At 38.3% G+C, this 72,089-nt stretch overlaps 3 protein-coding genes across 16 annotated transcripts; 1 reads left to right on the top strand and 2 right to left on the bottom strand.

Moving 5' to 3' along the window:
• The first annotated feature begins 38,170 nt into the window (after positions 1-38,170).
• LOC114321802 (protein PEROXIN-4) lies at positions 38,171-41,701 on the top strand. 10 transcript variants are annotated; one of them, XM_028269026.2, is made up of 6 exons: positions 38,171-38,503; positions 38,796-38,854; positions 39,484-39,603; positions 39,666-39,794; positions 41,026-41,155; positions 41,389-41,701. In XM_028269026.2, exons 2-6 carry the CDS (start codon positions 38,849-38,851, stop codon positions 41,475-41,477), a joined length of 474 nt encoding a protein of 157 aa, XP_028124827.1. In that variant the 5' UTR covers positions 38,171-38,503; positions 38,796-38,848; the 3' UTR covers positions 41,478-41,701. The 10 variants fall into 10 exon arrangements, with proteins under 10 accessions (XP_028124827.1, XP_028124826.1, XP_082757820.1 ...); XM_028269025.2 differs by having other exon boundaries at positions 38,280-38,583; XM_082901694.1 differs by having other exon boundaries at positions 38,283-38,503; positions 39,705-39,794.
• A 77-nt stretch (positions 41,702-41,778) lies between these two features.
• LOC114321804 (uncharacterized) lies at positions 41,779-50,426 on the bottom strand. Its single transcript, XM_082901688.1, has 13 exons — positions 50,103-50,426; positions 45,178-45,254; positions 45,013-45,093; positions 44,639-44,767; positions 44,461-44,547; positions 44,251-44,304; positions 44,025-44,115; positions 43,867-43,937; positions 43,676-43,745; positions 43,283-43,335; positions 42,530-42,623; positions 42,328-42,425; positions 41,779-42,010 (listed from the first exon to the last, which is right to left on the bottom strand). The coding sequence occupies exons 1-13, from the start codon at positions 50,362-50,364 to the stop codon at positions 41,894-41,896; spliced, it is 1,284 nt and encodes a 427-aa protein (XP_082757814.1). The 5' UTR covers positions 50,365-50,426; the 3' UTR covers positions 41,779-41,893.
• A 1,692-nt stretch (positions 50,427-52,118) lies between these two features.
• On the bottom strand, positions 52,119-71,822 carry LOC114321801 (protein tesmin/TSO1-like CXC 5). 5 transcript variants are annotated; one of them, XM_028269020.2, is made up of 8 exons: positions 71,180-71,809; positions 69,532-69,639; positions 63,710-63,887; positions 54,812-55,171; positions 54,304-54,407; positions 54,032-54,126; positions 53,073-53,469; positions 52,119-52,525 (listed from the first exon to the last, which is right to left on the bottom strand). In XM_028269020.2, the coding sequence occupies exons 1-7, from the start codon at positions 71,401-71,403 to the stop codon at positions 53,456-53,458; spliced, it is 1,083 nt and encodes a 360-aa protein (XP_028124821.2). In that variant the 5' UTR covers positions 71,404-71,809; the 3' UTR covers positions 52,119-52,525; positions 53,073-53,455. The 5 variants fall into 5 exon arrangements, with proteins under 5 accessions (XP_028124821.2, XP_028124823.2, XP_028124824.2 ...); XM_028269022.2 differs by having other exon boundaries at positions 54,812-54,955; positions 71,180-71,799; XM_028269023.2 differs by lacking the exon at positions 63,710-63,887 and having other exon boundaries at positions 54,812-54,955; positions 55,051-55,171; positions 71,180-71,698.
• Positions 71,823-72,089: the final 267 nt, after the last annotated feature.

The following is a 72,089-nucleotide window of genomic DNA, read 5'->3' as shown; positions in this document are numbered from 1 at the left end:
GAGACTCCCGAGGTCTTGGCTGGTGCTGGCCTTCAAACACAAGTGAGTACGGGGTCACGAGAGGTCCCTCCACCACCAACTCCGGGGCCAATGTCGGGAAATACACATAGACCCACAACTGTGGAAAACAAAGCAGAATACGAAGTGCTGAGGGCAAAGTGCACGATACAGAGTATAAAGTGCGCCGTGTGTGCAATGTGCAAGTAATGAGGAGCAGAAATGTAAATCAAGAGGGCAGAAAGTACCTCCCAGGCTCTCTAATAGCAGCCAAGTAAGTCCCCTCGTCCGCGGGAGGTCGCACTCATGTAGCAATAAAGGGTAGCCAAGCCGGCGCCACCCCAGTCATACCGTCTGACCTGTGACAGGTCCACCAAAGCACTCAACAGGTAAAGCCCAACAGTGTTCCCCCTGTTGGCAAACAAAGTAGTCCCGAAGAGGAACATCAGAAAGCCGCGGGCATACTGTGCTGCCTCCTCCGGAGTCCCGGGCTCCATCTCCACCCCCCAGAAATGGGAAGAGAACCAGGTGTATTGGACTCTCCCCGAAGCTCTGTCAACAGGCGGGCGAACCCCCAGCAGATATATCCAAGCGGCCTCCCACTGGCCCATGTCCTCATCGTAAGGGATAGGCCAACTTCCCACGTCAAAGCCAGTCAGCACAGCAAAATCAAACAGGGTCATAGTCAAGTCCCCCGTGGCAGAAAAATGGAAGGAGTTGGTGGTGTCCCACCATCTCTCCACCAAGGCGGCCATTAGCGTCCTCCTGGCAGGACAACGAGATAGCCCAGTACAGAAGGGCCCAAACCCCGCTAAGTCAACCAAGTCCCGAACAGCCTCTGGGAGCTCGGCGTACCAGTCTCTCGCCGTGGTAGAGCCATATCCCCACACAGTGTGAGAAGTCACCTACATTCAGAATGGATACATCTTTCAGCATAAAATGAATAAGCTGCGTGCAAATAAAATGAATAGGCTGCGTACAAAGTAAAGTAAGTGAGCCGCGTGTTCAGAATCGGTGTGTGCCGCGTGTTCACCTTCAATTTGGGCTGTGTGTTCAGAAAATCAGTGTTTGGGTTGTGTGTTCACCTTCAATTTGGGCTGTGTGTTCAGATAATTAGTGTTTTGGGCTGCGTGTTCAACTTTCAATCAGTGTGTGCTGCGTGTTCACCTTCAATTTGGGCTGTGTGTTCAGAAAATTAGTGTTTTGTGCTGCGTGTTCAACTCTCAATCAGTGTGTGCTGCGTGTTCACCTTCAATTTGGGCTGTGTGTTCAGAAAATTAGTGTTTTGGGCTGCGTGTTCAACTCTCAATCAGTGTGTGCTGCGTGTTCACCTTCAATTTGGGCTGTGTGTTCAGAAAATTAGTGTTTTGGATTGCGTGTTCAACTCTCAATCGGTGTGTGCCGCGTGTTCACCTTCAATTTGGGCTGTGTGTTCAGAAAATCAGTGCTTGGGCTGTGTGTTCTGAAAATTAGTGTTTTGAGCTGCGTGTTCAACTCTCAATCAGTGTGTGCTGCGTGTTCACCTTCAATTTGGGCTGTGTGTTCAGAAAATTAGTGTTTTGGGCTGCGTGTTCAACTCTCAATCAGTGTGTGCTGCGTGTTCACCTTCAATTTGGGCTGTGTGTTTAGAAAATTAGTGTTTTGGGCTGCGTGTTCAACTCTCAATCAGTGTGTGTTGCGCGTTCACCTTCAATTTGGGCTGTGTGTTCAGAAAATTAGTGTTTTGGGCTGCGTGTTCAACTCTCAATCGGTGTGTGCCACGTGTTCACCTTCAATTTGGGCTGTGTGTTCAGAAAATCAGTGTTTGGGCTGTGTGTTCAGAAAATTAGTGTTTTGAGCTGCGTGTTCAACTCTCAATCAGTGTGTGCCGCGTGTTCATCTTCAATTTGGGCTGTGTGTTCAGAAAATCAGTGTTTGGGCTGTGTGTTCAGAAAATTAGTGTTTTGAGCTGCGTGTTCAACTCTCAATCAGTGTGTGCTGCATGTTCACCTTCAATTTGGGCTGTGTGTTCAGAAAATTAGTGTTTTGGGCTGCGTGTTCAACTCTCAATTAGTGTGTGCTGTGTGTTCACCTTCAATTTGGGCTGTGTGTTCAGAAAATTAGTGTTTTGGGCTGCGTGTTCAACTCTCAATCAGTGTGTGCTGCGTGTTCACCTTCAATTTGGGCTGTGTGTTTAGAAAATTAGTGTTTTGGGCTGCGTGTTCAACTCTCAATCGGTGTGTGCCGCGTGTTCACCTTCAATTTGGGTTGTGTGTTCTGAAAATTAGTGTTTTGAGTTGCGTGTTCAACTCTCAATCAGTGTGTGCTGCGTGTTCACCTTCAATTTGGGCTGTGTGTTCAGAAAATTAGTGTTTTGGGCTGCGTGTTCAACTCTCAATCAGTGTGTGCTGCGTGCTCACCTTCAATTTGGGCTGTGTGTTCAGAAAATTAGTGTTTTGGGCTGCGTGTTCAACTCTCAATCAGTGTGTGCTGGGTGTTCACCTTCAATTTGGGCTGTGTGTTCAGAAAATTAGTGTTTTGGACTGCGTGTTCAACTCTCAATCAGTGTGTGCTGCGTGTTCACCTTCAATTTGGGCTGTATGTTTAGAAAATTAGTGTTTTGGGCTGTGTGTTCAACTCTCAATCGGTGTGTGCCGCGTGTTCACCTTCAATTTGGGCTGTGTGTTCAAAAAATCAGTGTTTGGGCTGCGTGTTCAACTCTCAATCGGTGTGTGCCGCGTGTTCACCTTCAATTTGGGTTGTGTGTTCAGAAAATCAGTGTTTGGGCTGTGTGTTCAGAAAATTAGTGTTTTGAGCTGCGTGTTCAACTCTCAATCAGTGTGTGCCGCGTGTTCACCTTCAATTTGGGCTGTGTGTTCAGAAAATTAGTGTTTGGGCTGTGTGTTCAGAAAATTAGTGTTTTGAGCTACGTGTTCAACTCTCAATCAGTGTATGCTGCGTGTTCACCTTCAATTTGGGCTGTGTGTTCAGAAAATTAGCGTTTTGGGCTGCGTGTTCAACTCCCAATCAGTGTGTGCTGCGTGTTCACCTTCAATTTGGGCTGTGTGTTCAGAAAATTAGTGTTTTGGGCTGCGTGTTCAACTCTTAATCAGTGTGTGCTGCGTGTTCACAATCAATTTGGGCTGTGTGTTCAGAAAATTAGTGTTTTGGGCTGCGTGTTCAACTCTCAATCAGTGTGGGCTGCGTGTTCACAATCAATTTGGGCTGTGTGTTCAGAAAATCAGTGTTTTGGGCTGCGTGTTCAACTCTCAATCAGTGTGGGCTGCGTGTTCACAATCAATTTGGGCTGTGTGTTTAGAAAATCAGTGTTTTGGGCTGCGTGTTCAACTCTCGATCAGTGTGGGCTGCGTGTTCACAATCAATTTGGGCTGTGTGTTCAGAAAATTAGTATTTTGGGCTGCGTGTTCAACTCTCAATCAGTGTGCGCTACGTGTTCACCATCAATTTGGGCGGCGTGTTCACAATCAATTTGGGCTGTGTGTTCAGAAAATCAGTGTTTTGGGCTACGTGTTCAACCCTTAACCGATGTGTGCCGTGTGTTCACAATCAATTTATGGACTGAGTGTTCAGGAATTCAAGTGATTGAACTGTGTGTTCAAAATGCATGAAAAATTCATAATATGTTACAGAAAAGGTAAGAACGAAGTAAATACCTCTCGTGCCTCATGGGAGAGGTGATACTCTGGCTCCCGCAGAAGGAGATCCCCGGGTGCTCGCTCGTCGAAATCGGTGAAGTGATAGAAAACAGCCCGTGGGAGGATATGAGCCTGAGGGGCGTACCTCTCGGGGATAAAGGGGCGAACCCTCGGATGCAAAGACATGATGTCAGGCTCGCCTCCGGCGCCTGGAGAACCTCCGCCGTGGGGAAAGTGACCCGCTATTTCAAGAAATCTGCAAAAGGGGAAAAAATGAGCAAAAATGAGCCAAAATTGGAAATAGTCAACAAAAGTCAACTCTCGGGAAATGAAAAAGTCAACAAAAGTCAACTCCCGAGAAAATCTTCCAAATATTGAGACAAACTCACCTCAAGTGGCGAAAATGAGAAAAGAAGCCTCGAAATCAAAATTTAATCGGTTCAAAGTGGTTAAAACTGAAAGATTTCGTGAAAATAACTTACGTGGGACGTTGGAAAACGCGTATAGAGCCCAGATCTGAAGAAGAAAATGGTTTGGGAAGGAAGAAGAGATGTTTTCGGAGCTGCACTTGTGAGCACGAAGCGTTTGAATGAGTGTATTTAAAGAAAAGAGGGTGAAAGTACAAAAATGCCCCGAAATTTGGCTAAGTGGCCGGCCGGCCACTTTTTCTGGCAGGCTGGCCATTTCCTTTTCAAAAACTGGCCGGTGGCCTCCCTCTCCCAATAAAGTTGGCCGGTGGTGTTCCCCACATGCTCCCCAAGGTCCCTGCAAATTTTGGGGAGGATTGGAGTCCCCAAGACCTGAAAAAGTACAAGAGAAGTGCACTTTCTATCGCAAAATCGCTCCGCCGGAACCTCAGCTTCAACTTCCGATGTGTGTCTCATCATTACTCATCAAAAGTGGGATATATCCTTTTGAACGTGTTGTAACCTCTCCGGGAGGTGAACCGGAGGTCGCGATCGAGTCGCCCTTGCCGAAACGCGCATTTCCTTGCTCGTTGTTTTGTGACAAACATACATCCTGGTTTACGCTTGTTCTACATTATCATGCACATAACTTGCATTCTTATGCACATACTTGCATTGTTATGCACGTCTCTTTGATATCACCGAGCCTCCGTGTTTAAACTCGCGTTGTCACGCGCGTTCCTTCTCGCATTGCGATGCACTTTTCCATCAATACCGCGATTGTCTGCATTCGATATCACATTGAACATATGTTGTTAGATATGTTGTGTTTGTTGAGTTTTTTTATTTTGCAGGCACGATATTGTATATACGGTTCATTGAAGCCGGTGCGACCAGACGAATCGCGCAGGTATCGTATCTTCTCCGTGTGAGACGTGGCGAGAATTGGATAATTCTCCGCATTCTTAACTGCATGAAATGTAGTTGTTGCTTTGCATTCTTGCTTAAAACTGTTGCATCTATTGTGAATATGTGCTTCATTACAGCTTGCTGCATTCACATGATCCATGGGTTACCTTTGGCTTCTTGCATTATCATTTTGCATTTTGCCCCTGCCTGCGGGCATGCCTGAGGGCATGCCTGCGGGTGCATATCTGTTTATCTTACCTGTTTGTCTAAGTCTTCGGCCTTGTCAAAAATGGGTCGTCTCTAGACTTTGACATTCACTCTCGTCACTCATGACTTTCGAGTTCTGTCAAAGAGGGGCAACTGTAGACACCTCATTTTTGACCGACCTTAAGACTCAGACGTCACCGACTGAGCGCTTGGTGATGTTGCATATCCTGCTCGTTCAAAGGTTTCAGAGTCTCGGCTGCGAGCCTTGCCTCCGGGCTTCTGGACTCTTTCATGCTTTGCCTCGGTTTGCGAACCAGGCTCTGTTTTCTCTGTTTTCTCTTCCCGAAGGGAGGGAGAGGTCTCGTAGATCATCTCTCAGTGGCCATAGGCTACGTTTCATGGTCGTAGGCCATTTTGCCCGTTTGGAGTCCGGTTTTTCGATTTTTCGGAGCCGTTGGCCGTGTGCCTCGGTTCGGGACCGCTTAACCACCTCCGTTTGCTCCGGTTTTTGGCATGCATCTTATTTGCTCCCTTTTGAGGACATTGTGGCTCGAAAAACCAACTTCGTGGTCAAACACCACTTCCGGTTCGGGGCCTCGGGCTGCGCGTTTCGGCCCCCGAACCTTCATTTTGCATCAGTTTGAGTTCATTTTTGGCAGGGACCTCTGTTTCATTGTTAGGAAGGTCGTAGAAGGGTGAGAGGCCAGTAATTGTTCTGACAACCAGTTTTATTTCTCTATCGCCCTCCGTCGCCCGTTTTTTCTCACTTAAAAGCCAATGTTGACCACCCGAAGGCCACTTTTTCTTGCCCCAAACCACATATTTGTGTTGTACACACCTGGGAGGCCACCAATATCACATGGCCGGCCAGTAATTCTGTGTGACCCTTTTGAACCCCTCTTAAAAGTGGCCTTTTTTCTCTCCTGGTTCACTTTCTCCAGTTTTTGACTACATGGTTGTGTTGTGCACACATGGGAGGCCCTCTTTCTGGGGTGGCCGGCCACTAATCATGATTGACCCTTTTGACCCTTGGCCGGCCGGCCATGGGGAGAGCCGGCCGGTCACCTAAACCCTAGATAACCAGTCGGCCATGATCCTCTCTCCAGGCACTTTACAGATATGCATTCTGTTTCCCCCCAGATTTTGTATTCGGGGGGCTGCACTTTTGGGGGGAAACTTGAATTCTTTCCCCCTCATTTTTCTCCCATTTTCTCCCCTTCTTTTGCCTATATAACAGCAGCTCCAGCTCCCATCTGAGGGTTACAAAATTTTGCTCCAAGCCTCCTATATTGTATCTCCCTCTCATTCTCTTCCAAGCACCAAAACCTCTCAAACCCTACACCATTTCTACACCACCACCTAGCATCACACCCCCACCATCCATTCCAGCCACTTGGAGCTATTTTCCAGAGCTAAGGAGCCACCAAACTCAAGCCAAGAGTTGTCAAAGACTTAGTCTTCAAGGGTAAGTCCTCTTCTCCCTCTTTCTTGCCCTATTTTGCTCAATATATTAGCCATACTTGCTTGCATATTTGGGCTCCGACCCTAACTGAAAATAGCATTATTTTGAGGTCTTTTTCATGTTTGTTTAAGGGCCTCTCCCTATTTGAGGCTTCCTTTTTACACTTTCTTCTTTACCTTTCTTGTATGCCTCTTTCTTGCATAGTATTTTTTGCCTATTTATAAACTGTTTTGAGCTTGGTTATAAACTGTGAAGTGGCTTATTTTGAGCCCTTATTCAACATTGTTGAAGGGCTCTTCACTGTTTGAGGCTTCCTTTTGTCACTTGCCTCTTTATCCCTCTTTTGGTCTCATTTTTGCATGTTTTGTTAGCCCCTTGTGCTTATATTTTTGGGCTCTAGTCCGAACTGTAAATAGTCTTATTTTAACCCCCTCTTCATGTTTGATCAAGGGACCTTTACTGTTTGAGGTTTCCTTTTTGCTCTTTGTGTTTAAATCTCTTTTTAGGCCTTATTTTGCATAGTATTTTAGGCTTGCATGTGCACTGTTTTGGGTTTGGTCATTAACTGTAAAATACCATGTTTTTGGCCCCTCTTCAACTTTGTTGAAGGGCCCTCCTCTGTTTGAGGCCAGAAACCATCACTTGCTTCTTTGTCTCCCTTTTGGCCCATTTCTTGCACATTGTTTTAGGCCTGTTTGTGTTTAGATCCGTGGCTTGTTATAAACTGTAAAGTGCTTCATTTTGAGCCTCTCTTCAACTTTGTTGAAGGGCGCTTGGACATTTAGGGCCAGAAGCTGCTACTTGCTTCATTACCTCTCTTACGGGGCCATTTTTGCATGCTAGTTTAGTCCTTTTTTTGTCCATTATTTGGCCTTACTTAAAATTGTAAATATACTTGTTTTGGGACTATCTTGATTCTTTCTTCACATTTCATGTTCAAATAATGCATGCTTTGTATAGCTATTGGCCATTGCGTGTGCCTAATTTTGCATTTCGGGTCTCATTCCATACATCGGGTGCCATGTTTCCATGCTTCGGGGCTGTTTTGCATCATATTTCAGCACTGAAAATTTGCATGTTTGCATACCATGTTTCATGCCTTGCCATGCCTTGTTAGAGTGGCATTTGTGCCTTAGGTTCGGTGCTCGGTTTGCGTACATGTGTGCACGCATTTCGAGTGTCTCATTTTCATCTCATGGCTACTAATGTGAGCATGGCTGTGGTCCACTCATGTTGATGTAAGTCCATTGCGCATTGTGTATGCTAGGTTGTATGTTAGCGCATTGTGTATGTCATGTTACCTCGTGCATCGTGTATGCCATTTCATAACATTGTGCATGCTAGGTTGTATATTAGTTGCATTTATGCATGTCATGCATATTGCATTGTGCTTGGGATAGGAGTTAGCCCGAGCACGGGAAACGAGGGACGTTTCGTACTTTGAGTGACGGAACGTGTCTCAATTCCCAGTCACCGACACTCCGGATTATCCATGATGGAGTTTAGATTTTGTTGTGTTTATATGTGCATTCATTCCATATTGAGTCATGCAATTCGACTCCTCGGCCATCATGCATCGAAATGCGTGATTGGTGGCACGAGGATCGAAGCATGCATACATTTGTGAAAATACATTGCCATACCCCTTTCCTGCTCTCTGTTGCAGCAATCAAGAATCAGCAGTCTTCCGGGGCTTGGAGCGCTTTCCAAAGAATTATTGCAAAACAGAGGCTAACGGGGGCATCGCAGTGGATTTCCGAACAAAGCAACCCGAGCATGCATCATTCATCATCCGGAGCGGAGTCGAGGCAGTCCCTAGCTTGCATGCTAGTTTACAGTTTACCTAGTTTAATTTGTTGATTAATTAGGGTTTTGTAATTATTTGGACTGTAATATTTATTCGGGACTGTATTATTCTTTCGGACCCTCTGTGCAAGGGCAATGTTGTAATAAGTGTACGTGTGTGTGATGCATGTTTTCCAACCCCACGTCTTTCTCCTTTTTATTTACCCGCTTATGATGGTTAGATTAGGGCATGTTTTCATTAGTATACAGTATGATAGCATGTTTGCATTCATTCATCTGTTTTGCATGCACCGGGCTCGGCGCATCATACTAACTGCATTGTATTTTCAATTCCAAGTTGAATACATGTTAGCTGTAGCATTTCATATGCCATATTTAGAATAGCCGAGCCTGCTATAGTTGTATTTTTGCATGTGTTGCATTAGGCATTTCTGTATAATTAGGATCATGCATGGATTTCTAATTAGCTTCTGTTTTGGCTTGGAGTACTCGGTAAGTTTTATGCTTTAGCATCCTTGCATGCGTGTGAATGACTGCCATGAATAGCATGCTTACCATGAGGCTATGTGCTTATGTGATATAACTGCCTGAATGCCTGTGGGTGAAGGTTGGGTTATTTGAATTGAAACAATTCATCAAATGTGTGTTTTAAGCGCACTAGATAGTGGCAAAATCATGTTTTTTTTCTAAGCCCACCCGAGGGTGGCAAATCCACGTCTTAGCCTACTTGCAAGTAGCACCATCAAACCATTTTCAAACAAACAAACATGAAATGTTTTGTTCCAATTCAGGCGATCCAGTCTATACTTGTATGCTGTGCGCATCACATAGTAAATCTAGGCTAATAACCGGAATAAGAACACATAATGTTTTCAAAAATAGATATCATGGTTAGTAGAGGCTGATCTTTGATCGGGCGAGCAGGGGTGCTCACGAAGTGACCTTCCCCAATTGTACCCAAGTTCCCGAGCCGAGGCAACTTTGGTGATGACGGACACGTGGCCTTAGGCAAACGAGTCAGGGTTTCCTAAATTTCCCCAAAATAAAATATTTAGGTGGCGACTCTGTATCTAGCAAAGCAGTCCATGTTTGGCATTTCTTTCAAAAATTTGTTTTCTCAAAACGATTTGCCGGATTTGGACTCTTTGGTTCAGACTTAGAACCGTGACAATTTGAGAGTCCTGAATTGTAGTGAGCCCAATATCGAACGGAACGGGGGGGACTCGTTCCTCCCCGGAGCGTTTGGGGACGTCTACAATGACGTTTAATAGTGTTAGCATCAAATAAGTGACATGTTTCTCTAGGCTTTTCTAAAGCATAAACTTGTTCTAATGTTTTAACATGCAGATTAACATTAAAAGCAGATTGTAAAAACGTAGTTTTATAAATCTCTTTAATTGATAATTTTGGTATATTCCAACTTAAATCCAGTTTATCATTTTGTATTTCTAATTCTTCTTCATTAATTTCTAATCCTTGATTAGGTATTGAGGGCAAAGTTGTTGATCTAGAACTGACTGAAGAGTTACTTCTAAATAATCGACTCATTTTTCTTTAATTAAACTGTTTTATGGGAATCTTAATACATTGTCTAAATTTATCATGTTTTCACATACTATGCTTTCACACATACCCATTTCGGAGGACTCCTAAATCCTATAAGGCCATAATTTATAATTTATTATTTTTAAATAAATTTAATTTGTAATTTATATTTTTTATTTAATATATAATTTTAAATTAACAACACTAAAAAAATAATTTAATTTAATAGGTAAATTTAATTTTTTAACAATACTAAAAAAAATTAATGTATAAGGCCATAATTTATAGTTGATTATTTTTAATTAAATTAAATTTATAATTTATAATTTAAATTTTTTATTTAATATATAATTTTAAATTAACAACACTAAAAAAATAATTTAATTTAATAGGTAAATTTAATTTTTTAACAATACTAAAAAAATTAATTTATAAGGCCATAATTTATAGTTGATTATTTTTAATTAAATTAAATTTATAATTTATAATTTAAAATTTTTATTTAATATATAATTTTAAATTAACAACACTAAAAAAATAATTTATAAATGTTCAAAAGATTATTTTATCCTTTTCTAAATGTTTGTCAAGTAATATCATGGAGGGTAAAATGGACATTTCACAAAATAATCCCATGAAATACCAATCTCATAGTTTCTATCTCACCCCCATGGGATAGGATAGTCCCATATTTGTGGGACTAATAGTCCGGAGGAACTATTAGCCCGGAGCAAAAAAAATGAAACAAACAATGGACTATTAGTCCGGTGGGACTAATAGTCCATTCCCACCCCCTAATCATTTAAAACAAACACACCATAAAGGTATAGTAAGATTGAATGAACAGACTATAAATTACAGATATAAGATAAAAAATGATTGTTTGAACGCCAACGAATTATTAATGGTATAGATAGTATGGGTAAATTACAAATACACATTTGAGATTTACTTAAATTATAAATTATCTCATGTGATTCTAAAAATTACATTATGCCTCCTAAAGTTTATAATTTCATAATAAATAGGCCTTTTATTAATAAATTATCAAGTTAATTAACAGTTTTTAATAATATTAAAATTTTATTTCAATTAATAATTTAGATAATTTTATTATTGTATAGGTGAACAGTTAAAAATTTTACTTTTTTAATTAATTTTGTTATATAAAAAATTCTGATAGGGAGGTATTTGAAAATTTTCAAACCATAGGGGGCAATTCGCATTTTAAGCAAATCTTAAGGAATGTATTTGTAATTTACCCAAATAGTATTAAATATATATATTGAATTGATATTTTTTAATTTTTGCCTAAATATAAATTTTGTGTAAAAATCATTAAAAAATTCATACAAAATTTTTTTTAAAAATTTAGTATTTATTAAAAAAATTAAATATTTTTTTCACAAATAAATTATTTTAAAAAAATAATATTAAAAATATTTTAATCCTTCTTATTTAATAAACTAACTAACACAATTTTTGGAAAAAAAAATAAAAATCAAAACTAGGCAAAAGCGTACCGGGGATTGATTTTTCAATCCTATCTAATCTTAGGAAAAGGTGATCTGTTTGTGATGTGAGAATAATAATCCAAGTAAAGTAGCAATCTCAATACATAATAAAATAACCAAACAAGCAAATGTTGGACTCACCTCATTAACACTCCAATCTCATCCCTTATTCACCCAAACAAACATGATATAAGCTCCAATGTTGTGGCTGTGAACACATAAATTACTCTCCGAAAAGGATTGAGCATGCTACAATTGTCATGTCTCTTTACAATTTAGATGTCTTTTTTTCTTCTCGGTTACTGTTATGTTGTATTTAGTTAAAGAATTTGAGTACAAATTTGAAAGGGAAAATAAAATAAAAAAATAAGTGAAATGTGAATTAAATATAATTATATTTCACCTACACTTTATACACTCTTTTTCTTTATCTTTCTAAATTCCTTCTCATTTTTATGAACCAAACAATGCCTTCCATGCCTCTCAAATCAAAGAAAAAACTGTCTAACAAAGTGAAGGTTTGAGCTTTTTTTGACTAGAATACTCAATACAAATGAAAAAGACTTAGAGCACGTTTGGTAGGATGGAATGGGCTGGAATCAAATGCCTATTCTAGTTTCGTATTCTCTTTCCCTCGTTTGGTATTTTTATTTAAGTGAAAATAGTTATTCAATGGGAATGACCATTCTAATAAAAAGTGAGAATACCTATTTCATATGAGAAGCTAAGGAATAGTTCTTCCATTCCAACATGAAATCATCATAAAATAAAATAACGATCTCTTTCATAAAAATAAAAAAACAAAATGATCATTTCAGGATTTTTTTTTTTCTTCTCTCTCTTCAATCTCTCTCTACGAATGCTCTCCCATATTAAACACTCAGCCATAGAAGATTCCATTATTATTCTTCTATCAAGTTCAATATATATATATAAATATATATAATTTAAATTATGTTTCAATTTCTTTAGATGTTAGTTGTAAGGCATATATATATATATGAAACTCTATGAAATCACATTCAATGTATAATAGAATATATATATATATGTTGTGTTTTTATTTTTCATTTTTTTATTTTTATACATAGTTTGTTTGTATTTTTTTTTTCTTTTTTTCTTGATTTAAATTTTGTTTCACATACACAAAATTGAGTGATTTGTATATTTCATTTTATGTATTTTTTGCCATATGAACTAATTTGAAAAATTAATTTTTATTCCATACATAAACATTGTACAAGTAATTGTTATTTATTGTTGACAGATTAAAAAATTTCTACCTCAAAGACATTACTGAATTTTTTTTTTAAGTGTATATATTTACTACAACAAGAAATATAAAACGAAAGATACAAAATATCAAAACATCAATAATAAATTGACATAATGAATGAGCTACTGTTAGATATAGTAGATTTAAATTTCATCATTGTGTAATGTTGATAAGTGGTGGTCTAATCATCTTTGCGGTTTAGGCAAAACATCAAATTAAGGTCTTTTAACATTTAGTATGTTAATTTAAATAAATATTCCTTGGTTTTTCGACATGTTAACTGTAATGTTCCTTTTTTTTCTTCTATTTCTATACAAAATTATTATTTTTTATTTTGTGTTGCTTTAATGAATGTTGATTAAATAGTATTTCAATTATTTTTAATTCAGGCTCCCCCCCAGCATTAAAGAATGTATTTTTATTTTTGATGCAGTTATGGCTCGTTTAAATTTGGAAATGTAGGAGAGGGTTCAAGAAAGGAATTGGAAAATTCGAAGATCTTCAAAGATCCTTGAAGAACAACTTCAAATTCTCTAGAATATGATGAGAGGCTTAGATTCTTCAATAATCTCAACTTAGGAACACAACAACAAAGGAGATGATGGAGATAAGAGATTGGGTGAAGAAGAAGGCAAAATGGCTAGAGAATAGAATAATGGCAAGGCTCTCCCATGGATCTTCCACTTTCACTCTCAAGGTTGATAATGGAGAAGGGAAATTAGTTCTTTCCCAAGAGTTAAAAATCTCCAAAATCCATCCCTTGTAAAGCTATGGGTGGGTGCTATTTACAGGCACCTCATGATGTAGGATGGAGCCCATGTGCAAGGCACATGGGGGATATTTTCTCTAACCACCTTGTCCGAGGAGGTGATCTCTCCGAGGAGGTGACTTCTCCGAGGATGAGAAAACCCCGAAGAGGAGATCAATCCCTCGGCGAACCCTTCTTCTTAGCCACACCTAACCAATGATCCCCAATCATCCCAAAGGGTCAGGAGTAGTCCCAGAGGACGTCCTGCCGCAAAATATTGCCGAGTCTCATGGACCCCCCGGGGTCGTGCCACCTCGACCCGGGTATAGGCTAGTTTAACCGAAGAGTGAATTTATCTCCACTCACCGTCCTCGGGATCGGGTCCTTTGTTCGGACTCCATTACGCCCATGGTTCTGGTACGTAGACCCCGGAAAGCTCCGAGCCCGCAAGTGTTCTGGGACTCATTAACGGAGCGACTTCTAGATTGCGTCTGAATCCGTTCGAAGCCAAGTGTTTCGGACCTCTAGGTTCGTGGATCCGAACCCTTTCGAGTCCGAGTGCCTCGGATCTCTAGGTTCGTGGATCCGAACCCTTTCGAGTCCGAGTGCCTCGGATCTCTAGGCTTGCTTAATACCCTTTCGAGTCCGGGCCCGAGTAAGTCTCTAGGTTCGTGGACCCGAACCCTTTCGAGGCTTACAGCGATTCAATCCGTTTGATGGCGATAAATCTGGGCCCACCGATTCTTGGACTTGCGATAAATTCGGGCCCACTAATCTTGGGCTATTGGGCCTAAATAATTTAGTGGGCTCAAATTAGCCCCTCTTACATTTGCCCCTTGCGTGTATGAGAAATTTTAAATTTCTCAGACATGCATACTGTCATTTCTTCGACCCTGTTTCGCATCACGTTCCCCAAAAAAAAATATTTTGTCACGACAGAGCCTATGGATAAAGTTGATGACGCACTTCAATTTACAAAAAAAATTGACAAGCAAAAATTTAATTTTTTTGTACTTTTTTTTTTTTTTTTTTTTTTTTTTTTTGAGAAAATATAGATGTATATATTTTTTAACCAAAGAATAAAGAAGCATTTTTTTTTTTTGTTTGGCACACAGCAGATCAATTACCTATATATACATTATTAGAATATACTAATAGAATATTCAAAGATAATGCTCCCTTTTTTTTTTTTAATTAAAGAAAGGCTCAAAAACCCTAATGCATAGCTTCTTATTATTTTATTTTTTGTTGTGCAGCTGTTGCGGCGCTCTCCCTCTCTAAACTAAGAGACCAGACCCAGATCGGCATCTTCTTCAACAAAGTTCTGCTTCTGCAATTCCGGAGGACCATCGCTGTTTGTTCACTACCCACTGTTACAATCATCGAAGACCACACAAGCCACCACCGCCGGCCTTCGTGACAGTCACTGTTGGCGCCGACCATGACGCCCTCTCAACACTGCTTGCGTCGCCACCCCAGGCACCGCCTACATGACCCAAGCCGCTGGTAATACGCACCAACGCCGGACCAACTCGTCATTGGCTGACCTGCCGTGGCTGCCGGTTCTCCTTATTCGCCGATTCCGGTGTCGTTTCTTGGTGATTACAACCTGTGTCGATTTCAGCTCGGCATCGTATCACTCTCTTCAACCTCTTTTTTTTTTTTTTTTTTTTCTTGGACTTGGCAGTGACCAACACCAGATTTAGCTTGCCGTCGGCCTATCCTCTTTGTGTCAATGTTGACTCTAGTATTCCATTGACCGACTTTCATTTGTGTTGTTATTTCATATTGCTGAAACCTCATCTTTGAAATTTTTTTTTTTTTTGATTTACTTGACCGAGACTGACCCAGCCTTTTTCTTCTTCAACAAAACAGAGACTACCACAATGTGCATGCTGGCCATCTTAGCTTCAAGCAGCGCCACCGACCTGTCCCAGCTCCAACCATCGCAGACGTCACAACCCAGATCCAGACACTCCGGAGCTCACTGACCAGCACCAACGCCGACTCCTCAGCGACGTCACTGCCGCTTCTGGCCTTCGACAGCCGAGCTCAACCACTGTTGGCCTCTCTGCTGCAACTTCGCCATTGATCCCGACTGCCCAGAGCCGACCACACCGTTGCCCATTCAACGTGACGCGTGTGGTTGCCAACTCCTCTGCGACACCACTGTTGCCTCCGGCTTCGGATTGTCCGACATTGACCACACACGTCTGCCCACTCAACGCGACGTGTGTGGTCTTGCCTAGCACTACACAGCTTGTCGTTGGCCTCGAGTGTGCTTGTTTCATATCTACAGACCGTGCTTGTGCGTCTCACACTTGCGGCCTTGCCACTGCCTCTAGCCAATGCCGACCATGCCGCCCTCTCAACGCGGCATCGGTCATCGGCCCATCCTCTTTGTGTTGCTATTTCAGATTGACAAGTGCTCGCTGAAACCCTCTTCTCATTCTTCTTATATTTTTGGATCTGTGGGTAAGCTTCTGAAATTCCTCTGCCTCAGGTTTGTAAATATAAGCTCAAAATCTTCTTCTCTTGATTTTTTTCTGACGCTTGCAGAACTTGATTTATACACTGAGAATTTGCAATTTCAGCTTGAGGTAGATAATACAGGATTTGTATAATTTTAATTTTATATTTCGATCCCAGATCTGGATTCTGAACTCCTATTGTTGAACTTGTTCTAAAATAGAAACAAGGCTCGAAGCACTTTTGGTTGACTCAAAATCTAATGTTGCTAAAATCACAATATTGAATGTTTGAATATTGTAATTCCGGAAATTGAAACTTTGCTGAGAAGCTTGGTTTGAATGTAGACAAAATGACACTTTGCTCTGTTGAAGAGAAAGGAACAAATGTGCCGTTGTTGTTGATGATATCCACATTGATATTGCTATTTGTTGAACCTGAAGAATACCCGAGAAAAAGAATTGTTGATGACTTCTGGGGTTGAACCTGTTGATAAACCCATCATGTAAATCTAATTATAAAAAAATGACTGATTGTTGCAACCCCGAGAATATTAGATATCATGCTCGACCTCCTGATGTAGAATTCATCGTAGGACTTGTTGATATGATGAAATACTTCGTTGAATAATAAAGATGATATATTGTTGTTTGTTTAACTTGTGGATGCTTGGGAAATACATAGCTGATGCCAAAATTTTGTGTGACCGTTGTAGCTTTATGTTGGCTTGAGAGGAATCGGCTCGGAGAGACAAAAACTTGATTGTTGCATTTTCATAAACTTGCTCAGAGTAATAAAATTGTTGTAACTTAAATAGATCATTATTATTTGTTGATATTGCCTTATTCTGATAATGCCTGAATCAGGATATGAAATTGATATTGCTCATCTCATTTGTCGGTTTTACTATTTCAGGCAAATAAATTCTTGATTGAGATCCACGACCTCGGGGCCCTTAGAACCCACACTAATGAGAGCAAGGGCTGTTCCTCGGAAGTCCGAACAGAAGCAAGACTGTCCCTCGGAAGTCCGAACAGAAGCAAGACTGTCCCTCGGGAGTCCGAAAGTAGCACACACCCTACTTTGGCAAGAAAGATTCCTCTGGAAGATAACCGAGTCTACCAAGCTTCTACCAACAGAAGTAAAGACTGTCTCTCAGAAGTCTGAGCAGAAACAAGGCTGTCCCTCGGAAGTCCGAGCAGAAACAAGGCTGTCCTTCGGAAGTCCGAGCAGAAACAAGGCTGTCCCTCGGGAGTCCGAGTGGATGCGCACTTCTACTTCGGCAGCTAATGGAAGCAAAGGCTATCCCTCGGGAGTTCGAGCAGGAGACAAGGCTCTCCCTCAGAAGTCTAAGCAGAAACAAGGCTATCCCTCGGAAGTCCGAGTGGATGCGCACTTCTATTTCGGTAGCTAATGGAAGTAAAGGCTATCCCTCGAGAGTTCGAGTAAGAGTCCACTCTACTTTGAAAAGAAAGATCATCAGAGCTCGTATTGATGAAATCAAGAGCTGTTTTTCAGACCCGCACTAATGGGAGCAAGAGTTGTCCCTCGGAAGGCTCTCCTTCAGAAGTCCGAGCAGAAACAAGTCTATCTCTTGGAAGTCCGAGTGGAAGTATACTTCTATTATGTCAAGAAAACTCCCTTCAGGTTGGTAACTGAGTCTACTATTTCTCTTTCTTCTTTGAGGGGCAACAAAAATTGAAAACTGTTTCAAGCAACATAACACAATGAAGATATACAATGTAGAGAAAACAACTTCTAATGGAGATACATAATATGGAGGAAATAAATTTCTTCATGACATAAGAAAGATAGAACTTCTTGGACAATGTAGTAAATGCAAACTGTAAATGTCATAGATAGACTTCTTCTACGGAATGTTGAAATTTGCCCCTAGAGTTGCAAGATCATTTGGAAAGCTTTCACCAGCTGCTCGGGTTGTGGCCATCATGCACCATCATAAATAGTACACCATCTTGCCTCCTTCTCGAACTTTCATCACCTTCCGAGGAATAGGCGGACTTTCTGGTCTAGACATTGCCCGCTTACTTGACTCTGCCATCAGCTCCTTGTCATCTTTGATATCCTCCCAACGAGGAATTTTGACCCCTCGAGGCTTAGAGGTGGTGGGAACTTCTTCGACAGCCAGTTCGGTGAAGTAGATGGCATCAGAATAATGAGCTTCATGGATCTCGAAAGGCCTTTCTGTAGCCTGAATTGTCACCGTCTTCTTTCCCCATTTTACCTTAACACACTGATGATAACTCGATGGTACAGCCCCATATCTATGCATCCAGGTCCTCCCTAGAATGATGTGATAATTTGTCTCAGAATCGATAATATGGAACTTGGTGGCCGAGCGAATCTCTCCAACGGCTAAATCAACTGTTACGCATCCGATAGTAACTCTCCTTTCTCCACCGAAGCCAGTGATGACTATCGGCTGCTTCACAATGCGTTCTTCAGAGATTCCGGCCTTTTCTAGAGTAGCGCGAGTCATAATGTTGATAGAGGCTCCACTATCTAGAAAGGCCCTTTTGAACTCAACCCCGTTAATAAAAACAGTCACATAAAGAGGGCGATTGTGAGAAAAAGGATACTTTCGATCAGCCTCGGAGAAAGTAATGGCACTAGATTGCTCTTTTGCCTTCCTCGGGATAGACCCCTCAATCGACATGCATTCCTCATGGTGTGCCTCGGCTATATTAATGATAGACTTGGTGATTTCCGTTCTTGCCTCCCTGGAAAGTCCAAGCTGGTCAAAGAACTGCTTGAACTTTACACAGTCTTGCAGGGTTTTGGCATAGTGATCCGGATCTTTTTCCACTCTTGGAGGCTCGTAGTTAACCATCTCCTCGGTCTCCTCAAAATAAGATGCCACATAAACATGGTGTCCTCCTCTTCCATAGTATTCTTCTCCTCCTTCTGGATCAAAGGGAGCACTTCCATAGTAAACTTGCTCACCCTCTGGCTCGAGGATGTCGTCCAGACAACAGTCATCGTCATCGAGATTAGCGATAGCCTCGATCATTGGGCCTTCATAAGCTATCATAGCAACATTCTTGCCCTTGTCTCGGTGTTGAGGATATGGTTGTTCTCGGATGTCTTGAGTCCCTCGCTTTTTGAACCTCAATTCGTCTGCCTCGACTTTATCTCTGAAGATTTTCCTGAGAGTCCAACACTTCTCTGTTGGATGTTTTAATGTACGATGGTAGACACAAAATTCAGGGCTCTCACGGTCCTTTTTTGATGGCATTTCTTCAACATAAGGCAATTTTAGCTCTCCGTCAGCCACCCATTCCTTAACTAGAGCTTTCACTTCCTCGATTCCACATGGATAAGAAACATTCCCCTTTTCACCATTATATTGCTTTCTTTTCTGGCCTCTATGACCTCCTCCTTGTGAATTTCGGGTATCCGGGGCAGAGGCAGCAGCAACGATAGGTCCACGAGATGACTTGAAACTAGTCTTGTAACTGGCTTTAAATCCGGACTCCTGAGCCTGAGGAATGCTAATGTTCCGAGCTGCTTCTATTAATGCCGAGAAGGTGGGTAGCTTGTGGTTAACTAGAAACATTTTGTACCTGCTCAATGCCCCTTCTAGACAAATTTGAACCAGATAACTCTCCTCAACTGCTTCATGACAATCCACGGCCTTGTCCTGAAACCTTTTGACGTAGTCAAGGATGTCTTCACTTTCTTGTTGCTTCTCTTTACACAATGTAAGTGTGGTCACCTTCTCCGCCACTTGAAAGAACTTGGAGTGGAATTTGTTAACCATTTCCTCCCAACTTCGGACAGAGTTTGGGGCCAAATTAACATACCAACTATATGCTCGGTCGGTGAGGGACTTAGAGAATTCTCTCAGTCGGAGGACGTGGTTTGAACCATGAATACCTAGAGTCTCGATGAATCGCACAACATGTTCTCGGGCATTTCCTTGTTTGCCGTTGAACTTGATGAACTTCGGCACTGTATATCCCTCAGGGTATGGATAGCTCAGCATCTCAATGGGGTAAGGCGGCTTGACGTCTGGATCAGGCAAAGAGGGTAAGGTCCTCTTGCCCCGTTCGAGATCGAACATGGCCTGCACATCGGCGAGAGTGAGAAACTGTTGAGGGAGAGAGTTTGATGGTGGTATTCCCGGGACTTGGCTTATGTACCCGAAGACTGAGCTAGGGGCGTCTTGGCCATTCTGGTGCTGCGAATTCATCATTGGTGAGGACATTTGACGATACTGGCCATCAGCGCCTATAGACAAGCCAGTTGGTGATGGGATATTGAATTGAGGCCCGTAAAGTCCACCGTACGGCGCCGCTATACCGGGTTGTGCTTGCAGATTTGTTGTCGGCACCAAAGGAGGCCCGCTTGGTGCTTGGGTAACATTTACTGGTGGCGTGACAAGATTAGGTACGGGCAGAGCTCCCTTTTGCGCCATCACGCTCCTTATGTTTTCCTGGACACCAACAGTCGCCGGAGCACCATTCATTACACTAGAAACTCCCCTAGTCACCATTGGATCTTGGCTTGGCACGCCATGGAGCCCGGGCATGGGCAAACTGCCGCCGCCTACTGTGGTTTGAGCATGTGTTACTGTGGCCGTGTTGCCATGAGCCATAGGCTGATTGGGGCCTACTTCTCCTTGGATTTGATTTTGCGCTCCGGCGAGAATAACTCCACCACCAGTTTGATTCCCGTTTGGCGCCGGTGCAAAGTTAGAACTCATCACCAACATGGTGTGAGTGAGATTCTGAAGAGTGGTAAGAATCTCTTGCTGAGTATTCTGAAGTCCTTGAATGGCTTCAAGCAAAAGTGGTTGATCTGGAGTCATGGTTCTGTCATCACCACCATTAGAGGATCCTTGTTGGTGAACTTCATCTTCTCCCGCCATTCTTGTTGGAGTTGTGTGGATTCCAGATCTCGTTGAGACCATTAACCAATCCGCCTCCCCAGCAGAGTCGCCAAAATGTAGGAGAGGGTTCAAGAAAGGAATTGGAAAATTCGAAGATCTTCAAAGATCCTTGAAGAACAACTTCAAATTCTCTAGAATATGATGAGAGGCTTAGATTCTTCAATAATCTCAACTTAGGAACACAACAACAAAGGAGATGATGGAGATAAGAGATTGGGTGAAGAAGAAGGCAAAATGGCTAGAGAATAGAATAATGGCAAGGCTCTCCCATGGATCTTCCACTTTCACTCTCAAGGTTGATAATGGAGAAGGGAAATTAGTTCTTTCCCAAGAGTTAAAAATCTCCAAAATCCATCCCTTGTAAAGCTATGGGTGGGTGCTATTTATAGGCACCTCATGATGTAGGATGGAGCCCATGTGCAAGGCACATGGGGGATATTTTCTCTAACCACCTTGTCCGAGGAGGTGATCTCTCCGAGGAGGTGACTTCTCCGAGGATGAGAAAACCCCGAAGAGGAGATCAATCCCTCGGCGAACCCTTCTTCTTAGCCACACCTAACCAATGATCCCCAATCATCCCAAAGGGTCAGGAGTAGTCCCAGAGGACGTCCTGCCGCAAAATATTGCCGAGTCTCATGGACCCCCCGGGGTCGTGCCACCTCGACCCGGGTATAGGCTAGTTTAACCGAAGAGTGAATTTATCTCCACTCACCGTCCTCGGGATCGGGTCCTTTGTTCGGACTCCATTACGCCCATGGTTCTGGTACGTAGACCCCGGAAAGCTCCGAGCCCGCAAGTGTTCTGGGACTCATTAACGGAGCGACTTCTAGATTGCGTCTGAATCCGTTCGAAGCCAAGTGTTTCGGACCTCTAGGTTCGTGGATCCGAACCCTTTCGAGTCCGAGTGCCTCGGATCTCTAGGTTCGTGGATCCGAACCCTTTCGAGTCCGAGTGCCTCGGATCTCTAGGCTTGCTTAATACCCTTTCGAGTCCGGGCCCGAGTAAGTCTCTAGGTTCGTGGACCCGAACCCTTTCGAGGCTTACAGCGATTCAATCCGTTTGATGGCGATAAATCTGGGCCCACCGATTCTTGGACTTGCGATAAATTCGGGCCCACTAATCTTGGGCTATTGGGCCTAAATAATTTAGTGGGCTCAAATTAGCCCCTCTTACAGGAAACAAGAAAATATTTGAGACAAAAAAATTGGCATCAATTATGATGTTATGGTTGGATATTGGGTATGCAGTGAATTGGTGGTATCAACTTATCTATTCTTTAGTAGATATATACATGCAGAAGCATTATTCGAGTTCAAGATATATTTTAAATTTCTACACAAATAGAGAAAATATTTATCGACTTGTTTATAACAATGGTAAAGATTGTGTTGAGCAACTTAGAGTTGATATTCATGAAATTGTGCTTCATCCTGCAAAACTTGGGTCGGTTAAAAGATACCAAAAATATGTTAGTTGATGAACAAGTAGCAATGTTTTTGTATATTTTTGCTCACGATGTGAAGAATCGAGTTGTAAAATATCAGTTTAAATGATCAACGGAAAGTGTAAGTAGACATTTTCACAATGTCTTGAATTCTGTCATATGACTTTAACAAAATTTATTTAAAACGCCTGAGACTATTCCTGTAAACTCAATGGATATTAATTGGAGATAATTTGAAGTATGTACTTAATTTAAATTTAATATATGTATATATAATTATCACTTATAAAATATATTTTTTTTATTTTTAAAAAAAATTGATAAAATTCTCTTGGAGCTCTTGATGGGACATACATTATGGTGAGCAATCTTGCTACAGACCTCTAATTAGAGGTCATTCCGTACAGCTCTAATGAGCTGTCCGGGAATAAAAAAATAAAAAATAAAAATAGTGAAGTAAAAGATAAAAATAGGAGAAGAAAAAGACAAATTAAAGATGCATTAGAAGTATTTTTTTAGAGGTCCAAATTATTTTTCTTATGGTGAGAGTACATAAGGAAGACAAGCCTAGGCATAGAAGCCGAAAAGGTGAAATTGCTATAAATGGGTTAGGGGTTTGTTCACATGACATGTAATTCATTTACATATTATCGAGCTGGGAAGGATTGGCGGCTGATGAGAGAGTGCTTTGAGATGCACTAGTAGAAGAAATGGACTAAAAGAACCTCCTAGTAAAGGATTGTTTGGAATGATTTAAATAAATATATTTTTTATTTTTTTATAAAAAAATGTATAAAAAAATAAAAAGGTGATATGATGAAAAAAAGATAAAAATATAAAAAAATGAATTATTTTTAAATTACTAAACTTGACCTAAGTATTATATTCAACAAATATAAATATTTACATAAATCTCGTCTTAAAACTTTCACATATTGCTATTGTGTAAGTCATTATTATCTTGTTGATGTTGGATATACAAATTGTGAAGGTTTTCTTGCACCATATAAAGGAGAACGATATCACTTGAACAATTGGAGAGGGGAACACCAACCAAGTACCTTACATGAATTTTTTAATATGAAACATTCATCAACTAGAAACGTGAGAATGAGCATTCCAATATATTCTACCATATATTTCATTCCCATTATCATTATATTCTCATTTCATTTCATTCTATCGTAACAAGCATACTCTAAAATAGTTAATAAGACAAAATATTACATTCTACACATCAATCAATCATTTTTTTCCCTCACAAACCATCTATCCATCTACAATTTTTTTTTACAAATCATCCAAAACTAGGGGTGCAACTTGGGTGAGCTCAACCCGAGCAACCCGAGCCCAATCCAATTTTTTTTAAGGTTTTAACAAAATATTTTCAAATTCGGTACGGGTTTGGACAAAATTTTAGAAGTTCGAATTAAATTTGGGCGGGCTTGGGCAAAGATGTCAAACAACCCGAAGCCCGAATTATATATATAGATATATAAAAATATTAAATATACATATAAATTATTAGTCATTACATGATATTAAAGTAATTTATATTATTAAATCATATTGAATATATATTATATATACAAATAATATAAAATCTTACTTTTTTTTCTTTTTATTTTCACTCATAAATTGTGGACTACTATAGTGGCATCTCTCTTACATTATATAAATTATTTGTTTTTATGGTATTAATAATTTTCTATTAAAAAAATAAATTGTAAATAGAGTCAAATTTTAATAATTTAATAATGTAACTGGAAAAAAAATAAATTGAAATTCATTTACAATTCGTACAACTCGGGCAATTCAGGTTTAACTCGAGTCGGCTTGGACAGACAACCTCGAGCTACAATTCAGGCTTGGGCAGGTCTCAGCACAATTTGGACTGGGCTTGGACAACCTCTCAACCCGCCCAAACCCGCCCGAGTTGCACCCCTATCCAAAACACAACTGTTTTTTTTTTTTTTTTTTTTTTTTTCCATCTCATAATATAGTCAAAAAATCAACTAAACTAGCCAAGTTTCCAAACGAGACATAAATTTATGTTTTCCTCAACTCTGCCTATGCTTTGAAATTTTAATATAAATATCATAATTTTGGAATTTGATGAGTAAACGGCAAGGTTGTGCAAGGAATCTGAAAAATCTGCAATTCAAACTAGTCCAGTCCAATTCAATAAATTTGGGTTAGTTTTTTGAATCCGCAGTTTGATTCTGAATTGGAAAATTAGGAATCCATTATCCGCGCGCAAATTGATTCCGGATTAGAGTTTACAATTTCAGATTAAAACTGATTCGGACCGTATGTAACTTCAACGATGTAAAGAAATGAGTAAGACTACTGCATGCGTTAATGTAACTATTATAAAGCTTCTTATGCTTAGGTTAGTGCAAATGGCACTAGCACATTGAGAAAGTATATTGCAAAATGTCCCAACTCTCCTCACAATTAGGAGAAGAAAAAAACAAAGGCTCTGTTTGGTTGTTAATTCAAATCAATTTTTAACACGTGAGCTCGCGCATGACGTTTGGATACGACGTTCAAAAATTGATTCTGCGTGCTAATTCAAATTACATTTTGAAAATCTGTTTGGCAGCTTGTATCTCCCTTTCAACGTTTCTTCCTTCTTCATCGTCTCTGCAACTTTCACGTGAAGCTCATCTACATTAGTCCTTCAGATTCATCACGAGTGGCTTCTCTGTATCAAACATCCGTGCTTCAAATTCATCACGGGTGGGTTTCAGACTCATTTTATAAATAATGAATCCACCCAACCCGCTTTGTACTGGTATCATATTTCACAAATCGACTGAGTTACGATTTGTGCGTTGCGGACGATTCTTATTACGGGCAACCAAACAACGACGACTGCGAGGTGAAATTACTCACAAATTTATTTACATATTTTGTTATAGGGAAATTATTTGAGAAATTCATCTTAATTTATTTTTAATTTTTTTCAGGTCAAATTTATCAAATTTTTTGTCGAGTCCGACGAGGAAACAGTGGCACATTCAATCAGTACACACATTCCGTCACCGGCGATAACTATTCAACTCCCATTGATCTGGTAAATAAATCCTTCATCCTTCATCTGTTATTTGAAAATGATTTTATCTGTTATTTGAAAATGATTTCGGACGAGTCGATAAACGATTTCATTTTTCATCCTGAACTGTTTCAACTTTTTTGTTCTTCAAGAATAGTCAGTAAATCAATCTTTATCTGTTATGTATAAATGATTTCGGAGAAATTGAAATCAGTTCCTAAATGGTTTATGAGAATTTGTAGAGGCGCATTTTCCATTTCAGATTGGTTATTCTTTTAAATTATGAACTGTTTGAACCTTTGAACCTGAAGCGGCAGTGCTTGGGACACCCGGCCGGTCGTCCCCCGGGTCATCTGGCCGGTCAACCACCTGGTCCTCCCACCTTGTCTTTCGATTTTCCATTTCTTCGTTAATGGTTTGAACTGTTTGAACCTTTCATCAATCAGTTAATGGTTTGAACTATGCAGTGCCTGGGACACCCGGCCGGTCGTCCCCCGGGTCATCCATCCGGTCGACCGGCCGATCAACCACCCGGTCCTCCCACCTCTTCCGGTTTTGTCTTCCGGTTTTCCATTTCTTCGTTAAAACCTACCGGTCTGTTTGAACCTACCGGGCTATTTTACTGATTTTTTTTCCTTAATTTTTCTTTTACTGATTTGTTTCCTCCTATTTAAACACAATGTTAACTGAATTTTTTTTTTATTTGTGGTTATATGTTACTGATTTGTTTCCTCCTATATAAACACAATGTTAATTGATTTTTTTTTTAATTTGTGGTTATATTTCTGCTATCTGAATGTTTTTTTTTTGTGGTTATATTTCTTCTATTTAAATTTAATTAATCTGCTACGTATTTTTTTCCTCGAAATAAAATCATCTGTTCTTTTTCCTTTATCTGTATTCTCCTTCAAACCATTTTGACGCTGTTATTCTTGTATATCTATCGCAGACTACTTTAAAATACTCTGTTATGCTTGTATATCCATCCCAAACTAGTTTAAATATAATTTGTCTGTTTATAGATGGATGGAAATAATTTCGATGACAATGAGAACACCAAAATGTGGATGCCCAGAATTGAAACGAAATTAATAAATATGTTGAGAGATGAGGTTAGAAACAACCAAACAACGGGCCGTACTACTTCGTGGACAATTAGGCATTGGAATCATTATGCAAATCAGTTGCACAACATATATGGATTTCGGTATACAGGTGTCAAGGTGCGCCAAAAATATCAGCGATTGAAAGCTGATTACCAGACATTTAAATGACTGCAGGCACAGATTGGTCTGGGATGGAATCCTATTATAAGCACTGTTGTTGCACCCGATGAATTTTGGGATAAGGTTTTCCATTAATCTGTACTATTTTCTAATTTCATTTTAAACATTTCATGATATATACAGTGTTGAATTCTTGTTTTGTAAATGTTGTAGACTAGCAGAAATGTGAAGAAGTTTAGGACAAAAGGGTTTGAATATTTTCAAGAAATGGTAGAAATTGTTGAAAACTGTTGTGCCACAGGGGCCTTTTCTCGTGCATCCACACAAGGACCCCTTGACTCAGAAGAAGAAGATAACATGTTAAATAAATTTTGGAACGCTGATGCTGGTGGGAGTAACGCTGGTGGGAGTAATGCTGCTGAGGCCATTCCTGTTTACTTATTCAGGGATGAGTATATGGATCCAGCAAAGGGCAAAGGTCACAAGAGGGGCCCTGCAACCAGCCAGACTGACAGTGGTCATTCCAAAAAGTCACGGTCAAGTGGGTTTGATGATGTGTGCGCAGCTTTCACATCCTATGTACAAGCCAAAACCGGACATTCACGTGCACGAGAAAATGAGACTGAGGCTGTAAGTGCAGGTGGTGATGATTATTCCCTTGATGCATGTCAAGACGCATTGCTTGAGCTTGGGGACATACCACCGTTGCAGTACGTTAGGACACTGACACTGTTTAAGGATAAAGAATGGTGAAGGTTTTTTATGCGCACTCCTACCCATTTGCGCTTAGCTATGATCCTCGCTTTGCAGTGAACTGAGAAGTTCTGTGTTGCTTGTGTTAGCAAATCTTCTTCGCTGATCTGTTTGATGATTTCATTATTCCTGATTTGATTTTTCTTTTTTTTTTTTTCATTCCATCATATCCTCTTTCCTTTTCTATGTTCGTATGTTTTTTTTTTTTTGAAACTTTTAAGTGTTTTCTGTTATATTAAAACTATGTTCTGTTATTATAATATGACCATGTGTTAAATAAATTTTGTTCTCCTCTGAATTTTACTGTTTCACCAATAACGCTAACTATTACAGCATGAATAACATATTTTATAATTATGCTTTTACTGTGATGCAGACAAAGGCATATGTCATCCGACAGAGAAAACAATACAACGGAGCTCTCATCAGAGGAGGATGAGGTTGTTGATGATTTTATGGATTTTTTGATGATTGCTTTAATGCATGACCATATCAACGCGTCAAGTAGTGGCCGACCGCAGCGAACGTGTCCATTCAGAGGTGATGATTACATCTTCGACCTATTAAATGGCCATCCAGAAACAATGATGAACGTTATGCGAATGGATGCACAAACATTCATTTTATTGAAAGACACTTTACTCCATAATGGCTTTATCGATACTGAACATATGTATATCAGTGTGGAGGAATTGCTTGGAATTTTTTTATACACTTTTGCCCAAAATGATCGCCATCGAATAATGGCAGATAGATTTCAACACTCCACGGATACAATTTGTCGGTGGTGGTGGGTGGTAGGTGGTGGTGGGTGGTGGTGGTAGGTGGGTGGTAGTAGGTGGTGATGGATGGTGGGTGGCAGATGGGTGGTGGTGGCAGATGGGTGGTGGTGGCTGGTGGGTGGTGCTGGCAGATGGGTGGGTTGGTGGTGGTAGGTGGTGGTGGTGATAAGTTCACCATTTAAAAGTGTAACAAATAAATAATAATAAAAATAATAATAATAATAAGAATAATAATAATATTAATAAGAATAATAATAATAATAAATAAAATAAAATAAAAAAGTAAATTTTATTTTATTGCTTTATATCACTTGATTTTATAGAAAAATATTATTTTATATGAAGAATGTGTAAAAATTCGTTGGGTACATCTTAAAGTAAGGGTGTATAATTTGTGTAAACGCTGGGGTATTCTTTTTAATTTTCTGTACAGAAGTTTATATTAATTTTTTTTTTCGTTTTCATTAAAAAAAAGAATGTTTATTATTAAATATTATTAAATTGTAACTTGTTTTATTTAATTTCAGAACATTAATTTAATTTTATATTATAATTCATGCAGAAAAATTATTTAATAATTGTGTAATTTTTATTCATTTTATTCAAATGAAAGATTTCGTAGACATTTATGAATTACTATCTATTAATTTTTGTGCAAATAATTTTTTCAATGCATAATTGTTTTGCACATATTGTTATAACATTATAATTATGTAATTAAATGATTCCAAACAAAACCCGTCGTTGTTATTCATTACGTGAATAGAAAAGTTTATAACAAAATAACAAAAGTAAAACAATCACAACAAAACTCACCAAATAAATAACCAAAACAAAAAAAGAGAAAAAAATATAACTACCATATTTGTGAACCATTTTACTTGATTTTTAAACAAGTTAAGCATTCTTGTCAGGTGGTGTTGGAGGTGGAGGGAAATGCTGATGGTACAGCTGAGTGACTTGATGGTCAATCAGATCAATGCGGTTCCTTGTCAGTTCAGCGCGTCTCTCTGAGTCTACACGAAACTCACCAAATTGATGAATTACTGAGTTCTGAGCGGTGGCAAATTCATCGAACCGAGTACCCAATGTATTGAGCTGATTAGCCATTTGTTGTTCCCATTGTAGGTGCTGATTGTACCGTTCTTGTTCCAAGGCTAAATAATCAGTCCAATAATGGGGTTGTTCATTTGGTGGCATGGCATTGTCATTGGGTTCTTCCTCATCAGGTATTGGTTGATTTTCAAGATTAATAGAGCCCATCAAGGTGTAAGCACCACCAGCTCGGGTCAGTGTATACTCATAAATTGGTGAAGTGATTCTGATCCATCCCTCACCTTCAAGGTTCGCATCATGGGCTTTGAAAATTATGGTTAACAAAGCTCTAAAAGGTAGTGACCGGCCACTCAGAGTATCCAATTTTGCAAGCATCATTTCTTTTAGTAATATAAAGCATAAATTTAATTTTTGTCCAATTTCAAAACAATATAACAAGTAAACTTGAAAACATGAAACACTATTATAATGTCCTTTTTTGGGAGTGATATTTTCAACTATCCATCGATGGAGAATACCAAGGTGAGGTTTTAAATGGCTGACTTGTAAATTAGTGCCGCTAAATCGGTTGTCACAAATTGTGGTATAAATCTGAGTGACATCATCAGCAATTTTTTCTAATGCGGCCTCATTCTGAAAATAACATTGTAAATCTCCTGTTTCGGCTCCAATAATTTGTGCAAAACGATGGAGAGAGAGTGTGATTCTTTTCCCCTTAACATTAGAGGTAAGACTGAACGGTTTATTTTGTTGGTCACCCAGTGTCAAGTGAACATAAAATAATTGTAGAAGACGGGGATATATCTTATTTGGCAAATTATTTAATGGTTACCATCCCATTGTATCTAATTTGCCAAGTAAGAGTGAATCATATTTAGAAGGTAGTTTTACGTTTCTCCTCGTAATAATTGGTCGAGTAATGAAATGTTCATAGGCTTGTTCATAATGATATGTTGCAAAATCATTACTTGGATAGCCATCATGTTGTTGCTGTGGTGGTGGTACAAGGTTTGAAGATTCACCAAGTTCGGGCCTAGTTCGTTTTGTTCTTGGCATGATGACTGCAAAAGTGAAAGAAAATTGTATATTACAACATATGAGAGGTAAAAAATATGTATGAAAAATATATCAACCATTAGTACATTTTTGTGCATACAAACTTATTTTTATATAAAAAATAAATATAAAAAAATTTGGTGACAAAATTTAATTAGGCAGATGCCATAGAAACAGATTTTTATAAAAATAAAATAAAAATCATAGGGAATGATATTTCTCATTTATATTGGGTTTGTTTCATTCAGTTTATTATAACTTAGAAACTAATAATCAGAAAAATAAATGATAGTGTGACAAAATTAGAACAGAAATCAGAAAATATAACAGATGAAAATGGAATAGATATGAAACAAAGCGAATAGATACGGAGGTGTAATGGTGACTGGGCCGGGATGACCGGCCGGATGTCCCGTGGGATGACCGGCCGGTTGTCCTCCTCTTCCCTCCCTCACTCCCTCTGAAGCTAATGTCTGAAGCTAATATCTGAAGCTAATATGAAGATGAACTGGCATCAAAACTAACCTGTAAATTATGGAAGTGGAGAAGGAGGACCTAATGAGATGGTGAATATGCTTCTATTTCTCTAATTTTTGTTTTCTGATGTAACTGGAGAAGGTGTTTCTGAGATGGTGAAGTTGGTGTGGTAAACGGAATGAGATTCAGATTTAATAGAAAGGGTGAGGTTCAAAAGGTTCAGTTTGGAATTTTTTTTTATTTACTTTGTATTTGTTAAATATTATTTGATTTTAATATTATTACTTTTTATATATATATCACATCCGTGTACTGAGTACACAGCTGCAGCCTCTCATTTTTCTTTACCTCAGTGTTGAACACATAGCTATGAAACAATAGGGGGTAGGTAATAAGTAAGTGAAATTACTATCTTACCCTTTATATTTTGTTTCATGTAATCACTTTCCATTTAAGTCAAGAGGGGCATAATAGTCATTTTGTATGTCAATCCCACAATTATATGAGCTCAATGGGTACAATAATGCATTGCATTTCTGTTGCTACATATGGACGAAATTCATAACATGTAATAAATGGAAAAAAAATTAATAATGTTTTGTAAGATTTACGTTATGATTTGTATTTTAAAATATTAAATTTAGTGTATTTATTCCTTCTTTATTAATATGTATTTTCAAAAGTTGTTGACTTTAACAAAATGTTAGAAAAAAATTAAAAACGTATTTTACAAATGAATTGATAGAAAAATTAATTGGTAGAAAATAATTGACATAGGTTTATTTTAAAATGAAAAAATTATTTCGAAAAAACAATTATTCAAAAAAATTACAAAATAAAAAATTAATTGATAAAAAAAATCAATTTTTAATTTCTGTAATTTAAAAATAGTTTGGTTATTATTGTTGATAAAAAATATGGATATCTGTAGACGCGCCCTTGGGCCTCACTACAGTTCGGACTCAATTTGTGTCACGGTCCTGTATCTAATCTCGCGGAGTGCAATGCAAGACCGATGAATCATCAAAGAGTCCAAATCCGGCAAATCGTTTTTGGAAACAGATTTTTTTTGAAAGAAGTGCCAAACATGGACTGCTTTGCCAGATACAGAGTCGCCACCTAAATATTTTATTTTGGGAAAATTTAAGAAATCCTGACTCGTTGCCTAAGGCGACGTGTTCGTCATCACCAAAGTTGCTTCGGCTCGGGAACTTGGATACGATTGGGGAAGGTTACTTCACGAGCACCCCCGCTCACCCAATCAAAGATCGGCCTCTACTAACCATGATATCTAGTTTTGAAAACATTATGCGTTCTTATCCTGGTTATTAGCCTAGATTTACTATGTGATACGCACAGCATACAAGTATAGACTGGATCGCCTGAATTGGAACAAAACATCTCATGTTTGTTTTGAAAACGGTTTGCTACTCGCAAGTAGGCTAAAATGTGGATTTGCCACCCTCAGGTGGACTTAGAAAACGTGATGATTTGTCACTCTCGAGTGGGCTTAAAACTCACAATTGATGAATTGTTCCAATTCAAATAACCCAACCTTCACCCACAGGCATTCAGGCAGTTATATCATATAAGCACATAGCCTCATGGTAAGCATGCTATCATGGCAGTCACTCATACACACGCAAGGATGCTAAAGCATAAACACTTACCGAGTACTTCAAACCAAAACAAAAGCTATGTTAGAAATCCATGCATGATCCTAACTATACAGAAATGCCTAATGCAACACATGCAAAATGCAGCTAAGATAGGCTCGGCTATTCTAAAGATGGCATGTGAAATGCTACAACTAACAAGTATTCAACTCGGAATTGAAATACAAATGCAGTTAGTATGATGCGCTGAGCCCGGTGCATGCTAGACAGATGAATGAATGCAAACATGCTACCATACTGTACGCTAATTGAAACATGCCCTAATCTAACCATCATAAACTAGTAAATAAAAGGGAGAAAGACGTGGGGTTGGAAGACATACATCACACGCACGCACACTTATTACAATTGCGCCCTCGCTCAGAGAGGCCGAATAAATAATACAGTCCGAATAAATACAAAATCCTAATTAATTAACAAATTAATCTAGGAAAGCAGGTAAATTAGCACGTAAATCCATGGACCGCCTCAGCGCTGTTCCAAATGATGAATGATGCATGCTTGAGTTACCTTGCGCAGAAATCCATTATGATGCCCCAGTTTGCCTCTGTTTGCAATTGTTCTTGGAATATTGCGCAACGCTCCAGAAGGCCGCTGATTTCTGATTTACTGCAACAGAGAGCAACAAAGGGGCATGACAAAGTATTTTCACATATGTATGCATGACTACTCTTCAGGGAGTGTAGTCCTCGATCCTCGTGTCACCAGTCACGCATATCGATGCATGATGGCCGAGGAGTCGAATTGCACGACTCAATATGAAATGAATGCACATGAAAACACAACAAGACCTAAACTTCATCATGGGTAATCCGGAGTGTTGGCGACAGGGAATTGAGACACGTTCTGTCACTCGGAGTATGAAACGTACCTCGTTTCCCGTGCTTGGGCTAACTCCTATCCCAAACACGATGCAAATGAGATGGCATACACAATGCGAGGAACATACAAACGAGCATACGGAATGCTATGAAATGGCGTACACAATGCTCGATGTAACATGGCATACACAATGCTCTAACATGCAACCTAGCATACGCAATGCTATGGACCGAAATGACATACACAATGCATGATGGACTTACACCAACATGAATGGACCTTACCCACACTCACATCGGTGGCCATGCGATGAAAATGAGAGAATCGAAATGCATGTACACATGCACGAATTCCAAGTACCGAACCTAAGGCATAAAATGCCACTCTACCAAAGCATGGCAAGATATGAAAAAGATGGCATACAAACATGTAATTTCCAGCACTGAAACATGATGCTAAACGGTCTCGAAACATGAAAATATGGCGCCCGATGCATGAAATAAGCTCTGAAACTCAAAGCTAGGCACATGTATTGAATTATAACTATGCAAAGCAAGCATTATTTGGCCATGAAGTATAAAGACAGAGCCAAGGAAGTTCCAAAACATGCACATTTCTAGTTTAAAGCATGGCAAAAAAGTACTAACATGATGGACAAAAATAGCATGCAAATTCGGCTAGCAAGCATGATTTACATGGCATGTATATGAAGCGTATGAGAACTCATCAAACTAGCCAAAAACAGTGAATAAAACATGTCAAAATATGCCTAAAGAACCATTGAAATACAACCAATGCATGCAAAAATGATGAGCTCATTTAGAGGGCCATACAAGGGGTTATTAAGCACATACAAGATAGACAAACAAAAGGGCAAAACCACCTCTGTAAATGAGTTATGAAAGCCCTAAAACCCACCAAATAAGCCCTGAAATTGGTCTAAGAAACATGCAAATGAAAGCCCCTTTGAAAGGCCTTGAATAGGATTGCTCTACACATACATCAAAGACATAAAATATGGCAAAATGGGGTCTTGACAGAGCTTAGGAAGACCTTAAAACCCTCAGAATGAGGCCTGAAACATGACTTCAATGCATGCAAAATAGGGTCCCTTTGGAAGGCCAACAATGCTAGTAAAGAGAATGAGGGGTGAGAGGGTCACCCTTCTATGATTTTGGAGTTCAAAGACACATCAAGGCCACTGAAAATCCACTAGATTTCAGTGGCTAAGAGGCCAAAACAAGGCCAACGCAAATGCTCACATGCATGGCTCAAAGCATGAAGAAATGAAGCATGCAAGGAAGAAGATGATTCCAAACAGAAAAGAGTCCTTAAACAAACATGTTTACAAGATCAAAACAAGACTTTTTCTAGTTTATGATGAAGCTCTAAAATGCTTACAAGTAAGGCTAAAACATGATGCAAAAATAGCCTTAAAAGAGAGATTGAGCAAACAAGGAAGTAGATGACCTCAAACAGCAAAGTGTTCTCAAACAAAGTTGAATAGGGGCTCAAAATAAGATCTTTTCCAGTTTAGCTCAAAGTCCAAAAATGCAAGCAAAAGGGGCTAAGGTATGGAGCAAAAGAATGCAAGAAAAGGGAAAATGGAGACTTATCCTTGTAGCACAGCAATGCAGCGACTTTTGGTCCAAGATTGTGAGCTCTCAACCTCTGAAAATCAGCTTCAAGGGGCTGGAATAGATGGTGGAGGTGGTAGGCTATGAGTTGTAGTGTAAATGACCAAGGATGGCCTTTTGAGCTTTGGAGAAGAGAGCTATGGAGGATGGAATGTATAAACCTTAACCAAAATTTTCTAACCCTTGCAAAATGAGATGGAGGGTTGGTTATATAGAGGGAGAGAAGTAAGGCTTCTTGGAGAAGCCAAGAGAGAGGTTCAAAGCTTCTAAAAGAAGCTTGACCAAAGGGGTCAAGCTTTTTAAGGAAGCTAGACCAAAAGAGTCAAGCTTCCTCAAGAAACTTGACCAAAAGGGTCAAACTCCTCCTACCAACCAAGCAAAGGGGTCAAAACCCTCTTTTAAGGACTAAAACAAGGACAAAACCCTCGGACAGTGGGTCAAATGCTTCACAGTTGGCACAGTTGTGTTGTACTTGAGAAGAGCAAAAAGCAGAAAGCTGGCCGACCAGCTAAGGTGGCCGGGCGGCCACTCCCCCTGGTTGGCCGACCAGAGGTCAAAAGGGTCAAGCAAAATTGCTGGTCGGCCTACCCAGAAAAGTGGCCTCACAGATGAGTAGAACACAGCCCTGTGGTGAAAAATCAGAAAAATTGACACAAGAGAGAGAAAAACTAGCTTTTTAGAGGGGTTCAAAAGGGTCAAGAAGAATTACTGGTCGGCCTATCCATATTGGTAGCCTCCCAGATGAGCACAACATAATGATGGTGTGAAAAACCAGAAATTGTGGCTCAGAAGTGAGAAAACCCAACTTTCTATCAGAAAAATCGGCTTTTGGAGAGAGAAAATGAGAAAACTGGTTTTTCAGGGAAAAAAGGTGGCCTCCCACCATCCTACCATCTTCCTAACAATGAAAATAGGGTCTCTACCAAAAATGGACCAAAACGGATGCAAAACAAAGGTTCGGGGGCCAAAACGCGCTGTTCGGGGCCCCGAAAGCAGGCTGTTAGGCACCGAAAGTGGTGTATGACCACGAAGATGGTCTCCCGGGCCACAGTGTCCCTCTAAAGGAAGGAAATAAGGGGTGTGCCAAAAACCGGAGCAATCGGAGGTAATTAAGCGGTCTCGAACCGAGGCACACGGCCGACGGCTCCGAAAACTGGAAACTGGGCTCCAAACGGGAAAAATGGCCTACGACAACGAAACATAGCCTACGACCACTGAGAGATGGTCTACGAGACCTCTCCCTCCCTTCGGGAAGAGAAAACAGAGGAAACGGGACTTGGTTCGCAAACCGAGACAAAGTACAAAAGAGTCCGGAAGTCCGGAGGCAAGGCTCGCAGCCGAGACTCTGAAACTTCAGAACGAGCGCAATATGCACTATCACCGAGTGCTCAATCGGTGACGTCTGAGTCTTAAAGTCGGTCAAAAATGGGGTGTCTACAATATCGATATATGAGTTGTGTGTTTGATGATAAATTATTGATTGAATTAAGTTTTGAAAACTATTTTCAAAACACATCACCAAACAAATTTTCACTTTTCACATGTCACATCAAACTTTCAAAACTTAATTTAAAATACATCTTCAAAACACAATTCAACACTCTATTTAAAAACCATAATCAAACAAATTTTCTACACTCAAATCATAATTCTACAATCTAAGAACTCAAAATACAATTCATACTCTCAAATCACATTTACAAAACACAACTAAACGTAGGCAAAGGCTCCGTTTGGTAAGCCTCTCAAATTTTAGTTTCACCCATTGATTTGAGTGTGATGTTTGTTTTGAGCTTTCAAATCATAATTCTACACTTATTTCTCAAAACTCAATTCAAAATATAATCATTACTTTTCAAAACTCATAACCAAACACATAATTCAAAATTCTTTTCAAACTTAATTCAAATTAATATTTTAATTTTTTAAATATTTTAAAAATATTTTAATTTTGTTAAGATTTTAAATATTTTAATATGTTACGATTTTTTAATTTTTTAATTTTTTGAATATTTTTAAATATTTTAATTTTTAAATATTACGATTTTAATTTTTTAAATTTTAAAATATATTATAAAAATAAATTCAAACTCTATTTTATAAAAATATTTTTAAATATTTTAATTTTTTTGTTATGTATTTGGTTACGATTTAAGTGTAGAGTTGTGAAAGTAGTAAAAGTTTCGAGTTATGTGTTTGGTTATGAGTTTTAAAAATAATTTTTTAACTGAGTTTTGTTTTATGTGTTTGGTTACGATTGGAGTGTAGAGTTGTTTTTAAATTTAAAATATTAAAATTTTAAATTATTTAAATTTTTTGAATATTTAAATTATTTAAATTTTTACGATTTAAATTTTTTGAATATTTATTTTAATTTTTTACTTATTAAATTTTTTAGATTATTTAAATTATTTAAATATTTATGATTTAAATTTTTTGAATATTTATTTTGAAAAAATATTATTTCCTTTGTAGTATTTTCAATTAAAAATTTGATTAATATTATTTTTTGTTAATAACAATTTTTTTTAATTGAATTTTAAAAAGAGTTTGGTCATGAGTGTTCATCAGAATTTTGAATAGTGGGAAAGTAATGTGTTTTGTTATGAGTTATAACAACTTGAATTAAGTTTTGAAAACTCTTTCCAAAACTCATAACTAAACAAATTTTCTTACTTCACATGTCAAATCAAATTTTCAAAACTCAATTTAACACTCTATTCAAAAATCATAATCAAAAAAATTTTCTACACTCAAATCATAATTTCAAAACACACAAACTCAAAATACAACTCATATTCTCAAATCATAGTTAGAAAATCTTACCAAACGGAGTCAAAATGTTTGTTTGATAGAATTTTATACTTAGGCCTTATTTGGGGTGTCCTAAAAAATTTAAAAAGTCAAAAAGTCACTATCTTATTTAAGTCACATAATTTTATTTAAGTCACATCGCCTCTCTACCACATCATTTCAAACCCAATCCATATTTTATAAAAAGTCAAAAAGTGTACTTATTTAGAACATCCCAAACAACCCATTCATATTGAACAATATGTTTATGTACTAGATATTATGTTTGTTTACGGTAATTGTGAAACAATATGCATGTTTATATTTTGAAAAATTATAAGCAAATTAATGTTAAAATAAAAATGTTATATGATTTTTCTTTATGAACAAATAATGTAAAACTGTGATTCCAAACCGAGCTGAACCGTATTTAAATGGTTTGGTCCGAATTGATTTTGTGATTTAAATGAATTGATTTGGTTTTAATTTTTATGAAAGATAACAAATTAGTCTTAATTGTAAGACCAAATCAAATCAATTCAGATCATGCTCACCCTAGTAATTGAGAGTTTAGGAAGGAAATTTAAAGCATCAACTTTGGTTGGGTCCAATATTGGTGCTAATTTTGGTCAAATTGAATGAATTTAACACCAGGTTTGTTGAAAAGAAAATCTAGACGGTTAGAACAAGCGTTGACATTCATTGTTATGTTTGGTTATGGAGTTTAATTAATCGGTGAATAAGAAAGACAGACAAACAAAGAAACAGCGACTGCTTTAGTTTGGACACTGACGTTAAAAGAGACGTCGTCAAATAGCTCGGTCGCGGCAATAATGGTAAACGACCTAATCTAATCTAATCTAGGGTTTTCTTTCAGTCATTCTCTCTCCTCAAATCGATTTTTGAAATTTCACAGGTGAGATGAGATTTCTAGTTATATAGTTGTATTTGTTCTTTTGTTGATCCATCAAGGATCCTGCTTTGTTTGGTTTCCGGGAAAACAAGGAGTTAAACGATGGAAAAGTTTTGAATTTTGCTATCGTCTAGGGTTTGGAATGGTTTGTTCGAAAGTTTCAATTTTTGTTCCATTTTAATATGTTTTCTCTCTCCTATTCTTCATATATGTAGCTATTGAGTGGCTTTTTCAGATTTTGCGGAGCTTTTGAGTATACTGAGTCATAATGCAGGTTAGTTTCTGTTTAGCAGGGTTTACAACTATTTGTTGGTTTGATTATTCAGATGTGCAATTGGGGTTGCTACTTCAGAATATTTTTGTTTTTATTATTTCACGTCGAAAAGCAAGAGTGATTATTGTCGGTGTTTTTTTTTTTTTTTTTTTTTTTTTGGCATAATTTGGGTTAGATTTGTAAAAATTTGAAAGGAACACCACTGAATTAATGATGATACTTCTGATTATTTCGTGTTGAAAGCAAGAATGGTTATTGTGGTAGTCATTGTTTTTTGTTTTGCATAATTTGGGTTAGATTTGTGAAAGTTGAAAAGGAAACACTGCTGAAAGTCTCAGTTCTTAAGCTTCTGAAACTTTAATTGATGAACCTTCTATCATTTTATTGAAGCTTTTATGTCAATCCTTATGGTTTTATCATTTTTTTTATTGATTCACGATCCATCATTGAGACAGACTCCAATTTTGACACTTAATTTATCTGCTGAGACTGATTGAATAATCACGATTAATTTGACACCCATCATCAATGTACATTTTCATTTGTTTCTTGTGGCTTTTATTTATTTATAAGATGTGCTTAGAATTCACTTTATCTGGGTAAACTTTGTGGTTTTGTGCTGAATACAGGCATCAAGGGCAAGGCTTTTCAAGGAATACAAAGAGGTGCAGCGAGAGAAAGTAGCTGACCCAGATATTCAGCTAGCCTGTGATGATTCCAACATATTTAAATGGACTGCTCTGATCAAGGTAGATTTTGTTGTGATGAGTCCATTGTTTTATGCTGTTGCATGATTTTCTTCTGTATCCAGGGTCCATCTGAAACTCCTTTTGAGGGTGGCGTTTTCCAGCTTGCTTTCTCTGTCCCGGAGCAGTATCCTCTGCAACCTCCTCAAGTGCGGTTCTTAACCAAAATATTTCATCCAAATGTGCATTTCAAGGTATGAAACTCTCTAATGATCTTTTTGGCATGCATTTTTTTCTTAATGTAATATCTATTTCTTGTATTTTGAAATGGCAAAAGGGTTGCAAACGAAAGTCCTTTCATTTCTGTCTCTATCTATACTATGTTTTGTGTTTTTTGGAATTTCGTACAAATTTGTCTTGCCCTTTATTCTATGTTCAAGGGCGTCTGCTCAATGCTACCAGACCTAAATATGCTGTACATCCCCTGCACCAGAGCAATGATGTCACATTGCATTTATGGATGCCATTTTGAATTTGATCTTACAGTGTCATTGAATCATCAATGTGGAATACTAGTTATCTGGACAATTGATGTGGTTAACAAAGGGAACAAAATGGTAGAAATTTGCAAAACCAGGCTGAAAAAGCTCTTCTGAAGGATAAGCAATGATTTTATTTTATTTATTTTTTCTGTGAACCTGCTTAAAGCAATGAGGTCTTGATTCTCCTCCTCTTCTTTTTATTGTTACCTGCTTAATAATCTTGTTGAAAGACTGGAACTTTGGGGAAGGGTTGTAACCAGTTTTATGTTTGGGAATGGCCTTGGCAAAGCAATTTCTAGAGTTGGTCAAAAGCATCCATATAAATTCTTAATAGTTTTCCTTTTCCAATTGAATAATCTTGAGTTTTGTCTAAATAAATCCTGAATGTTGCATTTGAAAATATGGAGCGCATGCTTGGATTTGGAATTGGAGACATCTTTGTTAAAATTTTGTACTAAGATAACCTTCAAATCCAATTCCAAAGGTTGGAGTCCACAAAACACATAGCAAGTCATACTCGTAGTCATATTATGTGTTTTGTTCTCGGAAACAGAATAAATGGATAACACTGGAAATTTGTTTGCGAACCGTTTTCTGAATATTTTTTGAAAGCACCCCCAATTTTTTAGGAAATACTTTAGTTTTCTGAATTTTTGGTGCGCACAAAAATGAAAATGATATTAAGATTTCATTTTCATTGGTTTTGTTTATGAAAACACGAAAAATGAAAATAATACCAAATAAATCCTTTCATTCTTGGATCTCAAAATGAACAGCACAATGTACTTGCACTTTGATTTTACCTACTGGTTGGTTTAACAAGCTAGGCGGCTCACCTTCTTGTGGGCTTTATTTATGATGAAACCAAAAACTAATGTTGAAAGCAGTATTTCTGAAATGATTGATCAGTTATTCATACTCTTGGTTGTTTTCTCCCTTGCAGACAGGAGAGATTTGTCTCGATATCTTGAAGAATGCATGGAGTCCAGCTTGGACAATCCAGTCTGTCTGTAGGGCTATAATTGCTTTGATGGCCCATCCAGAACCGGATAGCCCTCTAAATTGTGATTCAGGTATAGTTGGTGCAATGCTTTTATCCCATAATATTTTTGGGTTCTTTTCAAATATATTAGAGGGAACCGATACAGTTGAACCTACCACATACTTCCTGTAAAACATGGGAATTTTCTTGTGGGTTTCACAAATGGATAGTTGTGTTCATTTATTGAATATTTTTGTTTCTTATTTCCATTTAGACACTTGTTTTGTCTGTCGTGCTAATTTGGTCACTGCTGGTTTTGCATAGGCAATCTTCTCCGTTCTGGTGATATCCGAGGATACCAGTCCATGGCAAGGATGTACACGAGGCTTGCGGCTATGCCCAAGAAGAGCTGAATTAACATTTCACATTTGTCTCCTATTAGTGCTTTGTCATACGGTGTGCATAAATGATTGTGATGAAAACACACATACAAAATCAAAATGAACTTTCTATGTAGAAAAACAAAACTGTAATTGTTAGTTCTGCTGGTCTTTCTCTCTCTGATTCTGGATGTGTACTTAATTATTGGAATATTAACCTGATGGTAAGCCAATAGAAAAATAGTTATTTATTGAAATAACAGTTCTTAAATCAGCATTTCTCGCCAGATAATGATTGATTATTATTATTTTCGGGGAGAATTGCACAGTGTGCTTACAGAAATTTCTACCACAAATTAAACTTTCATATATAAAGGATTCATCAATTCTTGAATTGAGATACAAACATCCATTTTACATCTGACATATAACAAATATTGATTTTACATCTATACAATATTCCTAGTGACGAGCCATTCTTGCTTGAGGAACTTATCAAACCAATCACTGGCTTCTTTCACCATCAACGACGTCATTTGGTGCCCTATTCCAGGTTGTGCTATCAGCTGCAAGTCGGAGAATAAAAAAAATGATCACGTGTTAGAACCAAGAATTTTGAAAAGGAATGATCATTTCAACAGAGAAACCATGGATTTGATGGTTAGATGTTGTTGCATTTACATTTCCTAGTTGCTTGAGAGAGAGAGAGAGATGGATGGAGGGGGTGGATTATTTGATGCATTCCTAGGATTTTAGGAGCTGCAATATTTGTGGAATTCATCATAGAACTGGAAAATTTTACACTAAGCTTTATGCACACTTAAAAAGTACGGAATGTTATTGTGACCACAAGCACTTTTAACAAAAAAACACAATTCCATACCTTGAAATTATCCAGACAATGGGTCTCCTCATAAGCTTTGCAGGCCCTTGATGTGGGTTTTTCCAGACCTTCAATTGGGCAACGTGGATCATCTTCGCCTGTTTGTCAAAAAGAATGTTCCGGTACAAACATGTTCTTCGCTTCTAAAACCAAGAACCTAGTCCATATATTTTGACGATTGGTGTGCAAGAAATCGACATACCATTTAAGATCAGCAGAGGGCGCGGTGCAATAATTGGAATTGTATAAGGTGAATCAAATTGGGAGTCTAAACCAGGAGCAATTCTGTCCCATACCTGGTTAAAAAGTAAACCATAATACACGATCCAACTTCCAATGTGCATTATAAAGGAGAAAGATCAACATAATATCCTTATTGGAGTACAAAACCGTGTTACTCCGGCAACATCAGAAGCAAAACATAGAACCACTGAATGAAATACTAACCTTGAAAGATAACCATGTTTGTTTCTATTTTTTTGAAAACATTTTTCAGAAAATTCTTCTTTCTTGTTTTCCATATTTTTTTTGTTTTTATTGATTTTTTTTTAATATTTTAAGCAAATTTTTTAATTTAACATAAATACAAATACACTTAAAAAGTATAATTTCGTGAAAAAAATCTTTAAAAAATTCACTAAATACTAAATACAAAAATTCAGTATATTTTTTGTATTTTTGTGTATTTATTATTTTTTAAAATATTTTTTTACAAATATTTTACTTTTTAGATACATTTAAGTAAGGTGCATCTAAAAAAGTAAAAAAAAAATGCTTAAAATTTAAAAAATATTCACTAAAAACAAAAAAAAATACCAAAAATAAAAGAACTCAGTTTTTAGAAAACTAAAACCACGCACACTTGTGTTGAAGTTCACTATAGGTTAATTGCATCACACAAATATTTAACTTGTCTAAAGACAATTAGATGTACAGAAGCATAACTGCAACTGACCTTCTCCACCACTTCCTTATCAATCGTACTCTTGCCTAAATCAATCCGTGCCTCTGAAAATGCATTCAATTCAAGAAATATGCTTCAGCAACACATTACATGGGATGCAACACATATTATAAAATAAGTCTATAGTATAAAAATTTATTGATTACACTATCATAAGAATGGTTACAATTACAATTGGAGTTTGCATCAAGTGCTCCAACCATTAACAACATCAAAGTGTTAATAAAAACTTTATTTAGTGAAGCCTCCATAGAAACAAGCTTTGTGGTTAAAATTACTGATGCTAGGCCGAAGTAGGAATAATTACATAAAGGTGTCAATAAAGGCACTCCTCATTATGTACTAATTCATTTCTGATTTTTAATTCATTTTTCTGTGTCTCACCTTCAAATACAGCCTTGATACTGTCAACCCGGCCCTGCCACTTATTATGGTCTATAGCCCATCGAAATCCCTTTGACAATTTTGCGTAAAGCATAAACAGCAAAATATTCAATTTGAGTTTCCAATACAAGGATTTAAGAAATACACAATTAGATGCTATCACATAAAATAAAACTTTATATTAGCCAAACCTGAACCCCAATTATAGGAGCAGCCACCGCATAGCGGGTCTCAGCAAAAGCAGCAAACCATGCATGCATTCCTGCATTTCAGAATCCTCTATGAGTTCTGCATATTATGGCAACTATGAAAATCCCATTTTCACCCTTTTATATGTTATTCATCTAACCTCCAAGTGATTCACCAGTGATTCCTATCTTAGATGGGTCTATATCCTTTCTATGTGTAAGATAATCTGCCAGTTTTATTAAGTCCCAGACCTGCATGATTGAAAAGCATTCCATGGAATTAATCAATGAGCAATATGAATTGAAGAATTAAACCCAGATTATTATTCGTTCTAAGTTCGAAAGAATGCGGAAGGATATTGGACAGAAAATAAACGAAGGAATTACCGTATCAAATATGAATGGCATTGTGTCACCTTTTTTCCATGATGATACAAGAGCCTGCATGATAATAGCAAAATCATATTAGAGACAAGCATGATTTTCTCAATCTACGATATGTCACTCATCATTGAAGCAAGTGGGTCCATATACTAATACGATATGTAACTCATCCATAAGGCATAGTTATGCAAAACACGAGGATGAAATACACACATCTTGGTAGGTGGTTTTACTGTTAGCACGTTCCCCATGGTAACGAGAATCAATGGCAACAGCAACATAACCCCGTGAAGCATATGCCTGAAACAAATAAAAGATATAAGACAATCTCTGGTGCTTACAAAATCAAACTGATGAAGACCGAGGGGTCAGCGCAACACAAAGTAGCTACCTTGAGCAATGGCCGTAACCACTCTTTGCACTTATAGGAGCTATGTAGAAAAACAACGGCTGGCCGCCTTTGATGTTTGCTTTCCTTCATGCTCAAAATCAGCACAGGCAAGCGTCCTTGCTCTCCTGACTACTTACGATTACAATAAGTCCCTTTCATGCTCAAAATCAGCATATGTGCAGGTATAAAGAATTGAAGTTTACTGGAGAAACCTCTAATAAAAAACTCATTAAATGGTAGTGTTTGGACATGAGAAACTTTCCAAACCATGTAACATTTTTGTGTAAAGATTCAATATTTTCATTATTAATCCATGCTATCTATGCTAATTGCAACAGCAGAGAAACATGATCAGCATGCAAAAGTCCACACACCTCGGTCATCAAGTAAAAGTTTTCCTCCTTAAGTAGATCCTTAAGATTGGGAATGTCTGCCTTCGGACAAGACTCCATGGCCTGTTAAAATTTCAGACAAGGTAAATTAGAATGGTTGCATCAACTTCCAACAGGTAAGATAAAGATCCTCAACTTGATTTCAACCTCACTGAAGTTTGGCCGCGGAGTTTCCTGGTACAGAGGATTTGCCACAGGTTTTCTAAATTCCACAGATAGCGGAACTGAAAAGTCCAAAAACCAAAAAAGAAGAAGAAGAAGAAGAAGAAGAAGAAGAAGAAGAAGAAGAATAGATTAATCAAACATATTATAGGTAAGAGAGAGAATTGTGTTTTACCTATCAATGGAAACATTATACATTTTGGGCGTGTTTGATGGGGCAGATTATGGCATAAAATTCGAATTATTAATCATAGGACTCATATTCTATTGTTTGGTTGCAAATTTTATTATTCAGATTAGATTACCATGGTCATTCTATCTAACAAAATTGACTGATTTTTTTTTTTTTTTAAATTTTTTTTTATATATTTCCATGTCTATTGCAAAACAAACATGAACAAAAGGGAATTATATGTGACGCCCTGAAAGACCTGTTTCATACAATTGCACTTCCAAGTATTATCAACATACGAGATCCAGGCAAAATAAAACAATAGAACCATTTACTCATAGCTTTCTTTCCTTTTGAACTATTCCCAAATGAAAGTTTACATAATTGCTCCATTACAATCCTCAAAACATTAAAAACAGTTCAAAGAAAAGAGGTAAGTAGTTAACACTAGTAATCCAAAGGGCATCTTTCTTATCACAATGCTCTACCCAAACTTAGGTCACAAAATCAATTTCAGAAAAAAAAAAAAAAAAAACACAATCATCATCACCCCGGCCCCAAAACAAAACATGCTAGCTCTATTGGCATCATTGCTTGAGAGGTGTCTTGTCCTCAATTCCGGAAAATTGTTAGTTTTTGGGGTGAGAATAAGCTCAATAGGTGATGCATTTAACAAATTATATAATTATTTGAAAAACTTATGTATCATGCAATGCCATTCACGGGAATGTATGAAAAGAAGGTAAAACAATGCCGGAGCGTGCTATTGTTATGATGCAATGCATTGTACATATCCAAGGTTCTGAAAAGCGGTTGCGGTCGCCGTAACAGTACGGACCGTGAATTTTTTTATTTTTCACACAATTTGAAAAAAACTTACCAATATGCATATTTTTTTTCCATGATCATATTTATTGGGTTTAAAATAAATATTGATCAATTTTTGTAAATTTTTAAGTATGATTCAATATATTTCATATTTTTAAATCACTATAAACTGAGTTTTTTACATTTTATTTTAATAATTAATAACTTTATATTATACAAAAAATCAATCACTAACTATTATATATAAGAAAAACAATGACAAAAGTAAGAGAATAAATAAGCGCCTAAATATATATATATACATATTTTAACCAAGCCAAATAGATAATGACCACACTTATTATTATTATTATTATTATGATTATTATTATTATTATCAAACAATATATAGATAGACACACACAAACAAAATGGTTGAGTGATAGCAGTTGAATAGAATAGCATAAGTCTTACGGCTTCAACAAATCAATAACATGTTCTTTATATTCCCTCTTCTCTCTCTCTATCTCTTGCTCCTTTAGTTTCTCTCTTTATCTTCCCTCTTCTCTCTCTCCCTCTTCCCCTCATTTTCAGCCTTTTTTTGTGTGTTTTTTCAAAAGAAACAGTTTGGAACCGTTACATAACGGTGCGTAACAGGCTGTTGTGGCACCGTTACGACCGCTACGACAGCTGCTACGGCCGACACACCTGTGAATCTCAATCACACTGCAAAAGCGGCCATAATGAGTGGCGGTAACCACCAAAACCGTTACGTAACGGCATTATGTAACGATTGCGGCCGCTTTTTAAAACCTTGTACATAAATCTCATCTTTCCCACATTCTCCACAGGCGGTAACTCAGCCATGACATCCACAGGTGAGAGCCCAAGATCAAACATACATAGATTGTTATAGTCATATATAGAAAATAATCCCACATTTGCCAACTCCAGAAACAGCGGGGCGATGGGCACCCAAAACATCACAACCTTCCACATTTGCCGGCTCCGTAAACGGCAGGGACGTGGACACCCAAAATCATCTGCTTTCCACATTTGCCGGCTCTAGAAACGGTTGGCTCGTGGACACCCCAAAACCTTTTCCCACATTCGTCCGGCGATCTGCGCAAACAGGGCAATTGGGCACCTTGACTCCCCGCGCGGGTACCAAATACAATACACAACTCAAATCCAACCTGACTCACTACTCGGACTCATAGGCTAATTACCACCATTCTTAACTTTCACCCGTTGGCACCAAGGTAATACCAAAAGAAATGCACAATGCGTGTGAGGCATGAATTTGTAAAGAATGAACAACTTTCCTAAGATGATATCAATTCATAATAGTGCAACTCTTCCCATTTCATAAATCAAGGCATTCCCATCATCATCCATCATCTCATCTCAAGTTCAACATAAAAAGGAAACCTCCAAACTTGCATTTCAAACCCAAAACCAAGCAATTACACTCAATTGCATAGTTTAGAAATTAATTGAGTAAACCCCTTTTTATAAATTAAGTTTGAAAAAAATTAGGGTTTGAGAAAAATTGGGGTTTTTCTCTCCATTATTAAATTGAGGCAATTATCAATCATAAACAATGATATTCCATCATAATAAGTGTAATTCCTTCAACAATCACAAAATTTCACCCTCCTTGTTCTCAATCTTTAGTCAACAGCTCAAATCAATACATACATATATACATATATATATACATGATTAGTTAATGAGATTACCACATAAGATACTCAAATTGAAGATATAAAGAGTTAAAAGACACCCCTGCCTCGAGTTGGTATGCTAGGGTTGCAATCCACACTTGTACTTCGAAGATCAAATGAAACAATTGGCGAAAGTGACAATCTAGCTCTTCTTTAAACTAATCATGAGGAATCTTGGATGGATCTCAAACCAAGATTGGGGAATTATATGGTTTTGGTGAGCTAGGGTTTTGAGAAAAAAGTGAGTTGGAGGGTGAGAGAAAGAAAAAGTGTAAAGAAAATGACTTGGAGTTGCTATTTAAAATTTGCTGTTCCCGACAGGTCGCTCGAGCGCAAGTTTTGTCGCTCGAGTGTAAGGCACGAATTAGTGATCTCGCTCGAGCGCAGCTTCCTTCGCTCAAACGGAAAATAACATGTCCTAGAAGTTTTGCAGAGTTACAGTGAAACTACTGGGAGCAAGGTTTTAAAAAGCGGCCGCAACCGTTACGTAATGCCGTTACGTAACGGTTTTGGTGGTTACCGCCACCCGTTATGGCCGCTTTTGCAATGTGATTGAGATTCACAAGTGTGTCGGCCGTAGCGGCTGCCATAGCGGTCGTAACGGTGCCGTAACAGCCTGTTACGCACCGTTACGTAACGGTTCCAAACTGTTTCTTTCGAAAAAACACACAAAAAAAAGTTGAAAATGGAGGGAAGAGGGAGAGAGAGAAGAGGGAAGATAAAGAGAGAAACTAGAGGAGCAAGAGATAGAGAGAGAGAAGAGGGAAGATAAAGGACATGTTATTGATTTGTTGAAGCCATAAGACCTATGTTATTCTATTTAACTGCTATCACTCAACCATTTTATTTCTGTATGTCTATCTATATATTGTTTGATAATAATAATAATAATAAGTGTGGTCATTATCTATTTGACTTTGTTAAAATATGTATACATATATATTTAGGCTCTTGTTTATTCTCTTACTTTTGTCATTGTTTATCTTATATATAATAGTTAGCGATTGATTTTTTGTATAATATAAAGTTATTAATTATTAAAATAAAATATAAAAAACTTAGTTTATAGTGATTTAAAAATATGAAATATATTGGATAATACTTAAAAATTTATAAAATTTGATCAATATTTATTTTAAACCCAATAAATATGATCATGGAAAAAAAATATGCATATCGGTAAGTTTTTTTCAAATTGTGTGAAAAATAAAAAAATTCACGGTTCCGGTTACCGCAATCGTTACGCTAAGGCCTTTACACCCCGCACCCGCAATAGCGCCACCGTTACGGCGACCATAACCGCTTTTCAGAACCTTGACTGGGAGCATGCAATCTACGCTCGAGCGACAATTCCTTTGCTCGAACGGCCCGCTTGCAAAATTGCCATTTACTGGGAGATAAAGATCTACGCTCGAGCGAGAAAAGCTTCGCTCGAGCAGAGCAAAAAACTCAGGTGTCACATTAGATATCTCACTAATTCAGCTGAACAATCAATTCTACTATTAATCATCCTAATCAAACAGCCCTTTTAGGTTTTTGTTAACAGTGATCTATGGGCAACAGTTAACCAAATTTAAAATAATTATACAAACATTTGAAGCATGCACTTGTTAACAACAACTTACATTTTATTGGAAACACAAAAACTAGTACCAAACAAATAGTTCACAAAATTTCTTGAAATCAAACATATAAATAATACAATAATCTTAAAATATGATTAGAAACCAGGGCACTTGAGAATCACAAAAAGTTAAGCCTTCCTTTTAGAAATCAGTTATAACTAACAAGAAATTGCCATAAAGTATTTGATTGTGTAAAACAGGCATAATTTAGAACCGTACAAGATAAAATTAAAATAATACGAATAAACGCAGATCTTCCCTCTCTATACGCTTCAAAAAACCACATTAAATGTAAGAACAGGCATGAAATTATATATCGCTATAGTTTGACTCTCATTTCATCACACACACACACTCTCTCTCTCTCTCTCTCTGAGAGTACAGATTTGATTAAAGGTTGATACGATATGGAGCATTGAGGAGTGTTTAATCAAATTTGAATATTCTATTAACATTTTCCATATTTGAAAAGGAAATTTAAACGAGGAAAAACAAGGTCTACACAATCCATCAACACCTAGCTTTCACAATTTGAGCTAAAAATGTCAAAACAGAGATCAAGAGAATTGCAATTCGCACCTTGAGAAGATCGTTGAGCGCGAAGAACATGAAGGAACTCGGACCGAAGCTTGGCGGCATCGATTGCATCCACTCTCCGATCTTCTTTGGTGAGCTGTGATCGGTAGTAGTAGTTTTTATAGGCATTGCTTTGTGGCTGGTACGTTCGCACGGCGCAAGTGTGTGGTGGGGTCAGGGTAAGGACGTGACGAGAAACGTGCGTCATTACCACTGAGAAGACTATGACTGTCGTCCGCACAGGAACAATTATCATCATCATCATCTAGTTCCAACTCTCCGGTTTAATACTTCCAATGGCTAGAATATCTCAAAACAAGTCTGCAATACCGTTTTAAAAGTAAAATGGCATCGTTTTAATTAATTCGAAGCATTCAGATTATACAAATTCGAGTTATCAAATATTTTTCTTTATGTTTGCGCCTCTATTCAAAATTTGTCCAATAAGAGTTTTATGTAAATCTTAAGATTAGTTAAAATATACTTAAATTGATTTGGAAATTCGACTATATAAAAAAATATATGTATGTTATCTTGGAACGAAGGGAACTAATATTCACATGCAGGCTTGTTCTTTGTTTATCATGGTGAAAAGATATGAATAAGCAATGACAGGCCACGGTACAAGGTAGGTGATGATGGGTCCCATTACTACTAAAAAAAATAATAACTCACCCACTAAAATAAATTAAAATAAGACTTGCTCATTACTACTAAAAATCAACTTTAATGAATCTAAAGTCCGAACTTAAGCCTTTTCTTTCTGGGTGGAAATTCTAAGGGTGTGCATCCCCCTATTATGTAATTTTTTTTAGGACTAGCCTCTTTTTAATCTGTGATTAGATTAGAGCGTGTTACTAGGCTTATGAAAACTCACTTTGAGTCTCATTTCAATGATTTGAACCGTTCAATATATAAAACTCGTCGAGTTCTTTATTCTTGTAAAAAATTACGTTGATTGGATATTCGATAGTTACTTGATCGAATTAGATTATCGATATCCTATTTCTGTCAATTGTAAATATAATTTTCAAAATGAATTGTTAACAAAAATCTGATCCGATCAAATAGTTATTGATATCCGATCAATGTGATTTCTTACAGAGATAAAATACTCGACGAACTCTATACATTGAATGATTTGAAACATTGAAATAGAACCCGTAATTGACCCCACTAACCCAACAACACCGTTCAATCCACTTTATGGACTGGAGACAAGCTGACCCTTTTTTTAATAGATTATGACAATTTATAATTCATAAATAACATTATACAGTTTGTAATAATGTCATATATTTTTGTAATAATATTAACAAGTTCTACAATATGATGTTTCAGATTTCACTGGGGTTATAGGTACATAATTAGGCTATGTTTGGGAATTGAATGTTAGTTAAAAAATTAAGAACTCATTTGGAATGTGAGTTGATTTTTTGACTTTTTAACTATTTTAACCTACGACTAAAAAGTCTCGTTTGGGATAGACTTTTTGATTTTTTTGACTTTTGTGATAGAAAAAATGAAATGATTATAGATTAGATGTGATATTTTGTTCTATCTAACTAAAATAACTTATTTTGTTTTATATGACTATTTTAGCCCCAATGGGACATCCCAAACAAATCACTATAGTAATGAAATATTTTTTTACACTTTTTTTTTTTAAAAGTTAAAAAATTATTAAAAAAATCAATTCCTAAACAGGCTCGTGTTTTCATGATAAACTACAAGTAGGTAAAATGCCATCGTTCCGAAAAAAAAAAAAAAAAAAATGAAAGAATAATCAAAAATCAATTTCCTTGGCATGTATATAAGGGACAATACCAGTTCATAATTTGGTTACCAAATAAAAAATAAAAAATAAATAAAATTATCATATTCCCCATGTTATCCAGTTCACTAATCCCACCTTCGTTTGAAAACAAGACAAATCTGTAGAAATCTCAGAGGGGCAAATTTGAGAAATTTGAAATGAATTGCATTTGCACCATACCAGGACAAAGACAAAGATGAAGCTGAGAAAAACGCTTCAAGTGAACCATAAATACATTAATGATCTTACAATATTAATGAAGGGTCTGTTGTGATTTATTCTTCGATCTACAATGGGACCCTAGATTGTATTATTACAGTAAACATTGCAGAGACAGAGAACATTTTCTGAATTACTTATCTGTCTTATTACATCTGTTTCTTGATCTCTGGTTGTATCTCTCCATTTGTATGCCGTGCCCTCGGGACTGTACTAAAAAGGACTGTACTACCGGCCTATGACATTTTGGCAACAACCTGATCAACAGATTTTACTATGCTCGTGCCATCGAGTTCCTTGTGACTAGTTTCAGTTTTTGTAGTCGTGACGCAATTCTCTGGTTCTTGTTGAATGCCTAATTTGATTTTTGGTGATGGAGAACACATGGCTTCTGCAAATGTGAACAACAATTTTTTTACGAAGTTGCAGGTGTCAAAGTTAATATTCATAAAAATGCATGAAGAAGTACAAAACAAACTGGTGTTTGCAAGTTTCATGAAACATGTTTTCAACACTCCCATTTTGTTTGTTTCAATGGAAAACATTTTCTAATATGAAAACATTTTCTACAGAAAACTTCTTTCAAACAATGTTTTCCGTAGAAAAGTTTTCTACTAGTAGTATTAGTGGTGGTGGTGAGATGGTATCATGCTTGAGGTGGAGGTGGCAGCGGCAGCAGAAGTATGGTGGCATTGGTAAGACTTTAGGCTGGAAAACTTGTTCCACGTTTCCACCCAAATAAGCTTGTTTTCCATTGACCATGGAAAATGTTTTCCATCGTACAAAATGCCAGAAAATGTTTTCCACCTAAACAAACAAAACGCCAATATTTCCAAAAATCTAAAGGAAACCCAAAGTGTCATGATATTCTATAGTAGAAACAAGTCAAAAAGTTTTTTACACAAAATATACCAAAAGGAATAGCAGAAGACCCTTACCTTTAATGCTTCCACAACTGATGAGCCTGTTGAGAAAATTCCAGAACTTTGTCAAGACAATCCTTTCCTACTCAGCATAAAGCTCTGTGAAGATCTGCCCTTGCGATGACTGATTAGTCAAGCTTCCATTACTTGCAGCAGCATCGGGAGACCCAGTTGCCATGACCATTGTGTCTTGTTCATCACACATCAGCGCAAGTGTTGAAGGAGACGGTGGCCTTCCAGTTTGTGCGTCACTTCCATCTGATCCAGAATTGCCTGCTGTGTCTACTTGGTCCCCGCTCAAACAATCATCGGGAATAGATGTTTGCACATTATCTTCTACTTTGCCATGTTTCTCTTGATCAGAAGAAACAAGAGAACTTTCAAGCTGATCTCCCTTTTTATCCATTTTTTTCTGAAATAATCAAACTGAAAAGTTCAAAAAACAAACCTTGTGCTCGATGAGAGCATACAGAACATATCTGTCATATTTCTTGTAATAAAATAAACTTCAGGAAAACAAAAAATAAAGAGAAGCAAAATACAGATCATCATGGAGAGACCTTTTGCAGCATATATGTGATTGACATCATATCAATGTGTAAAAATTAAAAATAGAAAATAAAAGATATCAATACAAGTTAGGTAAGCAAATTTGATTATAAACCAAGACCAAATCTCCCACTACCATTAAGAGTTTTCTAATACTGAAGGTATTAATTTAGGCAGTCATCAAAATGGCCATGTTAATGCACATTTAAAACAGAGAAAAAAGAATTGATAATAAACCAAGACAAATCTCCCACCGCCAATAAGAGTTTTAGGCAGTGAGCAAAATGGCCATGTTAATGCACACTTAAAACAGAGAAAGAAGGAAGAAGAAGTAAAAAAAGAAGAAGACAATAGCCATTTTTACTCTAGCTATAGCTATAGATAAAATCTGAGATGCAAAACAAGCTTGCATAATGTGTGTTGACCTGCAAGGGCCTTCGTAGCTTCTGCAGAAACTATGACCAAAAGTGAGCAGAGCTCCTTTACGTCCTGTGATTGAAGAACGTCTGCTGACGGAGACCTGCAAACATACACAGCAGTACTACTTAGTTCTTGAAAGCCAAAAAGGCAAGCTTTCATTCAATAGGCACAGTATAATTGCACAAAAAGTGGAGTAATTTCTTGCTACATACAAGAACATCAGAACATCACAAATATGAAGCATTACCTAAACCATATAACTTCAGGCAATACATACCTGTATATCAATTTGGAAGATCCCATAGATGATGCTGAAATAGTGCAAGAACCAGGAGCTGATAACAGTGAAGATGAGGTAGCAGGAGCTCTTAAACGGTTTTCCTGAGTGAAATAATAGCAATCAAATACTAAGTTTCTTAGCTAATGAAGATGGAGGAAAACAAAAGCGTATTTGAAATCTTATTTGAAGTTGCAAGGTTCAAGGAATTTTCTTAAACGTCCAACCAAACAAAAGAGTAAAGTCAAGCTACATCACTTTGCCACCTAAAATAGAATTGCAAATAAGTTGTGTCCATTCAAGGAGAAATAGAATTACATAAATAATTTGCACCAACGGGTATAGCACTACATTAACATTTAACTTAAAAAACAATCAACTTAGAAAATGAAAAGAAAAATCTAAATTAGATGTAAAGGTAAATGTTTACTAGGATCAACCAGTCAGTTTTCTATAATGAAAAACCAGACATGACATTGCTATATTTAGAAATCTTAGAAAGATGAACCTGTTGAAACTGTGTAATCCTATGAATAGATTGATCGCTGGCTGTTCCACCGAAAAAAAGTTTCTGATTTTTTCTCTTCTTTAATGCTGGAAGGGTACCAAGATGTGAAGTCCCAATGGCCCCGTTAATTGCTGCGTTGGCTGCCTGTTGAATGTAAGACATAAAATTAGCATGGTCCCCATGGAAAAGAGCCTTTCTCTCTTCATTTTCTTCAAAGTTTTTGCAGTCCATGCATTTACAATTTTCAGAACACAGAACGTTGGCCTGAAAGCACTCGCAATACTTCTTGAGACACCCTGATTTTTTACAGTTACATCCTTTGTTGTGTATTGCCATTGCTGTAACCTCCCTTGCCTCTTCCTGCATTAGTTTTGTGAGTTCAACTACATGTCATTCTTACTGAGAAAGATTGATGTTTTAAAAATAAAATACAGATGTTAACCAAGGAATTATCAAATTTCAATAAACAATGAAACAAAACAAAATCCCTTTTATAGAAGCCTAATGTTTTGACCAAAGAGAAATAAAAAGGACTTGTGCCACAGTGAGAAACTTTGGACACATACAAGAATAAACAGGCTAACATTTAACACTGAGACCCATCCATTCAAAGGAAAAGTTCATCATAGAGGATATAAATTACTATACTTGAGAGAGAGAGAGAGCTTTATTATTAGCAATGTTAAAATTTATGTATTATTGATTGATATATATTTTGATGTATTGTATGTACATTATATAGGAGATGGAGATGTGAAGTGGAGGTGGAGTGGTGGAGTAGGTGAAGTGGAGTGTGTAGTGGAGTAGGTGAAGTGGAGGTGGAGTGGTGTAGTGGGTTAGGTTTAGTGGAGTAGGTTTAGGCGTACATTAACAGCCCCCTCAAACTCAAGGAGGATAGGAACTAACCAACTTGAGTTTGAAGAGAGTAACAAAACAGGAAAGTAAACTGATAAATAAAATAAAACAGGATAGGAGACACGGTATGGTCGTGTCAGACCGATGTAGCAAACAGTTTATGGGGTCATGTCGGACCGTTGTAGCAGACAGTTTACAGGGTCATGTCGGACCGTTGTAGCAGACACTGTGTGGTCGTGTCAGACCGATGTAGAAGACAGTTTATGGGGTCATGTCGGACCGATGTAGAAGACAGTTTACGGGATCATGTCGGACCGTTGTAACAGACACTGTTGTGACAGTTGTTGTGACAGTTTACGGAGTCTTGCTGGACCCTTGTAGAAACTAACCGGAATCAATGTCGGGACAGTTTACAGAGTCTTGTCGGACCCTTTGAAGGAGCGAACCGGAATCAATGTCGGGACAGTTTACTGAGTCTTGTCGGACCCTTGAAGGAGCTAACCGGAATCAATGTCGGGACAGTTTACAGAGTCTTGTCGGACCCCTGAAGGAGCTAACCGGAATCAGTGTCGGGACAGTTTACAGAGTCTTGTCGGACCCCTAAAAAGTCGCACCCTCAAAAGGTGTGCCCAATTTTTCAAAAGGCGTGCCATCAAAAGGCGTGCCTATCAAAAGGAGCGCCCATGTTGTCGGCGAGCGCCGAGAGGCGCATGATGCGCGTGTCTGCCTCGGCTATTTAACCAAGGTTGAGGCGGAGGCTGTGCAAACCAGTCTGAAACCGCCGAAAGTCCTTTGAAAAAACTCTTCCGTTTCTGAGAAAGAGATTCTGGAACACTCTGTTGCCATTCTGTAACCAACCCTTCTCTGAAACACTCAGCAACCCATAACATGGCCTCGTCTTCCCGTTCAGCTACCTAGAATATGGCCTCTTCGTCCCGTGGTCTGCTCACTCTCTTTCCCGACCTCAACGAGTCAACAAGAGAGATAACTGGTGCGGTGGCCAGTGAACCTCAACCAAGCGCCTCTGGTTTTGCTCCGTTGAACTTTCCGATGCGGTCGGTGGAGCAAAAAATGGCGGTGCAAACTGATATTGAGGCCAATCAGTATACTTTGAAGTCATGTGTGGAGACCATAACGGCGGTCACAAACCTGTCGCACCGGCTGCAGAGTAGGACAAATGAGGTGCAGCAGTTAAACACCCAGCTGGCTCTGCTCCAACGCATGTATAAGGATGCGCGAGCAGAGATAAGTGTGCTAAAAGCGGAAAATAAGGAGCTGAAGCGGAAGGCCACCGTTATGTTCCGATTTGGAGGTCTGCCATATGCTGTAGTGGAAGAGCAGGGAGGAGTGATCGTGCCCAGTGGAGTGGGAAACACGGAGGCAACACCGTCAAGGGCCGCCCAGGACGGAGGCAAAAAGAAGAGACCGGCGGCAGAGTAGTGGAAGTGAGGTTGGTGGGTGGCCGTCTACAGAAAAGAAAACAAATGTTTTGGTGTTTGTTTTGTTTTGTTTTGTTTTGTTTTTTTTTGTGTTTTTTTTTTTTTTTTTTTTGTGTGTTGGGTTTGGAATGGTGAGCGGGGTGAATCCCTGATATGAATAAAACAAGTGTGTTTTTGCAAACTCGAATGGGAGGTGTGGTAATGTAGAAAAATCAACTGGAATGAATGTAGTTTTTTTTTTTTTTTTTTTTGTGGTGGTGAAAATAAGAATAATAATAATAAATAAAATGAAGTGGTGGAAGCCCGTGGAATCAATGAAGGCTAGTATAATATATTGGAGTGGGGAAAAGAATGATGGGAATGTTGAGTATATAATAAAATAAAAATGGGTATTTGAAAGAGATTAAAAAAGGGGTTCAGAGAAAATAAATAAAAATAATAGATTTGGAAATCAAACGGAAGAAAGAGAGAGGGCAAGCCCACGTGGGTGGCTTCTTTTTTTTTTTTTTTTTTTTAAAGATAAAATAAAATAATAAAATAAAGAAAGTGTCATAAAAGGGATCAAAGAGCACATGGGTTCTGAGGTTGTTCATAATAATAATAAGAATAAAAGGAATTAGTGGAGAGAGGGAGATTTCAGAGAGCAGAGAGAAGGGAGATGCATGAGGCATGTGAGGTGTAAAGTGGAGGATAAAATAAGAAAAAGGTAAGGAAGGTGATGATGTCTGTCCCTTGGCACAAAAAAGGGTACCACTACCACTCTCTCTATGCTGGACAAGACCCAGGTACCAACTTGCTTTGCACTCCATTTGAAGACGGTCAACAAAAGAGCAACTTGTGCCGAACTTGATGGTGCTTGGGGTTTCAACAGAGTCTCTTTGCTCTGTTTAGATTGCATGTAAGTTTCATTCAGATTTTCAACGCTTTCATAGAGATTTCCAAGGCTGCCAATCATGCTGGTATTGGCGAGGAGCCTGACTACAGTCCCAACAGGAAGAGAAAGAATGTTGAAGAGGAAGTCCACAAAGTCTTTTCCAGCTTCTGCAAAGAGGACCTTGTGGGCCTTTGTGTCAATGAGTAGCTTCAAGCTCACCTTGGAGGATGACATGGCTGTTAACTTGACTGTGCAGGGACACTAACCGAATGGCTCAAGAATTGTCGCCGCCAAAGGGAAAGCACTGTTACGGACACAGAATCACAGAGATCTCTTCTATACATGTTCAAGTTGTAGAGAGAGAGACAAAGAGAGAGAGAGAGATTAAGAAGGAAGGATGTTGTTGAAGGTTCCTTCATCGTCATGCAATGCCGGGAACATTCAAGCCCTAAAGAAGCAGTGCCAATTTCTGGGCGCTTCTTCGAGGCTCGTCTCAATTCGCCGACGAAACGCTTTGTTTTCTTCTTCTTGTTCGTTTCTGTCTCCGTCTTCTGTGAGAGCTCCTCTTCCGATTCTGGCGGTGGCCACCGAAGAGAGAGAGCCCAAGGGCTTCGACAACAACTTGGCGGACCGTCTCCGCCTTGGGAGCTTGACCGGCGACGGCCTCTCCTATAAGGAGAAGTTCATTGTCAGGTGTTATGAGGTTGGGATTAACAAAACTGCTACTGTTGAAACCATTGCTAATCGTTTGCAGGAGGTGGGATGCAATCATGCTCAGAGAAAGTGAGGTGCCAAGAGGGAGAGGGAGGTTTGAATTGGTTGAGATTCGGCGGGCGGTCAAGGCAAGGTTGCCGCCCGCCGGAAGGCGAAGAACACCAAGATCTTTAACCTTGCTCTGATACCATGTTAAAATTTATGTATTATTGATTGATATATATTTTGATGTATTGTATGTACATTATATAGGAGATGGAGATGTGAAGTGGAGGTGGAGTGGTGGAGTAGGTGAAGTGGAGTGTGTAGTGGAGTAGGTGAAGTGGAGGTGGAGTGGTGTAGTAGGTGAAGTGGAGTGTGTAGTGGAGTAGGTGAAGTGGAGGTGGAGTGGTGTAGTGGGTTAGGTTTAGTGGAGTAGGTTTAGGTGTACATTAACAAGCAACATTTCAAATCTTTCACATTTCATAATTTTTCTTAAAAAGAAAATGCTCACTAGTCAATACTTAACATTGTACAAAATAAGTAACGTAGTGACCCACTAAACGTGATGGATATCTAGTAGCAGGTAGCTCTATCAATTTCAGTGTGCAATAATAACATGAATCATGGAAATGGTAGCCATTCATATTTTATTTTTACATTAATGGTGATCATGATGAATGTAATGGTTCAACAAACAGACACTAGGTGATGGCAGCATAAATCTTGTTACTTGCAATGAAATCTTGTTACTTGCAATGGCAGGAGTTGGACTGTGGTATTTAAACATGCCCAATAATCAACTTAAAAAGCAACCAGGTTTGTGCATTTGGTTTATCCAAAAACCATTCATTCTTGCTAAATTTTCTAAAATAAACTTCTTCTCTTCTTTTTTTTCCTTTCTAAGAGGGATTTAATTTTTTTTATAAATAAAATAAAAGAAAAACATTTGTAAAGTTTTTCCAATTACGTTAAGCGATACATGATGGATTAAATCTGTTGTATTTATAATGGACATATGTATATGCCAATAATTATATCCTCTTCAACTAGTTCCTAATTCACGTACATATTCTGGCTTCCTCAGTAAACACTTAATCTGATAAGATCACAACTGTACGAGTAAAAATAGTGAATTTCCAGAGTTATCAAGACAAACAATTCATCCTGAAAGTATCAAATTTTGTTCCACGTGGAAGCCAAAAAAGCTAGCTAGTGCCCAACCAATTATAAAACCAAGCACTTGCAAACAAAATTTATCATGAAATTCCCATTTAAATTCCATAGAAATGGTGATTACCATTTGGATTGACATCATTCCACTCAATGTGGTATGCATAAGTGTTAGAATTTCCCATCTTTACCTTCACCTACTCCACTACACACTCCACTTCACCTACCTCCACTTCACCACACACTCCACTTCACCTAACCCACTATCACCTCCACTACACCTACTACCACATTTTCTTCTATATATAGATTGTATAGGAATTGTAATTCATCAATCTTGTAATACAGAATCATCACAATCAATCAATAATACATGAATTTTATCATGGTATCAGAGCAGGTTTAGAACCTAATACTTTCGCTTCACCGGCGGGCGGCAACCTCACCCTAGCCGTCCGCCGGATCTCAACCTATTCCGTTTATTTTCTACCCATACCTTTCCGCCATTGCCCTACCTCATCTTCGACGACATCGACAAATACTCCGTACCTGGATTTGGCCTTGAAATGGTCCTGTAATTCAGACCTCGCCATGCGAATCTCATCGAGAAGACCCGGAATCAAGAACTCCTCGGAATCGGACTGTACCTTCGTTGTGAGTAGCGGACGAGCCCAAGCAACAAGATTTTCTTGACCTGGTGGCTGTGACAAGTCCACGGGCTTTCTTCCCGTTAGGAGCTCAAGGAGGACTACACCGTCAGCGAGGTCGACAGTCCATGGGAAGAACATGGGAAGAACATGTCGGAGACTATGCAGTCAGGCGGATTGTCCCTAATGAATTCTTCGATCTGATTTTGGAGCAAAACGATGGCGTAACCGAGTTTGGCCATGAGTTTGGTCGCAGTCCCTCCATCGTCGTCGATGTTGTCTTCGATCTCCCTCCTCCGCCGTTGTCACTCTGACACGCCGGTCGCCTCTCTCACCTCCTCCACCACCCGCAGAGCTCTCACACATACAGCTTTCTCTCCCTCGGCTATCCGGCCGCACCACCCACCAAAGCTTCGGGCAGCTGAAACCTCTCCCTCGTTCTGGTTATCTATCTCTCTACATATGGCATATATCTGGCTCCTGAATGGGAAGGGACACATACTCACCAGAAATGAGAAAAGAAAACAAAGTTTTCTAATTATTATACACACTGTTTTGAGGGAAACATACTCTCTCTCTCTCTCAACCGACACACACTCTCTCTCTCGGTCACCCCCATTCACTTTTCTAATTATTATATACCTTTTTTCCATTCTCCAATATCATCACACCAGGCATCAACTTTTGTCCCCTCTCTTTTCCTTTCTTTATTTTTTTTTTTTCTTTTTACTCACCCATGTGACCCACGATTCTTTTCATTCCACTCTTGTTCCTCACTTTCTTTATTATATATATATATATATAAATATATTAAAAAAAAAAAAAAAAACAAAAAACCACATCATCTCTCTTCCGTTTGATTTCCAACTACATTATTTTTATTTTTTAATCTTTTTTTTTCAATTCCATTCATACCATATAGTTTTGCACACCAAACTATATTTTATTCATCTCAGGGATCCTCCCCGATCACCATTTTACACAAAACACAAAAAAAAAATAAAAAAAATAAAAAAAAAAATAAAACATAAAAAATAAAAAATAAAAATAAAAATAAAAATAACAAACACAACAACGGCTTTGTTTTCTTTTCTGCAGACGGCCACACACCGACATCCCTTCTCTACTCTGCCGCCGGTCTTTTCTTCTTGCCTCCGTCCTGGGCGGCCCTTGCCGGTGTTGCCTCCGTATTTCCCACTCCACTGGGCATGATCACTACTCCCTGCTCCTCCACTGCAGTATATGGCGGCCCTCCAAAACGGAACATTACGGTGGCCTTCCGCTTCAGTTCCTTGTTTTCCGCCCTTAGCACGCTTATCTCTGCTCGCGCATCCTTATACATGCGTTGGAGCAGAGCCAGCTGGGAATTTAACTGCTGCACCTCATTTGTCCTACTCTGCAGCCGGTTCGACAAATTTGTGACCGCCGTCATGGTTTCCACGCATGACTTCAGAGTATACTGATTAGCCTCAATATCAGTTTGCACCGCCATTTTTTGCTCCACCGACCGCATCGGAAAGTTCAATGGAGCAAAACCAGAGGTGTTTGGTTGAGGTTCACTGGCCTCCGCACCAGTTATTTCTCTTGTGGGCTCGTTCAGTTCTGGAAAGAGCGTGAGCAGGTTCTGGGTAGCTGGACGGGAAGAAGAGGCCATGTTTTTGGGTTGCTAAGTGTTTCAGCGAAATAGCAATTTCAGACTGGTAATGTTCGGAAGGGTTGGTGACAGAATGGCAACAAAGTGTTCCACAGTTTCTCTCTCCGCAGAGGCAGAGTTTTTCAGCGAAGGGTTGGTTTCAGAGGTTTCAGAATGGTATGCCTCAGCCTTCGTCTTGGTTAAATAGCCGAGGCAGCCACGCATATCGCGCGCCTTTTGCCGCCCGACAAACTGGCACGCCTTTTCATGGCACATCTTTTGATAAAGTGGACACGCCTTTTGATGGCACGCCTTTTGATGAATTGGGCACGCCTTTTGATGGCACGCCTTTTGACAAAATTGGGCACACCTTTTGAGGGTGCGACTTTTTTAAGGGTCCGACAAGACTCTGTAAACTGTCCTGACATAGATTCCGGTTAGTTTCTACAAGGGTCCGACAAGACTCTGTAAACTGTCCCGACATAGATTCCGGTTAGTTTCTACAAGGGTCCGACAAGACTCTGTAAACTGTCCCGACATTGTTTCCGGTTAATTTCTACAAGGGTCCGACAAGACTCTGTAAACTGTCCCGACATTGATTCCGGTTAGCTCCTTTATGGGTCCGACAAGACTCTGTAAACTGTCCCGACCTTGATTCCGGTTAGTTTCTACAAGGGTCCAACAAGACTCCGTAAACTGTCACAACAACTGTCACAGCATTGTCTACTACAACGGTCCGACATGACCCCATAAACTGTCTTCTACATCGGTCTGGCACCACCATACAGTGTCCTCTACAACGTTTTGACACCACCATACAGTGTCCTCTACAACGTTATGACACCCCATACAGTGTCTTCACCAACGGTCTGACACGACCATACAGTGTCTCCTATCCTTTTTTATTTTTATGTATTTTCTTGTTTTGTTACTCTCTCCAAACTCAAGTTGGTTAGTTTCTCTCCTCCTTGAGTTTGCGGGGGGCTGTTAGAATTTCCCATCTTTACCTTCACCTACTCCACTACACACTCCACTTCACCTACCTCCACTTCACCACACACTCCACTTCACCTAACCCACTATCACCTCCACTACACCTACTACCACATTTTCTTCTATATATAGATTGTATAGGAATTGTAATTCATCAATCTTGTAATACAGAATCATCACAATCAATCAATAATACATGAATTTTATCAATAAGTAAACGAGGAAATTTCAACAGCTCAACCAGTGGCAGCTGAAGTGAAAAATGAACTTTCAGATGATATTAAATTACCAACCTCAGTGACCGGCTCCTAAGAGTTACCACCACATAAAAAAGACATTATGCTAAATTGAGGGCGCCAGAGTGGTAACACTGAATATTAAACAAAGCTCGAAAAAAAGAAAAGAAAGTGGACATCCAAACAAATGATACTTCTTATATATACTCAATAATGTGAAGAACCAGTACTTGGGTTAACACTAAGCTGATTTGCTAAAATCCGCAAGAACAGTGACCGAGCAAAGAAAAACATTAATATTAACATCATAAACTAGATAGAATTGTTTCATCATTGAGGGAGTCAGTCCACATACCCTACCATCCTGTGATTTATGTGGACTGTTAGCAATCTTTGGTTGGAAAGCATTTGGGTTACGCTCTAATGTCGCTCCAACAGCCTCTTGCCTAGCAGCATCATGCTCAACATTATTGTGACAATTTGTGCAGTTGCAAGCATCACAATAAATCCCTGCAGCAAAGCACTCACAGTACCTGATAATTTTTAAAAGTCGGCATTATAATGACTAAACAACTTCATTTAGTCAAATTACAACATCATTTAGTCAAATTACATATCATTTAGTCAGAAAGAAAAGAAAATAAATGATGATTCAGCACATAACATCATTTAGTCAAATTACATATGTATTAGATTTTTAATGAGCAGGCATCTGTGATACTATTACCTTGTGTGACACTCATTAATTAATATTGGGCCTTTTTAAAAAAAAAATATTTTGATCTTATAGAAACACAGACAAACACACATCAGTAGTTTTTTGTACATCCACACCAGGCGTCAAAAAATCAATATAGAGGACTGTAAGTTTTCTGAATGAATCTGTATATTCAATTATGTTACTTTACAAGGAGGTCACTAGTTTATATAACCCTAAACCTATGACTGAAAAAGGAAAATACGAAAAAGGAAATACAGCCAAATAGTTACACCACACTCTTTCCTAATTCTATACACAATACAATCACTTAAAAAATATGAGGAAGAAGAATTCCGAAAAATATGAGGAAGAAGGAATATATTTCTGTTATATTCAAAACTTCTTATCTTACAAGACCAAATGACACTCCTTATATAGGAGATATTACAAACATCATTATAACCCATTATATGCCACTTACATATTATATATTACCACTATCTACCACTAACATATTATCACATATTCTATACATGCCACTATCTACCACCAACACCACTATCACATATTCTATACATGCCACTATCTACCACCAACACCACTATCATATTATATACATGCCACTATCTTATTATTAACACAAATTTCCAGCACAATCTTCCCTAATTCTATACACAATATATTCTCACACTCCCGCTCAAACTCAAGGTGTTTTAGCAGAAAACACTAAGAGTTTGCTAAGAAGAAACTAAAACGAAGCGGTAGTGTCAGTCTTGGTAGAGAAGTCCCCAAATTGCAAAGCCAAAGAGACAAAAGGAAGCGAGATAGAGCCAGACTGCAGATGCTGTCGGACAAAGTGACAATCAATCGCAATGCGTTTCGTCCGTTCATGGAAGATAGTATTGTGGGCAATCTGAATAGCACTGCGGTTGTCACAATAGAGGGAGGTCGGAGAAGACTAAGGGCCACCCAAATCAAATAAGAGACAACGAAACCAAACAATCTCAGCAGTAACATGAACCATAGCACGGTACTCCGCTTCAACAGTAGAGCGAGCAACAACAGTTTGTTTCTTGCTTTTCCAAGAGATCAAGGAATCGCTAAGAAACATACAGAAACCAAACGTGGACTTGCGATCAGTAACATCACCAGCCCAATCAGAATCAGCATAGGCCACCAAATCCAGAGAGGAAGTAGAGGACAATAGTAAACCCTGAAAAATAGTACCTCGGAGATTGTGAAGAATCCGAACCAATGCAGGCCAATGTGGGAAGTGAGGAGCAGAAACAAACTGGCTAACCACATGAACAACATAGGCAAGATCAGGACGAGTAACCGTCAGATAAACTAAGCAACCCACAAGCTCGCGATATAAAGTGGGATCATCTAGAGAGACACCATTAGTAGAGTTGAGCTTCACATTAAACTCAGTAGGTGTATCAGAAACCTTAGTATCAGTAAGACCAGCACGGTGAATGACCTCATTAGCATACTTAGCTTGAGACAGAAAATAGCTTTTTGGAGAAGAAGCAACTTCCATACCAAGAAAATACCGCAAAGGACCAAGATCCTTCATCTCGAAGGTGCAAAAGAGATGCTGCTTGACCTCAGAGACAGCAGAAGAGTCAGAGCCAGTGATGATCATATCATTCACATATAGTAATAATGCAACAAATCCGGCTGAGGTGTGGAGAAGAAATAAAGCAGAGTCTTGGGCACAAGGATGAAACCCAAACTCAGTAATAGCAGTCTAAAAGGGATCATACCAAGCACAAGGAGACTGCTTCAGACCGTACAGAGCACGCCGAAGGCGACAAACCTGTCCAGAGGAATGGTGAAGGCCAGAGGGAGGACGCATGTAAACCTCCTCAGTGAGATGGCCATTAAGAAAAGCATTCTTAATATCCATCTAATAAAGAGGCCAAGAACGAACAGCAGCGACAAAGATCAAAGTACGGACAATGTCATTTTGGCAACAGGAGCAAAAGTTTCCTCATAATCAATGCCATACTCCTGTGAGAAACCTTTGGCAACTAGACGAGCTTTGTAACGCTCAAGAGAACCATCAGAATGAGTCTTGACTTTGTAGACCCATTTGCAACCAACCAAATTATTACCAGCAGGCAAAGGAACCAACTCCAAAGTACTAGTTTTCTGTAAAGCAGACAACTCATCCTCCATAGCTTGAACTCAATGAGGATCCTGGCAAGCTTCCTTATAAGACTGAGGTTCTGAAAAAAAGTGAATAGCAGACAAAAAAGTACGATAGGAAACAGAAAAACATGTATTAAACCAACCCAACCTGTTTGGAGGATGACGCGCTCGAGTAGGATATCGGTGTGCAGCAGGATTAGAGTCGTCAGAAGCAGGAGGATTAGCAGTAGGGGTAGAGACAACCGGTGGAGGAGGAGCCTTGCGACGAGAATAAACTAACAACGAAGGAGAAGAAAAAACCAAAGGAGGAGAAGTAGCTAGAGGTGAAGCAGGAGGAGAAGATGAACAAGCTTAGGAGGAATTATGGAGATGTACTCATCAGATAGGACCTCAGAAGGAAACAGATCAATATGAACTAAATCCTCTTTGGAAACTAGAGCGGTGAGAGGAGGAAACTAAAAGTAAGGTAGACGTTCAAGAAAAGAAACATGACATGAGACATAAAGACGACGGGAAACAAGGTCGTAACACCGATAGCCTTCTGAATAGGACTATAACCCAAAAAGACACAGAGGACAGACCGGACACTAAGTTTGGTCCTATCTTTGCGGGAAAAAAGGACAAAACAGGAAGACCCAAACACACGAAGAAGGGAGTAGTTAGGAATTTGGGAAAACAAAGCCTTATAAGGAGACCGACCAGAAAGAAGAGGAGTATGCATGTGGTTGAGAAGAAAAGCAACAATAAGAACTGCCTCTCCCCAAATTGGAATCGGAACTGAGGCAGAGAGAAGAAGAGACCTAGTTGTCTCAAGGAGATGACGGTGTTTACGCTTGGCTCGACCATTTTGGGCAGGTGTATCTATACAGGATGTTTGGTGAATGGTACCCAAATTGGCCAAATACTCACAGAACTCATTTTTAAAATATTCCCCACCCAAGTCAGACCGTAACACTTTAATTGTAGACCAAAACTGAGTAGTAATCAAAGATTGAAAGATACGGTATATTTGATAGAAATCAGACTTATGAGCCATAAGATAAACCCAAGTATAACGGATGCAGTGATCAACAAATGACACATAGTATGCAAAACCCCCTTTGGTGAGAGCAGGAGAAAGGTCCCAAACATCAGTATGAACTAAAGAAAATGGTGTATCAGATACAGAAGTATTTTTTCGAAAAGGTAAGGCTGTCATTTTGGCAAGTTTACACCTCCGACATTCAGTAAGTTCACAAGGAGAAACTATACTCAATATACCAGACTGAGCTAAAGACCGTAAGCGATTAGCCGACAAATGCCCTAATCTAAAATGCCACAAGTAGAAAGAATTGGACAGAGAATCTAACCGAAAAGAGGAAAAATCAGTTAGAGAGGTTGTCATATACAGATACAAGCTCTCCACCACATAGAGGTCTTCAACTCTACAACCAGTGCTATTTAAACATCCGATCTTGCACATAACCGATAGAAAAAGAAAAGAGAACATCAAAACCACAGGCATCAAGCTGACTGATGGATAATAAACTGATAGATAGCTGAGAAACATAAAGGACAGATGGAATAGAGATAGCAGACATAGCAGACGGTAAGATAAACCCAATAGATATGACAGACATACCAGACCCATTAACAGTATTGGTAGTAATAGGAAAATAAGGAGTACAATTTTGAAGCAAAGAGAGATGGGGAGTCATATAATGAGAGGCACTCGAATCAAAAATCCAGACAGACGAAGAAATACTTAAAGAAGACCCAAGCAAACCTAAATGAAGAGAAGAAACAATGGAGGCAGACGGGGATGGCTGGGAGGTAGACAGTATATGCTGAAGTTGACTAATTTGAGCACTTGAAGAAGGCAAGTCAGGATCAAAAGCTACAGCGGATGCTGTTGAAGTTGCGGGAGGAACACAGAACTGATTCTGAGACTACTGAAGAGATGAGGCTGGCAGATGTCCCTTCTTGGGACAATGATACTTCCAACGGCTCCACTGATGGCAGAATACATACTCATCTAATGCTTTGGGCTTTGCAAGAGGCTGAAGCTGATGGGTATCCGACATCAAAGGTGTATTCATAAACAAGAACAATGAACACACAATATTTAGAAGTCAAATAGGCCCAACTGAAATCAGAGATATAAACTGTGGTCAAAACCGTAATAATGGAGAAACTCCAGAACGGGGTCAAAATACCAAATAAGAGAACCGTCAGATGGGTCAAGACCCAAACCTAGACCTAAATAGAGAGGGAGAGAGCCAATCCAGAGAATCAAAAGCCCAGAAGTCGACCGAGGCAATGAAGTTGATCAACGACGACAACAGACAGCTTCAAGTGGAGCTTCAACCGAGATCGAAGTAGATGACCCACGAGGGATTGCGTCTAAGACAGACGAGTCAGACTAGACCAGAAAACCAGACCAGTCGAACAACGATGACCCACGAAGTCGACCGAAGAGGGAGTGCGTCTGAGACAGACGAGGCATACCAGACCAAGCGAAACCCTAAGTGTGTCGCGAGGTGAACTAGAACCAGAGATCACGAACTAGTAAACCAGAAGATTGCACGATGGCGGCAAGGGTTTGAAAACTAGATCTGATACCATGTAAGTTTTCTAAATGAATCTGTATAGTCAATTATGTTTCTTTACAAGGAGGTCACCGGTTTATATAACCCTAAACCTATGACTGAAAAAGGAAAATACGAGAAAGGAAATACAGCCAAATAGCTACACCACAATCTTTCCTAATTCTATACACAATACAATCTTCTCTAATTCTATACACTATATTCTCACAAGAGGACCTGAAATATAATTGTCTGTTGCTTAACCAGTTGAATCCAAACAAACCATGTCATGAAGCAAGATGGACAATATTTGCAACCATTTTAGCATTCATCAAGTTCAATGATTTGGCATACAAAAATTTATGTACTCTTCAGTGTCCCATTAAGAACGTCATATAGAGGAAAGAGAAGGAATGGCAAACCCTCTTCCCAATAAGTCAATACATGAGAGAGAGAGAGAGAATTTGTACAGTAACAATTCAGTCTCCCGCAAATAATAGTTCAGAAAAGCTAAAAAATACAAAGATCTTGGATGCTCTACTTGAAGCATACTAAACTGAGCATTTGACACAACCAAAGCTTTGGCAGATAAAATGTTTGTTCCAGCATGACCTCACTGCAAGAGTATCCTTCCAGCAGGGGGTGGGGTGATTATGTTATGCTAATGAGAACCAGTGGCTCGAGCTCCAAAGCTGAAGGTACCCACAATCAAAGCAGTGTATTGATTAAAATTCATACTGGAGGCAATGAACTTACAACTTCAAGCATCGAGAATTTCTGCAATGGCACTGCTTTTGTTTCTTTGGAGTACCATCCTTTACTTCAATGTTATTCTGTTGTTGTGATTTTGGAGACTCCATTGTGCTAATGAAACATATATTTGCACAAAGCAGATAAAATAGAATAAAATCGTTAAAAAGTATACTCAAATGCTCTCATAAGGGTATTATACTCTCAAAAGAAAAATAGACAAACATGGTCATGTGTTTGTCAGTACAAAACAAACCATCATTGCATGAAGTAAAGAAACAATCAAACAAATAAGGATCAAAACTAAGTGAAAATCAACCAAAAAAGAACACAGCAAACATCATCTGCACAAGTTTCCTCAAGTAATGTGGTTGAACACAATCCTATACAATGACCAATGGATCTTTCTCCACTAATATAAAACTAGATTTTACAAACACCAGTTGATGGAAAATCAATTTTAGGCCTTTCTCAACAAATAAAGTGGCTCAAATGGCCAAAACGACGTCGTTTTGAGTACAGAACAACATAAAAATGGCCAAAACGACGTCGTTTTGGCCATTTGAGCCACTTTTGAGCCACCAAATTTGAGCTACGAGACATTTTCCTAAAACTAATCCTCTTCCTTACAACTTTTTTTTTTTTTTTTTTTATATTGTCAAAATAAAAGTAATGCATATTTATACATATTAATCCTATTTTCTTTCAGCTTTTTAGTTTTGGGAACTCTACATCCTTAAATCCAATTTGTTTGTCAATATAGATTTTTACAAAATATATATATTTTTTTACACTTCTTTTCCAATATATAGAATATGGGAAAAAGATTTCTTATTGCTTTGATAAAACAAAATACGAATGTAATTATATTTTGTTTATTATTGTGTCTCTCCTGCATCATGTCATCAGTTTTTTTTTTTTTTTTTTTTTTGAAATATCATATTGGTACAAATCTAAAAAAAATCATATTGGTATGTCCATATTGTAATCTATGGCATCTGTATCCATACTTCGTGGGTCAGCAAGCTCAATCATGTCTGTGCCCCATAATAAGAAAATTGGACAGATTCTTCATATAAGAGTTTTTGAGGATTGATATCTTTTAGTTAGGCAAATCTAGATAATCTCCCATCCTCTTCCTTTTCTTCTTTTGTTTAGCAGTCTTGCTGACAATCAAATAAATTATAAAAAAAATAAAAATAAAAAAACCCAAATACCATATGTTCAACTAAATTTACAACAAACCCCATATCATTATCTTTCTATACAAATACAACTGAGCTATCAGCAGTTAGAGATGTGACATAATGGAGATTTTTTCAACCAAAAAAAAAAAAAATCATTTTTTTTATTTGGTTACCCATAGAAATATGAATAGGTACAAATTTACAAGTAATTTCAAACAACTTAACGTGACCATGCATAACAATCAATCTTAAATTTTGACAGTATATAAGTAGAATTTTTGTATATTACCAAGTTCCATTAGAGATTTCCACTAATCACCACATTTTTATATACATTTCCATTCTCATATCAATTAACATTTAAAATCTTCACTTCATTAATATATATACATTCATTCCATACTCAAATGAAAAGCTCATCAAAACAAATCTCAAAAAACAAAAGTTAAAGAGAAGATAGAACGTACGCTACTGGCAATGGATGCGCCGCCCGTAGCCGCCGTTGCCGTTTTGACTGCGGCGGCGGTGGTGGTGATTGTGGCTTTGCTAATGCAAGCAATTTCGCTTGTAATTGAGCTTGGGGATGCGCCGGTAATATTGCATTCGCCGAAGCTCTGCACATCGCGGTGAATTCGAGTTGTTTAGCGAGCTTCCTCTGTGGAAAATCAGACACCGTCGCACTTTGCTCCATTACTCCTCCAAATTCGATTCGGATTCGCCTTCGATCACCGCATAAACCCTAAAACAATGCTCACATGCTCACAATTCCAAAAATTCATACAAAATTTTTTAACATCTCCCCAGGCAAATACATTACAAATGTGGAGATTATAGAGCTCGGAGTGTCGCCGGAGTCTGTCAAAGTCGCCGGAAAGTATTCGAGACTCGCCGGACGGTGTATTGAGAGAGAGAGAGAGAGCTGGGAGGCTACTCTCCCTGGTTGTTGTCTCTCTCTCTCTGTCTTCAATCTTCTGAAATTCAACCTCGTAAATGAATTGGACGGTGGGGATGAAGGGTGATGGTAATCGGACGGTCAAAATTGACAAGAAATTATCTACGGACGGGAGTTTAGGAAGGGTGGTTGTTGGTCAACAGCTGTTGGATTAACATAATTAGTTCCCTCTTAAAGTTCTAACACAAAATAGTGAACGGGAAAAATGAAAAAAAAAGGACAAATTACAAAAACACCTTTTGAGGATTGGTAAAAATATGGATTTTTTTCTGAAGTTTGAGAAATTATATCTTGTCTCCTGAGGTTTATATTTTCATAATAAATTGTCTCTTGAGGTTTTTATTTTTATATAGATTCTCTCCTAATTTTTCCTAATTTGTTATGAAAATTTGACCCGCAAAGGTAATTTGTAATTTCTCAGCCCT

Source organism: Camellia sinensis, chromosome 13, assembly GCF_055761805.1.
Source record: "Camellia sinensis isolate YWXY chromosome 13, ASM5576180v1, whole genome shotgun sequence".
NCBI classification, from domain to species: Eukaryota; Viridiplantae; Streptophyta; class Magnoliopsida; order Ericales; family Theaceae; genus Camellia; species Camellia sinensis.
The sequence above is the reverse complement of the archived record's forward strand: the minus strand, read 5'-3'. Positions and strand labels throughout refer to the sequence as shown.

Excerpts from the sequence above, each read along its gene's own strand:
- LOC114321801 (XM_028269020.2), bottom strand. The coding sequence starts at position 71,403 with ATGGAGCAAAGTGCGACGGTGTCTGATTTTCCACAGAGGAAGCTCGCT. Across the intron at positions 69,640-71,179 it reads GCGCATCCATTGCCAGTAGC|CACAATGGAGTCTCCAAAAT; the intron begins GTACGTTCTATC and ends ATGTTTCATTAG. Across the intron at positions 63,888-69,531 it reads AATTCTCGATGCTTGAAGTT|GTACTGTGAGTGCTTTGCTG; the intron begins GTAAGTTCATTG and ends AAAAATTATCAG.
- LOC114321802 (XM_028269026.2), top strand. Across the intron at positions 39,604-39,665 it reads AATGGACTGCTCTGATCAAG|GGTCCATCTGAAACTCCTTT; the intron begins GTAGATTTTGTT and ends TTCTGTATCCAG. Across the intron at positions 39,795-41,025 it reads ATCCAAATGTGCATTTCAAG|ACAGGAGAGATTTGTCTCGA; the intron begins GTATGAAACTCT and ends TCTCCCTTGCAG.
- LOC114321804 (XM_082901688.1), bottom strand. The coding sequence starts at position 50,364 with ATGATGATGATGATAATTGTTCCTGTGCGGACGACAGTCATAGTCTTC. Across the intron at positions 44,548-44,638 it reads GGTTACGGCCATTGCTCAAG|GCATATGCTTCACGGGGTTA; the intron begins GTAGCTACTTTG and ends TATTTGTTTCAG. Across the intron at positions 42,624-43,282 it reads ATAAGGAAGTGGTGGAGAAG|GTATGGGACAGAATTGCTCC; the intron begins GTCAGTTGCAGT and ends CTTTTTAACCAG.